This window comes from Mesocricetus auratus, unplaced genomic scaffold (assembly GCF_017639785.1).
Source record: "Mesocricetus auratus isolate SY011 unplaced genomic scaffold, BCM_Maur_2.0 Super-Scaffold_4256, whole genome shotgun sequence".
Lineage (NCBI taxonomy): Eukaryota > Metazoa > Chordata > Mammalia > Rodentia > Cricetidae > Mesocricetus > Mesocricetus auratus.
In genome coordinates this window covers 90,742,208-90,814,296 of record NW_024429182.1, presented here as the reverse complement: position 1 = coordinate 90,814,296, position 72,089 = coordinate 90,742,208, and the positions used below count along the sequence as shown (strand labels likewise).

The 72,089-nt window shown below is 38.4% G+C and overlaps 5 protein-coding genes across 5 annotated transcripts; 3 read left to right on the top strand and 2 right to left on the bottom strand.

The window, feature by feature from the left end:
- Window positions 1–1,739: 1,739 nt before the first annotated feature.
- On the top strand, window positions 1,740–2,672 carry LOC101827247 (olfactory receptor 477). The gene has a single exon (XM_005075716.1). It carries the CDS (start codon window positions 1,740–1,742, stop codon window positions 2,670–2,672), a length of 933 nt encoding a protein of 310 aa, XP_005075773.1.
- Window positions 2,673–18,209: 15,537 nt separating this feature from the next.
- On the bottom strand, window positions 18,210–19,155 carry LOC121134756 (olfactory receptor 478). The gene has a single exon (XM_040733332.1). The coding sequence runs from the start codon at window positions 19,152–19,154 to the stop codon at window positions 18,210–18,212; it is 945 nt and encodes a 314-aa protein (XP_040589266.1). The 5' UTR covers window position 19,155.
- A 17,045-nt stretch (window positions 19,156–36,200) lies between these two features.
- On the top strand, window positions 36,201–37,166 carry LOC101826974 (olfactory receptor 10T2-like). Its single transcript, XM_005075715.2, has one exon. The coding sequence runs from the start codon at window positions 36,201–36,203 to the stop codon at window positions 37,164–37,166; it is 966 nt and encodes a 321-aa protein (XP_005075772.1).
- A 12,741-nt stretch (window positions 37,167–49,907) lies between these two features.
- Window positions 49,908–51,853, bottom strand: LOC101823388 (olfactory receptor 10T2-like). The gene is made up of 2 exons (XM_013117497.2): window positions 51,839–51,853; window positions 49,908–50,873 (listed from the first exon to the last, which is right to left on the bottom strand). Exons 1-2 carry the CDS (start codon window positions 51,851–51,853, stop codon window positions 49,908–49,910), a joined length of 981 nt encoding a protein of 326 aa, XP_012972951.2.
- Window positions 51,854–70,464: 18,611 nt separating this feature from the next.
- Window positions 70,465–71,403, top strand: LOC101826719 (olfactory receptor 481). The gene has a single exon (XM_005075714.1). The coding sequence runs from the start codon at window positions 70,465–70,467 to the stop codon at window positions 71,401–71,403; it is 939 nt and encodes a 312-aa protein (XP_005075771.1).
- Window positions 71,404–72,089: the final 686 nt, after the last annotated feature.

Sequence of the window (72,089 nt, the reverse complement as noted above, 5' to 3'; positions counted from 1 at the left end):
GCCTTCAGAAAAAAACTAAGCAAGGATTATCTAAATATATCTAAACCAGACAGAGTGACACATGTCTGTAACCTCATATTGAAGCAGAATTATCGAAAGTTTGAGGGCTAGTCTAAACATAGCAAGACCTTGTCTGAAAAGGACCTCATTTTTGCTCTCTCTCCATATTATTTTCTTTAACATATTAAAAAGTACATACAAACACATGTAATAAATATCTATTAATTGAAATGTATGCTAAGAGCTACATTTCAAATGAGTTGCCAATTTTTTTCTATATCATTGCTAGGTAACTTTTATTTAAAATTAGGCAAATATGATATGATTTATATTGTTTTGTAACATATTCCATTCTCTTTGAAGACTGGTTTTCTGGGCAGGGAACATAAATTATATTCATATCTGATTTGCCAGAACCTAGTTACCATGTTAATTATGCATTCACTCACCCAAAAACTTTGGCACATTTTCTGCCCAAATATTGTGTATTTTTAAGACAAAGGTAAAATTTATTGAGGGCAACATATTTCAATTGAGGAGAATGAAAGGCAAGCAAGGCAGAAACCATGGCTCAGTGTACACAGTGGCACCATGGATATCTGTAGAAGCAGATATCTACAAAGAAAGTGAATTCAGTTCATCTTTATGAGTCAGAGAAAGTTTTGTAAAGGAAATAATCTTGAAAATTGAGGTTAAGCATTGATGGATTTCTGAGTTAGTGTGAGAACAGCATGGACAGATGCTGAGAAAGAGTTAAATTCAGGGAGAGGTCAGAAAGGATATCGAGTGTTGTGCCAATGAGGTTATAATTCATCACGAAGACCTGAAAATAAATCAGAAGAATTTGATTTTGGCATTATCTGCTTTTTATTAGTAAGAAGTCATTATTTCATATTATTATAAACTACAACAGTAAATTAATGTTTATGTAAATAAACAGAGGGAATACAGAATAAAAATTATCAGGAGCTTAAGCCAAGTATGTACAAAGAGAATGGATTAAGGAGATGAAAGGAAAACTAGAAATAAATTATGGACAAAGCAATGGGATTTTATTAGATGGAGCAAAATATGAGGAAGATGGGCAGAAATTCTGCCGAGGTCCAGACATGAGATTGTGGATGAATGAGCTGACTGGTGTGTGGGGGAGCTTGGAGAGATTGCTCAGAAGTTAAGAGCACTAGTTGCTCTTATAGTAGACCTGATTTCAATTCTCAGCACCTATATGGTAGCTTACAACTGTCCATAACTCTACTTCCAGGAAATCCAATGCGTCTTCTGGTGTCCGTGGGCATAGGCCATGCATCTATATACATAGCAACAAACACATAAAGTATTGGTGGAGGGGTTAAAGAAGAGTATGGGAATACAGAGTTTGAAGTGTTTATAGGATTTCTAATTTATTAGTTATTAAGGAGACTTTCAAGAGATCATTAAAATTATGGATCTCAACCTTGAGTGAAGGATCTTTGAAGACAAGGCTTGAGGAACTCTTGTATGAATATTACATAAAGAGAAGAAGGTAGATAAATTAGTAGGGTAAGACTTAACTATTCCTATTTTATACAGAGGAAGGAACAAAATCCCCAGTTCTTCAAACCACAGATATTTGTAATTTGGCCCAAGGAAGGGATTACTATTGGATCTATAAAATAATAAAAGAAAATTATAGGAAGTATATAAAAACTCTAAAGTAATGACTTTCTCATTTCCCTTAACAGAGATATTTCACACTTTAGATGGATGCTCCAAACCACACCACCATGACAGAATTCATTCTTTTGGGGTTAACAGAGAATTCCACACTGTGTGTCATCCTCTTTATGATATTTCTAGGAATATATGCTGTCACTTTAGTAGGCAATATCAGCATCATCACTTTAATAAGAATCTGTCCCCAGCTACGTACTCCCATGTATTTGTTCCTTAGCCATCTGGCTTTTGTGGACATTGGGTTTTCCACATCAATCACACCTATAATGCTTACAGGATTCCTTAGATATGGAATAGCGCTCTCTGTGGCTGCCTGTGAAACCCAATTCAGCATCGCAGTCACATTTGGGACAGTTGAGTGCTTCCTCCTGGCTACTATGGCCTATGACCGATATGTGGCCATTTGCTCACCCTTGCTCTACTCCACACATATGTCCCCCAAGATCTGCTTCCTCTTAGTTGGGGTTTCCTATGTAGGTGGCTGTGTGAATTCATGGATGTTTACTGGTTGTCTGTTGAGTTTGTCCTTCTGTGGACCAAATCAGATAGATCACTTCTTCTGTGACTTCCCCGCTGTGCTGAAACTTTCTTGCTCAGATGTTTCCATTATTGGAATTATTCCCTCTGTCTCTGCTGGATCTATCATTGTGATCACAGTGTTTGTCATAGCCATCTCCTACATCTACATTCTCATCACCATCCTAAATATGCGCTCCACTGAGGGTCGCCACAAGGCCTTCTCCACCTGCACCTCCCACCTCACTGCAGTCACTCTCTACTATGGGACCATTACATTCATTTATGTGATGCCCAAGTCCAGCTACTCTACTGAACAGAACAAGATAGTGTCTGTGTTCTATACAGTGGTGATCCCTATGCTTAACCCTCTCATTTACAGTTTGAGGAACAGAGATGTAAAGGAAGCCCTGAGAAAGGCCACCATCAGAATATATCCATAGACTGTAAGGGTTTTACTTGTGTATAGATTGTAAGGGTTTTACTTGTGTATACCTCTATTAGTACCTACACAGTCCACTCAACTGATTACATAAGTTAAAATACTATTACTTTGCATTAACTATTACATTTATAGACTTGTTTTTTTTCAATTTGATAGACACATCATGTTTATTTATTTGGCTATTTGAGCAATGGCTGGTGGGACAGAAAAGTCTGACTACAAATGGCAAACCCATTTCCACATAAAATCTGAGGAAGCTTTAAAAGGTTCCAAATACACAAAAACAGAGCCAAACATGGCTTCCTAGTCCTGTAGTCTCTTTTTTTATTGTATCATTTTTTAAAATTTTAAATAGCTTAGACTTGTATATAGCAAGAAGACACCTTGAAATCTGTCAAGTGATAATACAGCAATAATTATTACTATTTTGGAACTCTAGTGTATGTCAAGGTGTCTATTTAGTTTATGTTACAATTTATTCTTGATGTTTTAAGCATCTGTTATAACTAAATTATATATGAACCCACTTATTCTGACAGAAATCAAATAAAGTGGCACCGTTCTTTTTTAATTTGCAAAAGATTGCCTGGACATAGAAAAATAAATGTTGATCAACCATATAATCATGATGGAGTCGAGATTTGAGATTTGTAACAAAAATCCTGAGACTTAGTCACCAATAGTCTTTGATTTTATATTTAGTTTTTATAATAAACCTATTTGGTTGTCATTTTAAATTACACTCAAATTACACATGAGAAAAATCAAGCCTTGGAGAAATCAAGCAGTTTTCCCACAGAGGTGAAGAGCCATTCCTTTCAATTCTATGCTCCATACAACACAGGTGTTAATTCAATTCATCTAGTTACACACTTGACCCATATTACACCATGATAACTCTAATGTTGTGAGCACTGTTATGATACACAAGATTTGTCCTAGGTAATTAAGCCTCGGTTAGTACACCAATCTTTGGGGATATTGGCTTTGTAGACAAGGTCTAGTTTATTCACACCATAACCAGGTTAGGCCTGGGAAAACTGGTTTGATTTGCATTTGTGGGAAATAAAGTCTTGATAACATACTTGTACAAATAGCATTCTAACCATGTTTAACAACTTGTCAAAACCAGACTTCTGACATCATAGACTATGTAACAATTTAGATGACCATTTCATTCAAAGTATTTTGATTAATGCTTCAACAATAATCATGGTTCTGGGTCTATGAAGAAATTAGGATTTAAAAAAACATTGAACCCCCCAATAAACTGGAGAAGATGTTACAAGTTACATTTCACAATTTTCTTGCAGCAAGTATCTATTTTGACTGACACAATCACATTATCACAAGTACAGAAAAGTAAGGTGAAAATGGCTTTCACATGGAAACCCTAAAGAACAGACTCAGGTTACTGTTTATTACCTTTTAAGCAAAATTCATAACCCTATTCCTCAGTACAATAGGTCTGAAGGCATCTGGGTCTGGAGATAATACTTCAGAAGCTAAAAAAGGAAAATATTTATGGTTTACTAAGTGAAACTGTAGAGTGCAATATTTGTCAGAGGAGAATACAGAACAAATGAAAACTAACAGATTTAAGTGAAAAATTATAACATTATCCCAGTCTTTAAACTTCTCATATCTTAATAATTATTTAGTGTAAATTCACAATAAATATTAGACAACTAATTTATGGAAAGGACTTGTCACACAGGGGTATTAAAATCATGCAGCTGTCCTCTGAGCATTAAGAAGGCATTCTTTCTATTGTCCATGAGAGCAAAACTTCAGTCGCAAAGAAAATCTCTGTGAACAAGTCAAAATTCTTTCTCCTCCAGTTAAGTACCTTGCACAGATGAGGGATACAAACCTCTATGGGCTATTTTTGCCAGTGTTGTTGGAGACACAACTGTTTAACATGATCCCAGCATTTGTTAAATGCTAGGTTTCATGCTGATACAGAAACAATTAAGCCATTGTCTCACCTAAAATAATTAATATACTATATAGATGCCATGTGTTTCCAGAAGCACTTCTTCATTTACACATACAATGTGGATGAGAATGAAGAGACACTATAGACCATAAGTGGGGACAGTTTTTTTTCTTAATCAGGATTGTAGAATAGTGTTTTCTTTAAGAAACAGGACTCAAATTGCTCAGCAAATAAGGCCAAAGTCCCTATGGTCAAAATAGGTTTATCCCTCCATAGTGTTTTTGAATACAATTGAAGTAGAGTGGCTCTGATTTAAAGAGCCATATAAAGGCCAATTTCATTGAGTCAGCCTGTAAGTGAAGAAAAATATCCTGATATATTTAAGTTGAAGAACATTATTAAGCACATTCAGATTCTTGACCTCCTGGAACTATCCCAAAGAGATGAAGAAATGATGATTCAATGTGAGCCCTCAAGACAAGTAATGTAGGTGGCATCTAGGGCCAATGATTCAGACATTTTATGTACCTGGTTATCGCTTACTTTCTCAATGAAATGCTGGTGCTTAGATGACTTAGAATAGATTCATAAGTTGCTCTGCTATGAGGTGAGAAGAAAGATATCCAATACACTGAAAAAGGCTCAATTCCTCTCATTAATTTACTGAATTCTGGAATAATTTTAGTCCTCTTCAGTAAAATGAAGAACAAGTAAAAGTAATCATTTCATTACTTCCTGTTCTGTCTAGAAATCCAGTATCAATTTGAAATGGTATCAGGAAGTACATTCTAGTGTACTAACTCTCCTAAAGTATGTAAGATATTTGTTCTGTATATTGGATATAAAACTGGGAAACAAACATCTTCATTTTTAGTATAGAAGGGATGAGTGTTGGAAGTCACAACACAGTCTGTGTATGTCCCCAGGGGAGGCCAGTCAGACCTTAATGAGTCACGTGGTTCCATAAGACATTTCTGTACAACAAACAGAAGAAATTTTTCTCTCAAAGGAACCAACAGCACTGTCCCCCAAGACTTTGTCATGCTTGATGAGAGCCTCTTTTCTCTTATGATGCGCACAGGCACCTAAACTCACCCTTACTATATGTAGGGACATTCAATTATTCATTCCATAGAATACTCAGCCTCCACATATCTATAAAAACAAATAGAACACATCTACTTATAAAGTCCCATTATAATTCTATGTAAGCACTCTGCTCTTAAGTAGTAAGTAGAAGGACTTTGGGTTAGGATGATTTTCTTTTCATTTTTTCAAGAAGAAATAAATTTAAAAACTGATTTTGTTCATTTTAGCACTTACCCTGTAGAAAGCATGCCATCCACAGGAGAGGCACTGCAATGGCACCTGCCCACATAAGCCAGTCTGCCCAGGAAAACATAGGAGTGCAGGGATAGTTTGTGGCAGCCACAAGCATTGCTGAGTTTGAGAAGCTGAGAGTATAAAAAAGTCACCAGAATAAAAGGCAGATATTTGGTTGGGATAGGTTCACACTTCTATCCTTATCTGCATCATAGGTGAGCAATTCATTGAGAGAAAGTGCATTTGAGTGGTTGGAGTCTCTGATTCAAGCTCAGAAACCTGAAACTAGAAAAAAAATATCTGGACTTTATATATATCCAGTGGAGATAAAAGGAAAATTAAAAATAAATCAGTATATTACACATACTGATGGTTTGCTCAGATATTGAGAAAGTATCAGAGACTATACTTGCTTACTGTTGATTTGTGGAAGGTCTCTTGACACGTTGTAATATTATAATTCTTTTAAAATCAGGGAACTATTACTGGAAATCTACTAGTATTTAATTTTCATTTAATTAAAAATGTTTCCTAACCTTGATGCATGACCAAATACCTCTATCATTTACATATATAATCTTTATTAATCTCACAATGAATGTTCATTGTATATACAATCCCATTGTATAAATACAGAAACTGAGGTCCAAAAAGATTAGCTATCCTGTGTGAGTCAGCACAGCTGGAAAATGTGAAACAAAGCCTTAATTCTGTTCAGCTCAGTTCTGCAAACTCTACAGTCAGCACAGTCCAACTCTAAATGGCATCATAGTGAAAGTGGGGTTGTCCTCCTGAACTATGGTACAGACAAAAGACAAAGAGTGTAAGCAATACTCAACCCTTAGACTTGTTCTTCAGAGGACTATTTTCTGAGTCTCAGACAGGATTTCAATATGTCTAACTAGTTCATTACAGTGGAGTGAAGGAAGAATGGTGGATTCTGAATTTTAGAAAAAAGAAAGCATCAGAAGTGTGAAATCTCTGCTCATGTTTTCAATCAATTTATATATAATACAGATAGTTTGTACTAATAAACTCATTGTGAGAAATTACTAAGATTGCAAACAAACTCCTCTTTAAAACTATTTTATGTTTTTGGGAGTTTTTTTCGTTTTTGAGACATGGTTTCTTTTTGTAATAGTCTTGGATGTCCTGGAACTTGCTTTGTAGACCAGGCTGGCTTTCAATGCACTGAGATCTGCCTGCTTCTACCTCCCTATTGCTGGGACTGAAGGCATGTGCCACCACTCCCCAGCTCTTTCGGTGTTTTAACTGTGTGTATATCTGCACACCAGTTAAGCATAGTGCCAGCAGAGGCCAGAAGAGGACATCACATTTCCTGGGACTGGAGTTACAGACTGTTCTGACTCAGCATACAGGAGCTAGGGATTGAATCTGGGTACTGGAAGAATAGCTGGTGCTTTTAACTGCTGAGGCATCTCTTCCTCCAGTCCTGAAAACACAGTCTTAATCATAGAGCTAACATCAAAAACAGTGAGATACCTGTTACCATGGTAACATGTTCACTGGCGACATTCTTGACCAAGCTGCAAGTTTCCCACTATTGGTTTTCTGCACTTCAATCAGTCATAGAGATGAGTCCCACCACTGGAGAAACACAATGTTTATTCTAAAGAAAGAAATTAGAAAATATTTAAGAAGTTTGTTCACTGAAGAACATATAATACTAACATTACACTTTTAGTGAGTGTCTGAATCCTCAAGAAATTTCAATAATATTGTTAGCAGAAATTAGTATTTCTGTAAAATGTAAAGAAAGAAACTTTGTGAGTATCATGCTAAAGAGATTTGAAGTATTACATATTTTTCCTTGATGATTTCTCAGGGACATGGAAATAGCCTTCAATTAACAAGAGATGAGAATTCAAAAAAATCACTCAACAAATCTCCAAGCATTAGTAAATAATTTGGTTTATTTTTTCATAACTTTAAACCATGAACACAGAACATAATTCTTTCCATTTAAAACCTTAAGACAAATAGCAAGAATGAACAGTGACATTAGAGAATTAATAGCACAATTGAATGGTCTAGAACAAAAAGAAGCAAACTCACCCAAGAGGAGTAGACACCAGGAAATAATCAAATTGAGGACTGAAACCAATCAAGTAGAAACCAGGAAAACATTGCAAAGAATCAATGAAACAGACAGTTGGTTCTTTGAAAAAATCAACAAGATAGACAAACCTTTGTCCAAACTAACCAAAAAGCAGAGAAAGAGCACACTAATTAACAAAATCAGAAATAAAAAGGGGGACAGAACAACGGACACTGAGGAAAACCAGAGAATCATCAGGGCAAACTTTGAAAATCTGTACTCCACAAAATTTGAAAATTTAAAGGAAATAGACAATTGCCTGGATAGATATCACTTGCCAAAACTAAATCAAGAACAGATAAACCATCTAAACAGACCTATCACTCTTAATGAAATACAAGCAGTCATCAAACAAATAAAGCCCAGGCCCAGATGGCTTCAGTGCAGAATTCTACCAGAAATTCAAAGAAGAGCTAATTCCAATACTCCTCAAAGTATTCCACACAATAGAAGCAGGAGGCTCACTGCCAAACTCTTTTTACGAGGCTACAATTACTTTGGTACCCAAGTTACACAAAGACACAACTAAGAAAGAGAACTATAGACCAATTTCCCTCATGAACATCAATGCAAAAATACTCAATAAAATACTAGCGAATAGGATCCAAGAACGCATCAGAAAAATCATCCACCATGATCAAGTAGGCTTCATCCCAGGAATGAAAACCTATCAATGTAATCCACCATATAAATAAAATGCAAAGGAAAAACAACATGGCCATCTCACTAGATGCTGAAAAAGCCTTTGATAAGATCCAACACCCCTTCATGATAAAGGTCCTAGAGAGATCAGGGATAGCAGGAACATACCTGAACATAATAAAAGCAATATACAGTAAACCAACAGCTAAGATAAAACTAAATGGAGAGAAACTCAATGTAATTCCTCTAAAATCAGGAACAAGACGGGGCTGTCCTCTTTCTCCATATCGCTTCAATATTGTACTTGAAGTTCTAGCTAGATAATAAGACAACAAAAGGAGATCAAGGGGATACAAATAGGAAAAGAAGAAATCAAGCTTTCACTATTTGCAGATGATATTATAGTTTACATAAGTGGCCTGAAAAACGCTGCAAGGGAACTCCTAGAGCTGATAAACACTTTCAGCAAAGTGGCAGGATACAAGGTTAACTAAAAAAAATCAGTAGCCCTATTATATACAGATGATAAAGTGATTGAGAAAGAAATCAGAGAAAAATCACCTTTTACAATAGCCATTAACAGCATCAAATATCTGGGTATAACATTAACCAAGAAGTGAAAAACCTGTATATCAAGATCTTTGAGTCTTTAAAGAAAGAAATCAAAGAGGATACCAGAAAACTGAAAGATCTTCCATGCTCTTGGTTTGGTAGGAGCTACATAATGAAAATGGAATTTACTAAAAGCAATCTACAGATTCAATGCAATCCCTATCAAAATACCAGCCCAATTCTTCACAGACCTTGAAAGAACAATTATCAACTTTATATGGAAAAACAAAAGACCCAGGAGCCAAAACAACCCTATATAATAAAGGAACTTCAGGAGGCATTGCCATCCCTGACTTCAAGCACTACTACAGAGATATAGTCCTGAAAACAGCTTGGTATTGGCACAAAAATACAGTAGACCAATGGAATTGAATTGAAAACCCTGATTTTAACCCACATACATATGAACACTTGATTTTTGACAAAGAAGCTAAAATTATACAATGGATAAAACAAATGGTGCTGGCATAACTGGATATTGGCACACAGAAGACTGCAGATAGATCCATGTTTATCCCCTTAAGCAAAAGTTAAGTCCAAATGGATCAAAGACCTTAGCATAAATCTAGCCACACGGAACCTTTTAGAAGAGAAAGTGGGAGATACTCTTCAACGAATTGTTACAGGAGACCGCTTCCTGAACATAACACCAGTAGCACAGACACCGAAATCGACAATTAACAAATGGGACCTCCTGAAACTAAGAAGATTCTGTAAGGCAAAGGGCACAGTCAGCAAGACAAAAAGGCAGTCCACTGAATGGGAAAAGATTTTCACTAACCCCATATCTGACAGAGGGCTGATTTCCAAAATTTACAAAGAACTTAAGAAGCAAGTCTCCAAAACTTCAAAGGATGCAATTAAAAAGTGGGCTACAGAACTACATAGAGAATTCTCAATAGAGGAGTCTAAAATGGCTGAGAGACACTTTAGAAAGTGCTCAACATCCTTAGCCATCAGGGAAATGCAAATCAAAACAACTCTGAGATACCATGTTACTCCTGTCAGAATGGCTAAAATAAAAAACAACAATGACAATTTATGCTGGAGAGGACCTGGAGAGAGGGGAACACTCCTCCATTGCTGGTGGGAGTTCCAACTCATACAGCCACTTTGGAAATCAGTATGGAGATTCCTCAGGAAAATGGGAATCAATCTACCACAAGACCCAGCAACTCCACTCTTAGGCATATATCCAAAAATGCAAATTCATACAACAAGGACATCTGTTCCACTATGTTCATAGCAGCATTATTTGTAATAGCCAGAACCTGGAAGCAACCTAGATGCTCCTCAACTGAAGAGTGGATAGAGAAAATATGGTACATTTACACAATGGAGTACTATTCAACAGAAAAAACAATGGAATCCTGAAATTTGCAGGCAAATGGATAGCACTAGAAGAAACCATCCTAAGTGAAGTAACCCAGTCACAAAAAGACAAACATTGTATGTACCCACTCATATATGGATTTTAGACATGGATCAGGGGAAAGCCAGTCTGCAATTCCACTGACAGAGAATCTGGGAATCAGGAAAGAATCTAAGATACATATTCACGGTACCTCAGAGAAGAGGAATGAAGCAAGATCTCCTGAACATATTGGGAACATGGCGGGGGGGTAGTGGGAGTTGGGAAGAGAGGGGGAGAAGAGGAGGAGAGAGTAAGTCATGGGGAAGCAGGAAGGTTGAGTTGGGGTTAGAATAGGGGGAGAATAGGATGAGAAATACCATAATAGAGGGAGTCATAGGTTTGAAGAGACATCTGGCACCAGTGAGACCTCTAGCGATCTACAAGGATGACACCAACTGGCAAGCTAAGCAATAGTGGAGAGACCACCTTGAATGCCCATTCCTGATAATGAAGTTGACGTCTACCCTATATGCCATCCTAGAACCTTCATCTAGTGACTGATGGAAGCAGAGGCAAACACCCACAGTTAATCACTTAACTGATCCCATGGAACCCAGTGACAGAGAGAGAGGAATGATGAGCAAATTGGCAAAGAATGGCCTGGCAAAACCAGCAGAGATAGCTGATCTGAACAAGGGGGAGCTCTCGGACCCCAGACCGACATCTGGGAGGCCAGCATGGGACTGATCCACACCTCCTGAGTGTGAGAATCAGTGAGGATGCCTGGGCAACCTATGGAGCCCTGGGCAGTAGATCAGTATTTATCCCTGACATACAAATGGACTTCGTGTGTCCATAACACAAAGAGGGATGCTCTCTCAGCCTGGACTCTTGGGGGAGGGCCTGGACCCTGCCCTGAGCAAAATGACAGACTCTGAATATCCCCTATGTGGAAGGAAGTGGGGATAGGATGGGAGGCTGGCTGGGATGATTGGGGGGATGTTGGAGGAGGGGAGGAATTGGGAATTGGGATTGACATGTGAAACAAGCTCTTTTCTAAAAAAATGTAATAAAAAATAAAATAAAATAGCAAGAATGGATTTTCATTTATATTTACATTTATCATGTTTTGTGATACTATTTCCATGATGCTTGTTTCTAGTTCTGAGATTTCTGTTTCTGAATAGCTAAGAGTTGTGTAAGAGGAATGTACAAAAATAATTTTTATTAAATATTGCCTATACACTGTATTATTACACAGATCTCAAAATTATGTTTTCAGTTATAATGTAAACCAATTCTTAGCATTCAACTCAAACTAAAAAGCACTAGTTTTCCATTGTAATCGGTGTATTCATCATACATAGAGTTTGGCATTGTAAAGACTTAAAACACACCAGTCTCAAAGTGTATCTAAGTGAAGCACTGCGGCACATGCCTGTAATCTCACCACCTGGAAAGCTCAGGTAGGGACACCAGCAATTTTATGCCAACCTGGTATATCCAGTGTGATCTTGTTTCAAAAGGAACTGGTGTGTGTGTGTGTGTGTGTGTATCATATATTAAAAGGCATATTAAATGTAAGCAAAAATACTACAAAGTATAACACAATTCTAATGGTTGACACATGCTAAGAGGGCCACAAAGATTAACACAGACCCCAGCTGTGTTAACAGGATCCGAGACCCAGACATGGCCCTCTGCAGCAGCTCAGGCCTGGATGTCCCTGTAACAGGATTTCTATTGGATCACCAACCAGCCTCCAAATCATGACAGGAAGACTTAGTTATAAATGCCCAGCCTTATCTTATGCTTGACCACTAGCTCTTATAACTTAAATGAACTTATCTTACTTTATTGCTGTCTCCATGTCTGACTATCTGATGGCTGCCTGGCTGCTGGACCTGGACATCTTTCTATTTTTCTCCCTCATTCTCTTTTCTATCATTCTCACTTGAACCTGGATTTCTTCTCTTACTTTTTCTCTCTGCCTGCCAGCCCTACCTATTCCTCCAGGGCCTAGCTACTGGCTGTTAAGCTTTCTATTAGACCAGTCAGGTGCCTTAGGCAGGCAAGGTGAAACAAATGTAACACATCTTTGTACAATTAAACAAATGTAACTATGTAACATTTTTACATAGTTAACTATTGCATAATATGTCACTATAGCCCCATTGGCATTGCAGGGCACACAGATAATTATGGCCCTGGTGGCAGCATGGCCCTAGGACACCAACATGATCTAAGGTGGATGACCAGACCACAGTTAAACACATGGCCCATGATTGTAACAGGAGCCATGGGACATAATCTCAGACACTAGCTGCTGTAAGGCCACTCTATGGTAAAAGGGCAGCCAAAGAAACCCACCATAGTCCTGAAATCAGAGTTAGTGAAAGAAACCCACCATGGCTCTGAAACCTTAGCCAGTGAAAGAACTTTAGTTCTTAACAGAGAACCAAAGAAACACAACCTGACCATGAAACCAGAGCCTACAAAATACGCTTTGGCCCTAGAACCAAGGCCAGTGAAAGAAGTACACCCTGGCCCTGAAAATAGAGCCAAAATGTTAAAAAGGACCAATGAAAGAAACAGTTTGGCCCTGAAACCAGAGCCAACTCTGCACCTGACACACTGAACATAAAACCAACCAATCCCTGAGCAGGAAAACAAACCAGTCCCTGAGCAGGAAACTAACAAAAATACAGAGAAGGAAATCTAGTACCCTGACCCTGAACCCAGAGCCAGCGACAGAAACACTTTATCCCTGAACCCAGAGCCAGCGACAGAAACACTTTATCCCTGAACCCAGAACCTATGAAACACACCCTGACCCTAAAAACAAAGCCAAAGATACACACTTTGTTCCTAGAATCAGAGCCAGTGAAAGAAATATACCTGAACCCTGAAAATAGAGCCAAAGGGCTAAAAAGGGACAGCAAAAGAAACAGTTTGCCCCTGAAACTAGAGACAACTCTGCCCCTGACCAACTAGACCAACCAATCCCTGAGCAGGCAAACTAACTAATCCCTGAACAGAAACTCTTCTTCCTGGGAAAATTCCACCCCTAAGAAGCCCTATATAAGCCCCTCTGTCTGTTTAGTTGCTGGCTGTCCTTTTCCACCTTGTCAGAGACAGTCATTCTTCTGGACTCATTCTTCCCAAAAATCTTTTCCTTAAAAGAATTTTGGCTGGGTATCTCCTTTTGCCTGTGTGGAGCAGAAGAACCTTTGCTGAGGCTTTCCCTCAGTGGGGGCTAAGCATAGAAAAAGTAGTAACTTTTGCCAGAGCGGGAGGAGATTGCTATATTTCTACAAGGGTTTCTCTTTTAAAAAGTAACATCTTGTGCCAGAACAGAAGAAAAAAATGGATAGCTCTGCTAGGATGTTCCCTTTGGAGAACAGAGCAGAGCTCAACTGTAACAGCTCTGTCTAGGAGAGGAGCAGGATTGCTAAATCCTGTGGGGGACACTATCCCCACCACACCCCAACTTCAGGTATAGCCTGACTTCCTGACAAGTCAGGATGCCTTTTTCTCCAGAGTTGTCCTATTGCAGATCCAGCTTCCAGAGCTGTCCATTTGCAGCTCCAGGTACAGCCCGACTTCCCAATAAGTCAGAATACTTTCCCTCCAGAATCCCTCAGTCACGGATCCAGGCATTGCCCTTGGAAGCAGCTTTGGCCAGGATGACACCATTGACCTGGGTGGCAGTTTAGACCACTGAGATTAGCATGACCTGGGTGGCAGGCCTTTAGACACCATGGGTAGTGGCCCAGATCCAAACCCCAGGCATCCATATGACCTTTGTTGACAACATGGGCCATGGATGTCAACACAGACCCCAGCTGCAGTAGGACCACCTACTTAGACATGGTCCTCAGCAGCAGCCTACAACAATGTTATTGTTATTTATATGAATGTTTGTATGCCAATGTACGTGTCTGCTGGTATATACAGAGGCCCCATGGCAGATCTGGAGTTACAGGTAGTTGTGAACTGAACAATTCACAACTGTGGTGCTGGGAACAGAACTACACTCCTCTGTAAGAGTTGTAGGCAAGCTTAACTGCTGAAACATCTCTCTAGTCCCATTTTCACAATTTTGTATGTGATATCCTGTGATATAATAATGACATTGGAACCATGCTTTACAATATTACAGCTCCATTGTGACATCACAGTGATGCTCTGTGACTTTAAAATGTTCAGTTTTACATAACAATGATCAATAGTGGTATACTGTGGCCTCATAAGCTCATTGTGGAATGAAATGCTCCAGTCTTTTCCAATGTTCCATTGTGCCATTGCAATGCTCCATGAGACATAACAATCTTCTACAATACTGTGACAATGCTGTATTTTCATACCAAAGTCGTGCCCCCACAAGGATGCAGTGTGTCTTTGCCTCCCCACTGTTTCACTATAATGTTATACCATGTCATCGTAATGCTGTATGAGATAGTACAATTCTCAATGTGCTATGAAAATACTCTATTCTTATATAACAAATCTCAATTATGACATCTCTGTGGTGCACTATGGTATGTCAGGTATATTATGACATCTCCCTGTTCCATAAACGGCTAATACATATTTTAAAACAATTTGATATCATTAGCCTGGGAAATGCATATTAAATATACTTTGAAAGTCTATCTCATCCTATTCTACTAGGTTGCTATCTAGAAGAGAAATGAAAACAAATACTGACTAGAATATGGAGAAAGGGGAACTATTATTCACTGTGGGAGGGAAACTGGTGTGGCCATTACAAAAATCACCTTGGAGTTTTCTCAAAAAGCTAAAAGTAGAACTGCCATAACACTTAACTATACCAACTCCTAGCATATACCCCAAGGACTCTGTGTTCTATGACAGAGATGCATACATATCTGTGTTTATTGATATTTTATTGACTATATCTACTAAATAGGATAGGCCCAGATACCATCAACAGATAGGTTAAATGTGATCAAAATAGATTTGCATTAAAAAGATTCCAAGTCTGGCAATCCCTCGTGGAGGCCCTTGCCCTCCCTGGGGAGTGGAGGGGGGAAGGAGTGGGGGTGAGGGGTTGGGAGGATTGGGGGAGGAGGGGAGGGAGAGGGAACTGAAAGTGACATGTGGCCATGGGGGAACAGGAAGTTGAGGGGGTGGGGGTAGAATAGGGGGAAGAGGGAATCATAGGATCGAATACAGATCAGGCACCAGAGCGACCTCGAGTGATCTAAAGGGATAACACCAATTGGCAAACTAAGCAATAGTGGAGAGACCACCTCGAATGCCCATTCCTGATAATGAACTTGATGTCTATAACCATCCGGGAGCCTTTATCCTGTGACTGATGGAAGCAGAGGCAAACACACAATTAATCACTGAACTGAACCCAAGGAACCCAGTGACAGAGAGAGAGGAGTGATGAGCAAATTGGCAAAGAATGGGCTGGCAAAACCAGCAGAGACAGCTGATCTGAACAAGGGAGAGCTCTTGGACCCCAGACTGACAGTGGGGAGGCCAGCATGGGACTGATCTGGACCCCCCAAATGTGAGTGTCAGCGAGAAGGCCTGGGCAACCTATGGGGCCCTGAGCTGTGGATCAGTGTCTATCCCTGGTATACAAACAGTCTTCGTGTGCCTATAGCACAAAGAGGGATGCTCTCTCAGCCTGGACTCTTAGGGGAGTGCCTGGACCCTACCCAGAGTAAAATGACAGACTCTAGATATCCCCTATGTGGAAGGATTTGGCAATAGGGTGGGAGGGTGGGGGGGGGGGAAGGGGAGTGCTGGAGGAGGGGAGGGAGAGGGAACTGGGATTGACATGTAAAACAAGCTATTTAAAATTAAAATAAAAATGATAAAAAATAAAATAAAAAAATATGGAAAAATAAAAACAAACAAACAAAATAGTAAAAAGCTTGCAAGAACTTGCAAGGAAATAAAGAATTTGGAAAATACATAGAGTTAGCTAATCTAGAATAAAACATGAGGATAATGTTTTTGATATTGGCTCTGGGAATGATTTTTTTCTGTTTCGACACCATAACCTCAAAATAACAAAATAAAATAAAAACATTAAGCTAAAAATCTTTTACACATCAAAGAAAACATCACAGAAAAAGGAAAGGCAATTTACAGATTTGGAGAAAATATTTTGTAACTGATATATGATTACACTTAACATCTGAATAGGTAAGGAAATACCAGAATTCAGTAGCAAGAAATAATTTGATTTGAAATTTGCAGAGCAATGGATCTCTACAGAAGATATACACATGGTAATGAGAATTCAGAAATTGTTAATCAGTGTCCATTGTCTTCAGGAACAGTGGAGCCAATCAAAGGCTATTGTTAAGGTCTACAGTAAAATTCCTAAGGGTAAGGTGACTGGTGAAGACTCTGAGGCTCTCTGGGACTCATTATTATCTGCCACCCCTGTTCCACTGCCTGGAAACTCTTCCTCACTCTAAGGATCTACTTTAGACTTCAACACACAGTGGAAACAGTTCTTGTTGTTCACATTCTTATACTTCTTTCTCCTGTCCAAATATCTTGTGGAATAGAAGCTGGAATTTAATCAATGGTGCTATTATATAGTTCTTTTATAAGTGTAAAAGTGGAAATCAAGTTTGACACATCAAAGAAGAGACAAACAACAACAAGTTTTGATGAGAGTAGGTAGGGAAAACAAGGCACTTGTACACTGCTGCTATATACATAATTGCCACGGTCATTATGTGAACTGTATGGAAGTGTTGAACAAACAGAAGTAGAACCTTCATATGTCCTACAAATGTGGTGTAGCAATTCCTTTAATGAGTATACATCTAAATGAAATTAAGTCAGCGACTCATGAGGATGCATCATTTACCACACCAATTTCACTCAGGACAATCAAGATATAGAAGCAACTTAAGTGGCTGTCAGTGATAAATGTATAAAGAAATTAGAGCGTGCATGCACACACACACACACACACACACACACACAAACACACACACACACAAGCTTATACAGCCTCAAAAGAATTTCTTTTCACCTGCAGTAGTATGGATAGAATTTGAGATCTTTGTGCTATTGAAAACAATTTATATGCAGAAAGAAAAACATTTCAGAATCTCAACTACCTGTGAAATTTCTTTAAAGTTCAAACTCACAGAAAGATCACACCATTGGTTATCAGTCAAGAGATAAGGATAATGGTATACAAAGGTCAAATAGAACAAAGCTGCATATATAAAATGAATGTTTGGTGACCTACTGAACAGCAAGGGATACTTAATCATTTTTTATTGTATGTTATACATTTGTTTGAAGAGTAGGTTGCAAATATTTCTCACATAAAAAGAAGTGAGATAATAGATTGTTAATTTCTGTGATTTGATATTTTTTAGTTGAAGAGAAAACCACACACTAGGCAGAGTCAGTCTTGAGGCAGTGAAGAATGTTTAAGAATGTGAAGAATATATAAGGGTTCAAAAGAAAAAAGGTTTAATCACAGAGTTTGTGTGTATTATTATAATAACACATCCCACAGAATAACATGTCTTTAAGAAAATACTTTCCTGCCTAAATGTTTTTTCAGAGCACCCTTAATTTCATTATTCCTGAGGCTGTAGATGAGGGGGTTCAACATGGGAATCACCACCATGTAAAACACAGACACCACCTTGTTCTGGTCTGTAGAATAACTGGACTTGGGCATCACATAGATGAATGTGATGGTGCCAAAGAACAGAGTGACTGCAGTGAGGTGGGAGGTACAGGTGGAGAAAGCCTTGTGGCGGCCCTTGGTGGTGCGCATCTTCAGGATGGTTATGAGGATGTAGATGTAGGAGATGGCTATGACAAACACTGTCACCACAATGATGGAGCCAGCTGTGAATGAGGGAACAACTGCAGAGACGCTGACATCAGAACATGAGAGTTTTACTAATGGGGCAAAATCACAGAAAAAGTGATTGACTCTATTGGATCCACAGAAGACTAATGAATAAAAACATATAGTAAAAGACCAAGTGTTAAGAAAACCACCTATGTAAGCAACTAGGAGCAACTGGACACAGACTTGTGAGGACATTTTGGTTGAATACAGCAGTGGGTTGCAGATTGCCATGAAGCGATCATAAGCCATGGCAGCCAGAATGAAACACTCAGTTGATCCAAAGAAGACAACTGAACCAAGCTGGATGGCACAGCCAATGTAGGAGACTGTGTTTCTCTCCACCAGGAAGTTGACAAGCATATTGGGTGTGACAGAAGATGAGTAGCCTATGTCAGCAAAAGCCAAGTGACTGAGAAAAAAGTACATGGGATGATGGAGCTGAGAAGAGACTCTGATGAGAAGGATGGTGCTGAGGTTCCCAGACACAGTCACCAGGTAGATGCACAGGATAATAATGAAGAGGACCACCCTAAGGACTGGGTCATTTGTTAAGCCCAATAAAATGAACTCTGTCACAGTACTGTGGTTTCCATTCTTTAGGAAAGCCATGGGATAATGTAGCTGCTGCCAGAACAAGGCTGCGAAGGAGATATTACAGGAAGGGATTTATAAATATATCATTTTCATTAGTTCATGGAAGGTACTACAAACAGATTATTAAAATCAAACTTAGAGTTTTATTTTGTACTAACAATTGTATTCCAATGCTTATATGTTTGTGTGTAATGAACTCTATAGTTTAAAAATTATTTTTGCTGAAACAACAGGAATCATGCTTCAAACAATGTGTATTTTCAAAAATATGCTTTAGTTGCAAGGATTAAAACAATGAAACTTTTAAGAATATTTAAAATGTCTTGTTATAGCAAAGAAATAATGTGCATGTCTAGGATGGGGCACTGGAGTCTTTAGTAGTAGCTAACATTTATGCCATGCTTACTAGATGATGGGCACAGAATTACCATTGTATATCTAATTCTATTCAAATATCCATGAAATTATTTAAGTATTTTTATTATTCCAGACTTATTGATGAGGCAGCTAATTTGAAAAATGTCCAATAATTTACCCAAGATTGTTTACATAGTAATGAATGAGAATGTGAATCTCTAGGTTGAATTTGGTTTATTCATTTGCAACTATTCCTCAATTGAAATTAATTGGTAGTTATAATAGTGTTGGGTATATTGTAAATGGAAAGAAAATAGGTTAGATTTTCAGTTCTGATAGTCAATGCATAAAAGATCCTTAGTTATTTACATGGTTTACAATGTCTGTCCATTAAGCAAGACACAGTTTTGAAGAGTACATATACATTTTTTCAAACAGCAAAGGGAAATCAATAAACCAAACTCATTCACAAAAGCCTAAATCTCACCTCACAAAACTGAGAATCAATCCAGATTTCAGACAGAAACCTAAAGTTGTTATGATTATACAGCTCCAAACTGTCTTTTATTGTTTTCATTAGAGAATCTCTCTGTTAAGTCTAGAGAGTCACATGTGACTTGGAATACACCAGGGACCATTATTACATTCTCTAGTGGTTATTGAGCAATTTGTTTCACACAAATATAAATAATCTTCAAGTATCCAGTCAATTCTTATTCTTATTTTTGTTTAAATCAAGTGCACTTTCATTTGTTAATTGCAAGAAATATAAAAAATCATCTGACAGACTAACATTTTTGTGTATATATCAGTATTTCAGAATATTGAGTACTCAGATGCATATACAAAAGGATTATGTTGGTGTTCTTTCATTTGCTGTCTTTAACTTTTAAAAATAAGTACTCTTATTAATTCTTTGAGAATGTTTGTAATATACTTTAAATGTATTCATCCCAACTTCTTCCATATCAACACTACCCCTTCCTGTACACCCAACTTTGTGTTATTTTAAAAAAATCATTCAAGCCAATTTGTGTTTCCCATAAAATCATGCTTTTGTGTGTAGGCATGTATTGGTCTGCAGAATCACACCCTTAAAAGAAAATTGGCTCTTATTCTCTCAGAAGCTAACAATTTCCAATAGACTTTGGTGAGGGGTGGGAATTCACACATATCTCCCCTGTTCATGCTGGGATTTTGTCTGGCTTGAACTTGCACAGGTCTTGTACATGGTGTCTCAGTCACTGTGGGTTTGCAAGTAAAATACAGGATCTGAATTACTACTGTCACCAGGATTTAAATGCCTCATAGATGACTTGAATTTCCCACCTTACTTTTATCTTCCTCCTCCTGCTTTTAGGCCCAGATACTTAAATGGCATCTTAGAGCCAGTTTAGGATTCCAGTTCAGTTCAGTGTTTAGCTGTGGGTGTCTGCCTCTGCTTCCATCAGCCACAGAATGAAGGCTCTAGGATGCCATATAAGGTAGTGCCTATCATCACTGACCATTATTTATGAAGCTGACTGACTTCTCAATTACTTTCTAAGGACAAGCACTTTTGCTCTTTATCCCTAAGTTCCTGTAAACTGTATACACTTCACTCCATTACTCTATTGCAATAGCTGTCTTAATTGAATTTCTTGGGTTTGGGATGCTTTTTTACATGACAGACAGAGTTAGGTAATAAGGTGCTTTAAATTTACTCTTTTTACTTCCATTAACTAAATCCATGTAGTTGAATGTCTCATATAGGAAACACACAATGACCTAGCAACCTATCAACTACCAGTTTTGCTGCTCTTTACATAATTACTTATGCATCTTATTTTAAATTTGCTATCTCATAGTCACTTAGAAATTCATCCATTTCTTTTCAATTTTCCAGTAAAATGGAATGCAAGTATTTAAGGTTCTTCCTTCAATGTTCTGAATTAATTGCTATCCATTGTAATGTCTCACTTTTCATCTCTAATTTTATTAAGTCAGGTATTCTCAACCTATTTTGGATACTTTGGGTAGAATCTGTCTTGTTATCCTTTTGAAGAACCAATTCTTTGTTTCACTAGTTCTTTTTATTGCTTTTCAATTTTCATTTTATTAATTTCTTGTTTGATCTCAAATATCTTCAGTAGATTTTGGTTTGGCTTGTTCTTGTTTCACCAAGGCTTTAATATGCAACATCAAATTATTTATTTGAGACACCTATGTTATTTTATTTCTTACTCTGTAAAGTAGTAAATGAAGAAATATTCCTAAATTATTTTTTATTTATTTCTTTTTATTTAAATTAGAAACAAGTCTGCTTCATATGTCAATAGCAGCTCCCTCTCTCTCCCCTGGCCCCCCCCAACATGCCGCTCCCCAGGGAAGGAGAAGCCCTCCATGGAGGATCCCCAAACTCTGGCATATCATCGGAGGCAAGGCCTAGGCCCTTCCCCATGTGTCCAGGCTGAGAGAACATCCCTCCATGTGGAATGGGCTTCCAAAGTCCATTCGTACACCAGAGGTAAATAGTCATCTACTACCTGATATCCCATAGATTGCTGAGGCCTCCTCACTGACACCATGATCAGGGGGTCTGGGTCAGTCCCATGCTGGCCTATCAGCCATCAGACTGAGGTCCATGAGCTTCCCCTTGTTCAGGTCAGCTGTTTTTGTGGGTTTCACCAACCTGGTCTTCACCCCTTTGCTCATCACTCCTCCCTCTCTGCAACTGGCTTCGAGTTCAGTTCAGTGTTTAGCTGTGGGTGTCTGCCTCTGCTTCCATCAGACACTGAATGAAGGCTCTAGGATGCCATATAAGGTAGTTGCTAATCTCGTTATTGGGGAAGGACATCTAAGTTAGCCTCTCCACTATTGCTTAGATTGCCAGTTGGTATCATTATTGTATATACATGGAAATCTCACTAGTGACAGATCTCTCCTCAAACCTATAATGACGCCCTCTATTATGGTATCTCTCATCCTGTTCTGCTCTATTCTTCCCCTGACTCAACCTTCCTGCTCCCCCATGTCCTCCTCTCCCCTCCACTTCTCACCCTTTATTTCTCCCAGCTCCCTCTCACTTACCCCATGTTCAAAACCCACTTAGGAGATCTTGTCCCATTCCCCTTCTCCAGGGTACTATACATGTCTTTTTTAGGGTCCTTCCTGTTTCCCAGCCTCTCTGGTTGTGTGATTGTAGGATGAAAATCACTTGCTCCATGTCTAAAATCCATATGTGAGTGAGTACATACCATGTTTGTCTTTTTGTGACTGGGTTACCTCACTCAGAATGGTTTCTTCTAGTGCCACCCATTTGCCTGCGAATTTCAAGATTCCATTGTTTTTTTTTTTCCACTGAGTAGTACTCCATTGTGTAAATTACCACATTTTCTCTATACACTCTTCAGTTGAGGGGCATCTAGGTTGTTTCCAGGTTCTGGCTATTACAAATAATTCTGCTTTGAACATAGTTGAGCAGATGTCCTTGTATGAATGTGCATGTTTTGGGTATATGCTTAAGATTGAAACTGATGGATCTTGTAGACTGATTCCCATTTTCCTGAGGAATCTTCATACTGATTTCCAAAGTGGCTGTACGAGTTGGCACTCCCACCAGCGTGGAGGAGTGTTCTCCTTTCTCCACATCCTCTCCAGCATAAATTGTTTTTGGTGTTTTAGATTTTAGTCATTCTGACAGGAGTAAGATGGTATCTCAGAGTCTTTTTGATTTGCATTTCCCTGATGGCTAAGGATGTTGAGCACATTCTAAAGTGTCTATATATCAGCCATTTTAGACTCCTCTATTGAGAGTTCTCTACTTAGTTCTGTATCCCATTTTTTAATGGGATTGTTTGGTGTTTTTGAGACTAGCTTCTTGAGTTCTTTGTAAATATTGGAGATCAGCCTTCTGTCAGATGTGGGGTTGGCGAATATCTTTTAACATTCTGTGGGCTGACATTTTGTCTTGTTGACTGTGTCCTTTTTCTTACAGAAGATTCTCGGTATCAAGAGGTACCACTTATTAATTGTTGATCTCAGTGTCTGTGCTACTGATTTTATGTTCAGTAAGCAGTTTCCTGTACCAATTAGTTCAAGGATACTTCCTGCTTTCTCTTCTAAGAGGTTCAGTGTGGCTGGATTTGTGTTGAAGTCTTTGTTTCATTTGGACTTACGTTTTGTGCATGGTGATAGACATGGATCTCTCTGTAGTCTTCTACATGCCAGAATCCAGTTATTCCAGTGCCATTTGTTGAAGATGCTTTCTTTTTTGCATTTAGCTTCTCTGTCAAAATCGGGTGTTCATAGGTGTGTGGGTTAATATCAGGGTCTTCAATTAGATTCCATTGGTCGACCTATCTATTTTTGTGCTATGCAGGTCTTTAACTTGTTTGGTTAGCCTTACCCAAAGGTTTATGTTGTTTGCGGCAATTGTAAAGGGTAATGTTTCTCTGATTTCTTCCTCAGCCCATTTATTGTCTGTAAAGTAGGGCTACTGATTTTTTGAGTTAATTTTGTATCCTGCCACTTTGCTTTGTATCATCTGCAAATAGTGGGAGCTTGATTTCGTTCTTTCTAATTTGTATCCCTTGATCTCCTTTTGTTGTTTTATTGCTGTAGCTGAAACTTCAAGTACAACATTGAGGAGATATGGAGAGAGTGGGCAGCCTTGTCTTGTTCCTGATTTTAGAGGAATGGTGTTGAGTTTCTATCCATTTAGTTTGATGTTGACTGTTGGTTTGTTGTATATTGATTTTATTATATTTCTGCATGTTCCTGCTATTCCTGATCTCTCCAAGACCTTTATCATGAAGCGGTGTTTGGATTTTGTCAAAGGCTTTTTTAGTATCTAGTGAGATGATCATGTTGTTTTTCTTTTTCAGTTTGTTTTTATGGTGGAATACATTGATGGATTTTCATATGTTGAACCATCCCTGCATCCCTGCGATGAAGCCTACTTGATTATGGTGGGATGATTTTTCTGATGTGTTATTGGATTTGATTTTTCAGTATTTTGGTGAGTATTTTTGCATCAATGTTCATGAGGGATATTGATCTGTATTTCCCTTTCTTAGTTGTGTCTTTGTGTGGCTTGGGGACCAAGGCAATTGTAGCCTCATAAAAACAGTTTGGCAATGTCCCTTTTGCTTGTATTGTGTGGAACAATTTGAGAAGTAGTGGTATTAGCTCTTCTTTGAACTTCTGGTAGTATTCTGTACTGAAACATTCTGGTCCTGGGCATTTTCTTTTTTGGTTGGGAGACTTTTGATGACTGCTTCTATTTCATTATGGGCTATAGGTCTATTTAAATTGCTTATCTGTTCTTCATTTAATCTTGCTAAATGATATCTATCCAGAAAATTGTCAATTTCCTTTAGATTTTTGAATTTTGTGGTATACAGGTTTTCAAAGTATGACCTGGAGATTCTCTGGATTTCCTCAGTGTTTGTTGTTATGTCCCCATTTTCATTTATGATTTTGTTAATTAGCATGCTATCTGTCGGCCTTTTGGTTAGTTTGGATAAAGGTTTGTCTGTCTTGTTGATTTTCTCAAGGAACTAACTCTTTGTTTCATTGATTCTTTGTATTGTTTTCATAGTTTCTATCTTATTCATTTCAGTCCTCATTTTTATTATTTCCTGGTGTCTACTCCTCCAGGGTGAGTTGGCTTCATTTGTTCTAGAGCTTTCAGTTGTGCTGTTAATTCTCTAGTGTGACTATTCTCCAGTTTTTTCATGTGGGCACTTAGTGCTATGAACTTTCCTCTTAGCACTGTTTTCAAACTGTCCCATAATTTTGGGTATATTTTATCTACATTTTCTTTGAATTCTAGGATGTCTTTAATTTGTTTTTATTTCTTCCTTGACCCAGGAGTGGTACAATTGCACATTGTTCAATTTCCATGAGTTTTTATGGTTTGTGCAATGTGTGTTGTTGAATTTTAACTTGAAACCATGGTGATCCAATAGGATACAAGGGGGTCTTTGAATTGCTTTGTATATATTGAGGTTTGTCACTTTGCCTAGTATGTGATCGATTTTAGAAAAAGTTCCATGTGGTTCTAAGAAGAAGGTATATTCTTTTGTGTTTGGATGGAATATTCCCAAATTCTTTTTATGGAACCAATATTATCCTGATACCCAAATAAGATAAAGACCTAACAAAAAAGGTAATTATAGGCTGATATCTTTTATGAATTCAGACACAAAAATTCTCAAAATACAGCTTTCAAGTTAAACTGTAGAAAACACTAAAAAGATTATTCTCCTTGATCATGTTAGCTTCATTATTGAGATGTAGGGATGCTTCAACATATGTCAATCAATAATTATAGCCTTTCACATAAGTAAATGACACAAACCACACATTGCATTCAGAATAAGCCTTTGGTAAACTCCAACTTCCCTTCATGATAAATGTACCACGGAGTGTAAGGTTACTGGAAATACACTTCAACCTAATAAAGACAATGTACTTCAAGCCTATAAGCAGCATCATATTAAATGGAGAAAAACTCAAATCATTCACACTAAAACCAGGCACAAGACGAAAATGTCCATTTTCTTCTCTTCTGTTTAATGTAGTGTTTGACGTCTTATCTACAGCAATGAGATCATTGTAAAAGAAATAGGAGACACAAATAGGAAGGGAAAAAGTCAAACTCTTCCAAGTTTATGTGATTCTAACTATAAAAGACCCTAATGCCTCCACCAGTAAATTTCTATAACTGATAAAGACGTTTGGGAGTACAGCAGGGAACAAAATTAGCACTAGAACACAAAAATCAGTAGCCTTCTCTACACAAATGATAAATATATCTTTCTTTATACAAACGAACAGAGATAAGGGAAAAATTTCACCAGGGCCTCAAAATCCCTTGAATTAAATCTAAACAAAGGGATAAATCTAAGCAAAATGCTTACTCCATTTTATAAATGAACATCATGAAACTTTAAGAGATCAACTAAAATGTAAAATTTCATTTTTATTGCTGGATTTTAAATATAAGTGGTTATCAATTTGCTTCTTAGGACTCTTTTTATTTTGTCCCACAGATTTTGTTTTCATTTCAAGTCTAGAAAATTTTGAATTTCCTTCTTGAGTTCCTCAATCACATATTCATAATTCAAAAATATGTTGTTCAATCTCCCTGACTTAATGCATGTTCTGTGGTTGATTTCTAGCTTTAATCATTTGTGGTCAGACAGACTATAAGAAGTTATTTCAAATTCCTACATTTGTTATGAATTGGCTTGTGTCCCATTGATTTTATTATAGAGAAAACTCAATAGATTGCTGAGAAGAGTGCTCATTCTACAGTAGTTGGAGGGAAAGTTCTGTAGATATCTCTTAGATTCATTTCCTCTATGATAGCCTTTAAATCAAATGCTTTTTTACTTGCATTTTGTGAGGATGACCTATCTATTGGTAGAAATGGGATATTAAAGTGATTATTCTGTTAAAGTTAATATATATTCAAATATCCAGTACTGTTCCTTTTATGAAATGAGTGCATTGAGGTAAAATAGTGGTACTGTGTTCTGATGAATTCTTTACAGCTACAGACCTAATTTCTGTGAAGAAGCAGGCTACAGAAAGAAAAATCCTTTATCAGCTGTTCATTTGACAGAGGCTGAATAACTAGAATACACAAAGATCTCAGCATACAACATCAAGAATGTAGATAACACAATTGAAAAAATAGGGCGTAGAACTAAACAGAGAGTTCTCAAAAGATGAACTGCAAATGACCAAGAAATACTTTTAAAAGTATACAATATACTTAGCCATAAGTGAAACGAAAATCAAAACTACTTTGGGATTTCATCTTACCATAATCAGAATGGCAAAGATTTTAAAAAATGATAACAAATGCTGCCATCGATGTAGGGGAAGGGGAACACTTATTCATTGTGGGCAGGAATGCAAACTGGTTCAGCCACTATTGAAATCAGTGTGGATGTTCCTCACAAAGGTAGAAATAGATCTGCCACATGAACTGGTTATATCACTCAGGCATAGTCTCAAAAACTCTATATCCGATTCAAAAGATACTTTTCATCCACTTTTTGCTACTTTACTCACAATCTCTAGAAAATGAAAATAGCCTAGGTATCCATCAGATGATGAATGAATAATGAAAATGAGGCACATTTGCAAAATGAAATATTATTCACCCGTTTAAAGTGAAATTATTCACAATTAAATTAATATAACTGAAAATAATTATTCTGAGTGAGATAACCTAGACCTGGAAAGATAAATGTTCCATGTTTTCTCTCATATGTGGATGCTAGATTGTAATCTTTAAATGTGTATTTCAATTATAATATCTGATAAAGGCTAAGGTCAAGAAATTAGTGAAAGGGGATGGGGGCATTCAAGGGTGATATAAATACAGAGAAATCCAAACCAAAAATCAGTACACAGGAAGAAATAATAAAGATAAAGATTAATGAAATGGAAACTAAAACAATAAAAAGAATGGTTTAATAAAATGACTGATTCTTGAAAATGTAAAAACAAGACAAGTCCTTAGTCAAACTAACCAAAAGTAAAAATAAATTAAAGGTGTAAAGAGATACATAAGTGCAGACATGAAAGATATCCAGATAACAATTAGGGAATAATTTGAAAACTTAACATTATAATAGATTGAAAACTCTAGATGACACATTATTTACAAAAATTAAACCAAGAGGATATATTAATAGTTTGGAAATATATCTGTGAAGAATAATGAAACAACAGTAATAAAAAGATCTGAATATATGACTCAGACAGGGGGCACAGTTGTTCTGCAAACGTGAGTACCCTAGTTTGAATTTGTAACACCCACAGGAAATGTTAGGCAAGGCTGTACATGCCTGTTACCCCAACATTGGGGAATGTAGACAGACAAATTCTGAAATCTTGCTTGCCAGCCAGTATAGCTGAAATAGTGAGTTACAGTTCAGTGAGAGACTCTGCCTCAAATCAATCAACGTGGAGAGCAGTAGAGGAAAACATCCCATATTATGTTTAGTCCTCCATGTATGCACATGAGCATATGTACCTATATACTCACATGAATGTAACACAATAACACACATACATACACCACACACACACACACACACACACCACCACCCAACTGAAAAAACCATGGTCCATATTGATTCATATATGACTCTGATCAGATCTTTGAAAAAAAATAATCCTGACACCAGTACTCCTCAAACTTGGAAATGTCCTCTGCCAAATTCATTTTGAGAAGTCATTGTTACAGTCACAACAAAAATAGACAAATATACAAGCAGCAAGATGTGGCGATATCTTGCTTGTGCAAATAAAGCCTGTTTAAAAGTCAGAGAATGGAGCTTGCCACCAGCTAATCATATAGGTCTGGAGATCTGAACAGACAGACAGAAAGTGGCATAGTTGGGCAGAAACAAGATATAAGCAGGGAGAAACAGGAACTCACTCTCTTGTCTGCTGAGATGCTAAGGAGGTGAGGTGTGGCTGTGGCTTGCTTCTTCTCTCTGATCGCTCAGCTTTTTCTTCTATATCTGATTCTGGGATTTTATTACTTAGATCAATTAAGAACTCCATTTACATTTTGGCACCGAATGTGAAGCATGAACCCACGACTCTGAGATTAAGCATCTCATGCTCTATGGATTTAATCTAATGGACTGAAGGTGTGCATGGTGGGCTGCAGCTATGGGCCAGACTGGGTGTGTGGGCTCTGGGAAATTGTGAAGTCTGGGAATGTGTCACTTTAATCTAAATAAAAGCTTGGTCAAAGCACTGAATTCAAAGAAAAAGGGTTCTAGGGACAGTGTAAGCCGCTGGCACTGGGTGGAGGGGAGTAGCAGGAAGTCAAGCATGGCCCACTTGAATGAAGAAGCCCACTGCAGCTGGTGACATTCTCAGGGCTGGGCTGGGAGCCATGTGGGGCATTTGCCCCTGAAGTGCTTTTAATGTTTTGGCCACATGGTTGCCAAAATGCAAATGGAGTGCTTTATTAGTCTAAGTAATAAAAACCCGGAGTCAAATATAGAGGAAAAAGCTGAGGGATCAGAGAGAAGGAACAAGCCACAGCCACACCTTACCTCCTTAGCATCTTAGCAGACAACAGAGCAAGTTCTTCTTTTTTTATTACTTTAATTTTAAATAGCTTGCTTCACATATCAATCCCAGTTCCCTCTCTCTCCCCTCCTCCCGCACCCCCTCTGCTTCCATCAGTCACTGGATGAAGGTTCTAGGATGGCATACAAGGTAGACGTCAAGTTCATTTTCAGGAATGGGCATTTAAGGAGGTCTCTTCACTATTGCTTAGCTTGCTAGTTGGTGTCATCCTTTTAGATCACTAGAGGTCTCACTGGTGCCTGATCTTCTTTTCCTTGCTTATATACTGTTTCCACCCACCTATGTCCTGTCTGTCATACAGACCTCCAGACTTCTATGGTTAGCTAGTAGCAAGCTCCATTTTCTGACGTTCAGCCAGGCTCTATTTGTACAAGCAAGATATCACCACAGAAAGAAACCAATAGAAGAATCTCCCTGATGAACTCGGAAGCAAAATTTCTCAATAAAATACTTAAAAATCCAATTAAACTACATGTCTGAAAGGTCATTCACAATGACCCAGTGAACTAGTTTGAAGGCTACATGGATGGTTTGACATAGGCAAATTAACGAATAATATATCACATTAATGGTCTCATGGATAAAAGAAATAACATGATTTCATCAATAGCTGAAGAAAATGTCTATGACAAACTTCAATATTACTTCGTTATAAAAGCCCTAAAGCAACTAGGAACCAATGTAATAAAAGTTTCATAGGACAAAGCTATAGTCAACATTGTGTTAAGTGGTGTAATTAGAAGAGGTGTACTTTCTTCAGTCCTTGAAGTGCTAGCTTGTACAATTGCACAGGACAAAGAAATAGAATACAGATAGGAAGGAAGAAATAAAACTCTCATTATTTGTAGACAATGTGATCTGACTTGAGAGAAAAAACAGAAGCACAAAGCTTTTAGAATTTGTAAGTACCTTCATCCAAGATCAGGACGCAAAGTCAATATATAAAGATCAGTAGATTTTATTTTTTGCATGTATTAATATTTTAAACTATTATTGTGGCTCTCATAATTTCTTATAGAAGCATGATACGTGTGTATACAAGAGACTGGGAGAATGGAGAATAGAGAAGGGGAGAGACTAGCAGGAAGGAGAAACGGGGAAGGTGGAATAAAGAAAGGGAATAGGATGGGGTGAATCTGGCCAAAATGTATAAGCTTGAAAGAATATACTCCTCTGAAACCCATTGCTTTGTGTAATGAATGAACATACACCAATAAAAGGAAAATAATCTTGTAAGAGCCCCAAATCATTGTGTGTGCATCAGCCACTGTGTGTTAGCAGTGAGGTTTTGGTACTCAGTGGAGGCCACCCCAAGTGACAGACCCTGAAAATTTTCCTAATAAATTGTCTTATTTGCCTGTGGACTTCCTTCTGAAGTACTGTGAGTTCTGTCTCTGCTATTATAGGTCATGCAAAACTGGAGTTTCTTGGATGAAGTGTGATTTGTTTTGAATCATAAAAAGGATAATGAATTACCATTTGTAAGGGTTTATAGCCACTTAGCAAGTATCACAGAAATTGCCTAGATAGTAAAGGGGATTTTCAAAAAGAATAAAAACAGAGAAGAGCAAGGGAAATGGAGAATTTAAGACAGAACATCAATTGGCTCACCAATATTATTTATATTAGCAGCAAATAATGGGATAAGACTGGAAAGAAAATTGGGGATCACATAGGGAAGACATTGAAGATGCTGAGGGGACAGTAGACGAGACAGGTAAAGGGGAGATTTTCTGGGCACTAAGGACAGAGTGCCATCACTAGGGACTGCAGTAAGGGCGGGCTTCCTCTTCAGCAAAGTCGCTCCCGTGAGAAACAATCAGAGTGATCACACTGTATGATGTTTCTTTATGCATGCTCCCTTTGCTTCCCCCAGGCAATTGCTTCTCACAGTACCTCAGTCTAATGTCCTGTCAATAGGGAGGAAAAGACCTAAGAGATTTGGCAAGTTTTTAGGATTTTAAAATTAGAAAAATTGATATCATGTAAGAAGCAAACTATGCCTGTGGGAATCATATATATTCCAAGATACATTTTCATTAGTTTGAATTTAAATTACTTCTATTGTCATTCAGAAGAACCACAAGAAGTGTAAGTGAAAGCTCTCCATGGTGTTGAAGATGAAAAGCGATTTTTATAATGGGCATCATATCATATGATGCTGAGTAAAACTGTGCTTGCATCTAGAAGCAAGACTCTCAAGGTGGTGGTTCTCTGTGGCCTCGAGATTCTCATTAGAAAGTCCATTTTACTGAGCTCTATCGGCAATAAATGAACACAGAATTGCCCTTTGTGGAATCCAAATTCATAAGGGATTCATCACAAACTTCTAAAAGGGAAAGTTGTTAAAACTTGCCCCTGAATTAAGACATATAAGCCACAAAGGTCTGATAAAAGGCACACCTATGTTGTGAGACTAAATTCTTCCTGCAGCTTATTTACTTTGTCATTTTTAAAAACTAGATAGTAAGTCTTCTTTGTCACAAGTAGCAATTTCAGAGCAGTTTTGCGATTAAAGAATATCATTCTAATGATCAAGTACTTGTGATGGTTGACAGTTGCTAGAAGTACCAAAGAAATTATGTGCACAGACAAGCTTGAAGTTAACAATACTATTAGTTCTCTTTTTTCCTTTGGTAGAGCAGAAAAACATGTGTAGAGAGCTTTGATGATGTGTACATACAGAAGTATAAATCTCAAAGCAAAATAGAGATGTATATATAAAGAGGATTAGGTCTGGGTAAAACAAAGATGATAATAGATTCAGTGTTACAAGTACTTCAGTGGCTGTCAGGGTCACTGGTAAGAATGGAAATAATATCATATAGTTGTATCTCCAGTCAGCTACCCCTGTGTAATATGAGGACACCAGAACCTACCATCGACATATGCAAGAACCATTATAACCAGATCTATCGATTGAAACTATCAACTAAAGTCGCTGAGAAACATTGTCAAGCTACATCTAACCTGGTATGGAATAGAAAGCTTTGTAAAACTTGTGGTGTGGGATGAGTGAGAGGGCAGGGGGGTAGCACTTTGATAATCTCTTCTAACAATTCTAAAATGCCTGTAGGAAGATCATTTAGAGCTTGGGTAGGAGTTGGTACTGTAGAAATATAGAGATCTCTCAAATATGAAACGATGATAGCACCTTTCTCCTGGATGCCAAATTACACAGTTGGAATTTTAACAGGTATCTGATTGCTTTTATTGTCACACATTCATTAATTTAATTAAGCAAGCATTTATAAAGCACTGGTTCTCACGACTTCATCTTCAAGACATGATTTTTAAAATTCATTAAGAGAGCGCCAACTATTTCAGTGAACATTTTAATACGTGCAAATGGATTAAATAATGTGATCATGGAGGAATTAGTAAGCAAACTGATGTAGCACATGCGTAGGGCTTTCTTCAGGCTATGGTATGGGACTTCCATTTTTTTCACAGTGATTCAAAAAGCAGTACTAAAAAACCACATTCATTCAATTTAGGCTGAAAGTTGGGGCACATGAAAATTGACACAAGTCTCCACTTCAGAATCAATCTTGGGGAAAAGTTCTCATCACCATAAAAGTTATATTAATTCAGAGATGAGGGGAAAAGGCTAATAGATAAGATGACTTAGTAAGGCTCCTAAGACTAAATGGTATTCAAATATTGTCTTTTCAAGAAATGCGTGAAGTAGAAGAGTCAAGAAAGAATGTGTTGCATTTTAGGAATAGTGAATGTTAATCATATATAGTTGGCAAGAAATGGCAAGATGGATTGGGTGAGAACTCAAACTCATGCTAGAGAATATGTGTTTGGAGAGGAAGCTTTGTAGGCAGCAAGGCAAATATATTGTTCTCTGTCCTTTCAACACCTTTTTATAATGTGCCATCCAGATAGACATACCACATGCATCACTTTTGGCAAATCAAATACCTCTGTGACTGCAGTTTCCTCGCCATAAACAAGGTCATTTTAGAAGCTGTTTGTAGAGCAGCTTTGAGGACATATGAGCTGTTAACTGAAACACTAGGACTGGAAATTATTAGCACCATTTCCCTTGTATGTGACGGGGACCAAAAAAACAACTGTAATGAAGACACAACATGGATTCAGATACGACATTTAAAAAGCCAAAAGGAGTTAAGCCACAGAAATGGGAAGAAGAAGCCCCTGTAATCATTCTGTGTGAGAGATGAGGTGGAACAGCAGACCAGAAGGTTCCACATAGAGACCAAGGCCTCAGCAGAGCTCTGTAATTATCGATGGGACTTACCAAGATGAAAGATGTGAAAGAAAAAAATCTTTTATTCAATACTTGTAAGGATTGTGACCTAAAGTTGTACCAGAAAAGGTTACAGTATGTTTGTTTCTGCAACAGGATTTTGTTCAGTCCAGCCCAGCCTTGGACTTACTATGTGGCCAAGACTGCCCTTGAAGTTCTGATCCGATTGTCTCCTCCCAAGTGCCGGGATTATAGGCATGTGTCCCCAAAACACAGCTAAGAGCATTTATATAGGAGTTGCAACAGGGGATCATGCAGAGTAAACTGTAGCTCAATCAGTAAGAACAGAAAAAAAGGTTTTCTTTTAGAGGTAAATTGACCAGGAAACATTCAGAGAGAGAGTCTGTGTGGGATGAACTCATTGACAGACATTTCTAAGAATCCAGGTGAAGTTTGCATGAGAAGATCCGTTGCTCTGTGTATCGACTGTTGCCTATGCCACTGATACTCTCTTTGCCAATCCTCATATGTTCCATGCAGTTTGTTATTTTACTCTGCATCTTAGAATGTCACCTCCTCGGAGAGGTTTTCCCTGATTTAATAAATAGCCATGTGGTGCTATATCACAGACTCCACATTTTGTGTTTCTCATTTAATTTTAAGTGTCTGGAATAACAAAGGCATTTAGTTAATATATGTTGAATGAATTAATGACTTTTATAGATCACTAAACATTCTGCACCTAAATCTCCTCTTTGTAAATCTAAATGCCAACCCTACCACATGATTTGTGAGGATTCTGTGAGACAGCATTATCTCACCCCAATACATTAGTGAGATGTTGTTAGTATGAAATGTGCGCCCATTTCTGGCTTGGCTGCTATTATATTCTGTACCTAAATCCACAATGCAAATAGGAAACAACAACTCTTCAAATAAGAATATAATTCTGTCTTTCATCATTTTTATTTAATCTTTGTGAATCTTACTGGATATTATATAGCTAGCATCTATCTCTATTTATCTTCCATGCCTTCATTTTCTACCCAACTTTCTTATAGCTTTTCTCCTTCACCTTTAATAGTAGCTGAGGTTGAAAAGGAAACTGCATAGGGTCCTCTTGACAATTTTCTGTCCTGTTTTCTTCATATACTGCATGCCAAAGGAACAGACAAGATAAAAATATGACCATGGGAGACTGATCTGAGGAACTTCAGTTGCATCTTTCGATGCCTGCACTGCAAAGAGAAATGTTTCATTTCACCAGCCAGAAAAGGCACCTGGGGTTCTTCTAAAAATTCAAAAGTTCATGAGAACACCATGATAACAATTTGCAGTTCTGGAATGAGACTGTGTCTTTCAGATCATGCTAACTTCAAGTGAGTTCATTATATAATTTACACATTGGACAAGAGCTTCGATGAGACCTTAACTTCCTTAAGCACCTAAAAATTATGCTATGCTTACACTAATTTTATTATTTATGTGAATTTTGTTATTTCACTATCTTCAATTACTATACTAAGATAGGAACATAGAAGTTACACATACTGAGTTCATTTATTTATTTGACCTGATCATTGTTGCAAAGATCATTCCTGGAGTCACTGGTTGGTGGAGAACATAAATAGTAATAGGATCATACTGAAAAAAATGAAAGTTTCTTCGGAATTCTTCACTGATTTCTGCAGAATTAAAAAAAATCATTTCAATTTGAAATCAAGTTATTCACTTATTGTGTGCATCTCATTAATAGGTTAGTAAACAATGCTGAGGGCCGGGGCATCATCTGATGAGAAATGTGATTTGAAAGCCATAGTGTGTCAAAATCAAATGACTTAGACATTTATGTTTTTTGTTTTCTTTAGTGAAGATCCAGAATGGAGAAAAGAGTGTTAAGTAATGCTTTATGAGTAGAATTCAAGAACTTTGGAGACACTCATGTGAGATTCTGATACTAGAGTAATTTCCCTCAACTATTAGGCTACTGGTACATTTGTATATATGCCCATATATTCATTTACTTATTTGTGCATGTGCTTATATGTGGTGTGTGTGTGTGTGTGTGTGTGTGTGTGTGTGTGTATGTGTACACATGCCATGTTAATGTATGGGGGTCAGTTTTCTCCTTCCAACACATGGGTACTTGTGATTGAACTCATGTCATCAGACTTAGCTGCAAGCACCTTTATTTGCTGATTTATTTCACTGTCCTTACATCTCCTTTTATAGGTTTTTCCATTCGATTCCTTTATACTAACTTTGGTTGTTTAAGTGTTAGATGACATCAGTACAGAAGCTCCTCACAATCATCTGAGTCTTGTCTTCAAGCACATATTCAACTCTGAAGCAAAATCCCTGACACCTGAAGGATGGGCAATCACACTGCAGTGACTATGTTCCTTTTGTGGGGATTTTCCAGTTTCCCAGAACTGCAGCATCTACTCTTCATTGTGATTCTCTTCTCCCATGTTACCATTCTCCTAGCAAATGCATCTATCATGGTGGCCATCACGCTCAGTCACAACCTTCACACTCCCATGTACTTTCTTCTCTTTGCTCTGTCCTTTTCAGAAACATGCACCACTATGGTAATCCTTCCCCACATGTTAGTGGACTTACTATCAGAAAGCAAGGCCATTTCTCTCCCTGAGTGTGCCACACAGATGTTTTTCTTTTTTGGATTGGCTGCCAACAACTGTTTTATCATGGCTGCGATGTCCTATGACCGTTACACAGCCATCCACAGCCCACTGCATTATCATATCATTATGACCCAAAAGGTCTGCATTCAGCTTGTGATGGCTACCTGTGTGGTTGGGTTCCTCTGTTCTCTTGGAATCACCTTAACCATATTCAACTTGTCCTTCTGTGACTCCAACAATATCCAACACTTTTTCTGTGATATTTCTCCCTTGGTTCATCTTGCCTGTGATTACACTGTTCACCACGCAATGATTATTTTTATACTCTCTGCATTTGTGCTGGTGGGCAGCTTTGTTTTAATCATGATTTCTTATGTCTTCATAGTATCCCTAGTTGTAAAAATGCCTTCTGCGCAGGGGAGGTATAAGGCCTTCTCAACATGCTCCTCCCACCTCACAGTTGTGTCTATGCACTATGGATTTGCTTGCTTTGTCTATTTGATACCAAAGAACAGTGACTCCTTCCGTGAAGACATGTTGATGGCTGTCACATATACAGTACTGACACCTCTGCTCAACCCCATTGTTTATAGCCTAAGAAACAAAGAAATGCAGACAGCCCTGAGGAAGGTATTATATAGTGTCAACAAAATTTTGCCTTGTCTGGCAAGTAAAAAGGCCTTGGATATTTAAGAACTGCTATTGAACAATGACAGCGAAAGTGCTAAGCAGAACCACAAAAGGAGCCTGAAGATGCACAGAAGGGCAAAAGGAACACCTGATTTACAGGAAAAATTTTTCAAGCATTTCCTCATGTTTAGTCAAGATATTTTGTTGAATTTGAAATGTTTCTGTAAACATAAATATACATCTATAACCAGATCTGCACTGTGCAGTTTTTTTCTACTGTCTAAATCATATTTTGCTTTATAGGTAATTTCCCTTAAAATGCAGCCTTTTATTTTATTGAGGTTCCATTTTTATACTTTTTCCCCTTTGTAATGTTTGTTCATTAGTTGAATATTGTAATTAGGAAGCCACTGCTTAATCTGGCAATAGAGTAGAAATTAATATAATAACTTTATAGATTTAGGTATTACATCTACATTTGATATCCATTTGGGTTAATTTTTGCATATAATTAGGGGTAAGACACTAGCCTTAACATTTGCATGTGAATATTCAGTTAAGCCAGCAACATTAAAATGCAGCTTTCTCAGTATTAGAAGCAAAAGAAATGTCATTGCTTTTCTATTAATATATTTCTAAATTTTCCTATATGTTCCCGCTTGCCAATGGGTAAACTATGCCACATGCAAATGTAGATAACTTTAGTTTTTTCTTTCTTCACATACTAGATGCTGTTTATTTTGGGGTCTTGTTAATTTTCTTGAACCCTTTTGTTGCAGTGTTTAAAAGCAGTAGTAAAAGCAGGCATCCTTGAGTAGGTCATAGTGGCACACATGTTTAGTCCCAGCACTCAGGAGGCTGAAAAGCATAGGACTCTGTGAGTTTGGGTTCAGACTGGTCTTCACAATGAGTTCTAGGACAGCCAGAGATACACAGAAAGACCCTGTCTTGGAAAAAGGAAGAAAGAGGTAATGAAAAGAAAAAAAGATGGAAAGGAAGGAAGGAAGAAAGGGAAGGAAAGGAAAGGAAAGCATAGGAAAGGAAAGCAAAGGAAAGAGAAAGCAGGCATCATGTTTCTGACTGCATTTTCCTTAACTTTTCGAGGGTCTTTCCTGGGAATATTTTGTAATTCTGCCATGAGTGGCCATTACACCTTGTCAAATACCTTTTTTTATTGCCATAATCATGTGTTTTGTTATAGTGTACTATGCATTTTATGTAGTATATGTAGCATGTAACTAAGCAAACTGGTGTATAATGTTAATATGCTAAAGTAAAACCAATATTACTTTCGTGGGACAAGTAGCATTCAATCATATGAATATCTTTTTATATACTGCTGGATTAAATGGCTAGTGCTTTGTGAATTTCATATTTATTTTCATAAGTGATATCAGCCTATATTTTATTTTTCTTGTGATGCTCTTGTGTGGCTTTCAAAGGGGGGAATAATGGAATCATAAATTGGGAAATCTAATTTTCTCTTACTTTTTGATGGATTCTGATATAAAATTTGTTGAATCTTTTTTATTAATTTTTTTATTTTTAAGTTTAAATTTAGATTAGAAACATGGTTGGTTCACAAGTCAGTTCCAGGTCCCCCTCCCTTTCCCTCCCCTCCTTCCATGCCCTTTCCCCAACTCCCCCATTATCCCTTCATTTCCTCAGGGAGGGTGAGGCCCTCCATGGGGGTGTCCATAGTCTGTCATTTCATCCAGGGCAGGGCCTAGACCCTCCCCCAAGAGTCCAGGGTGAGAGTGCATCTCTCATTGTTGGATGGACACCCAAAGTCCATTTGTATACCCGGGATAAATACTGATCTACTACTCAAAGCCCAGTAGATTACCTAGGCCTCCTCACTGACACCCACATTCAGGGGGTCTTGATCAGTCCCATGTTAGAATCCCAGCCATCAGTCTGGGATTCAAGAGCTAACCCTTGTCAGGTCAGCTGTTTCTGGGGAGTAAACCAGCCCAGTCTTAATCCCTTTGCTCATCAGTCCTCCCTCTCTATCACTGGATTCCTTGAGTTCAGCTCAGTGTTTAGCTGTGGGAGACTGCCTCTGCTTCCATCAGCCACTGAAAGAAGGTTCTGTTTCTCAGATTCTCTGGTCATGGGATTGTAGGCTGGCACTCCCCAGATCTATGTCTAAAATCCATATATGAGAGAGTATATGCCATGTTTCTCTTTTTGTGACTGGGTTATGTCACTCAGGATGGTTTCTTCTAGTGCCATCCATTTGCCTAAAAATTTCAGGATTCCATTGCTTTTTTCTTCTGAATAGTACTCCATTGTGTAAATGTACCACATTTTCTCTATCCACTCTTCAGTTGAGGGGCATCTAGATTGCTTCCCAGTTCTGGCTATTACAAATAATGCTGCTAAGAACATAGTGGAACAGATGTACTTGTTCATTTTTTTAACCACTACATTTCTGTAGTGGTTGCACTGTTTCACACTCTTATTTAAATAACACAGAGGATGCTATACTTCAAATTAATGAAACAATACTTGCTCTCTTTTTACAATAACAATCCTGAGAACTATAGAAAATACATAATTGTGGTTTTTATGAACATTTCAGCTATGATTAGTGACACTAGGATGTGGTGATATGTTATTTGTGATTTAATAAAGCTTGCCTGTGGGTTCAGAATGCAAAGCCAGTCACAAGCCATAGATCCAGGCAGTGATGACACACACTTTTAATCCCAGCAGCCATACTTTCTAGCCATAGAGGCCAGGTGGTGGTGGTACACACCTTTAATTCTAGGAGACAGAGGCAGACAGATCTCTGTATGTTCAAGACCTCACTGAGCTACATGAAATTCATCCAAAAGACAAATATCTCACACAAATGTTATCTCAGCCCTTGGGATCACATGCCTTAAATCCCAGAACTAGAGAGGTATAAAAGAAAGAAGCAAAGGGTCTCATGCGAGAATTAGTCTTCAGTCACATTGAGAATAGCATCACAGTCTGGGATTGCAGTCTGAGACTTGGTGAAGAAGGATTGCAGTCTGAGGCTTGGTGGAGACAGAATTGCAGTATGAAATTCGGTGGAGAGATTTATTTAGTCTCCAGCCAAGTTGATAAAAGGCAGCGGTCTAGGATTGCAGTCTGGGGACTTGTGGAGCTAGCCAGATCACGTTTTTAGTCTGAGGTAGAGGTAAGAGCTAATGGTTGGCTGTGAACCCTAATATCTGTCTCTGGGTTTTTATTATTTCGTGTTACACCAAACATCTTTGAATAATATATCCACTGGGCATTTACATATTTGTTAAATTTCTTAGCCAGTATTATTGATTGATTGACTTTGGTTGCATATGGGTATTTTACCTGGGTGTCTATCTGGAGGCCAAATGAAGATGTCAGATCCCTGGAAGTGGAGTTAATTGGCATTTGTTAACTACCATGTCGATGCTCTTGAAACCATGGCTCTTAAGTGCTGACACATCTCTCCAGCCCCAATCCATTTTTAAAATGTGACTAAGTTCAAATAATTCTTTGCTTATTTTTGCAAAGTAACTCTTTTTCATGTATATGATATGCAAATATTTTCAAATTTCATAGGCTTCCTCTTCGGTCTGTTTTTTGGTTTTTTTGTTGTTATTGTTTTTGTTTTGTTGTGTTTTGTTTTTTTGCTCTGGAGAGGATTTTTGTTTTGGGGAAATTTATTTGTTTTTGTTACTTGCATGTTTAAGGTTCATATGTGAGAAATTACTGCCCATATAAATGCCATGAAGTGGTCTCACATGTATGATTCTAGGATACTTACAGTTTCAGGTCTGACATTAATCAATTTCAGTCAATTTTTATATGATGTAAGATTGAGATTGGATTTCATTCTTTTTTATTTACCTATTTAGTTTTCCCAATCATTTGTTAATGGGAATTCCATTATCTGTTGTGCAACAGTCTTCAAAGATCATTCAGAATATAGACAAAAGCTTCTACCTGAGACTCATAACTTTTTACTGGGTCTCTCTGTCTTTAATCCAGTAACATACTTTTTTAATTGATGTAGGTTTGAAATATACTTTGGAGAATTGGAGAGACAGCTCATCCATTAAAGACTAGGATCAAATGAAACATACTTTCGAAACAACACTTGTGATACTTCAGTTATGTTGTTTTACAACTTAAGTTTGGCTATTTCGAGTGTTCTGTGAATGACTATGAAGTTTTGAATTGCTATTTCTGTTTATATAGAGAGTGCGTTTACGATTTTGATACAGCTCAGGTGGCTCTATAATCACCCTGGATACTGTAGACATTTTAGCAATACTAAGTCTGGCAATGAATGAACTGAAGAGGTAACACCATTTATTTACATCTTTTGCAGTTTTACTATTCACCCCTTGAAGCTGTCAGTGCAACAACTTCCTATGTTGTTAATTTTTCCTGTGTGTTTCTTCTTTGTTTATGCTTTAAGAAATAGGCTTATGTCTTCATTGTCCCTGAACAGAAAAGCAGCCACCTTTGTTGGTTGGTTACATGGCATACATCTTTGATGATGTATTTTAGTTTTTTGGACAAATTTCTGTGGTTTTATCCAAAAAATATCATAGATAATCAAAGAAACTCCCCTTAGCTGTTTGTTGTCTTTTACTGTATTTTGTCTAATTACCCAAACTAGAACGTTCAGCACTACTCTGAATTAAAGTATCAAAAGTGGTCTCACTTTTGTTCCCTGATCTTGCAGAGTGGGGTCATCAGTTTTTCGCCACTGAATGTAATGTTCATTGTGAGGTAAAGATATGAAACTCTTACTCTAGTGAACTAATGTCTTTACAAACTTTATTGTTTGAAAAATTGAATTATAAAAAGTACACTGCATTGTATCAGAGACTTCTTGTGGGTCTATTGAAATACTTGAGTTATTTTATTTTTAATTATATATCACATTGATTTGCATTTGCTACAACAGGTGCTATTAATCTGAGTCATCTCTCCAACCACAATTTCCAACTATTTAAATCTAAAATTTTAATTTAAAAAAAGATGGTGACAACATGAGATGTATAAAAATCTTTTATTTACTCAAAGTTTTCAACTGAATCTTCATACTGTATCCCTTTTCATCCCTGATATTTCCAAGAGAGTTAGAATCAGTTTTTAGCAATCCATGAAAAGTTTTCATCAAAATAGTTAATGTGGGTCTGGAGAGATGGCCTAGAAGTTAAGAGCACTGGCTGCTCTTCCAGAAGTACTGAGTTCAGTTCCCAGTAACCACATGGTGGTTCACAACCATCTTATAGTGGGATCTGATGCCCTCTTCTGTCATACAGGAATACATGTAGATAGAACACTCATGTACATAAAATAAATACATAAATCTTTTTTAAAAGTTAATGTACACAAAAACAATTAATAAATGCTAGAAGATGACATATATTTATATATTTTAATTATTTTTTATTTAGGTTAGAAACAATCTTGTTTCACATGTCAATCCCTGCTCCCTCTCCCTCCTCTCCTCCTCTGCCCTCTCCACCATGTCCCCCAGTCCCCCACCCAATCGCCACTCTGATCCCCAACGAAGGTGAGGCACTCCATGGTGGATCTCCAGTCACTGTCATTTCATCCAGGGCAGGGCCTAGGCCCTCCCCCAAGAGTCCTGGCTGAGAGAGCCTCCCATATTGTGACATAGGCACTCAAAGTCTATTTGTATGCCAGGCATAAATACTTCCCAAGGCCCCATAGATTACCTAGGCCTCCTCACTGACACCCACATTCAGGGGGTCTGGGTCAGTCCCATGCTTTCCACACAGCCATCAATCTGGAGTCCAAGAGCTCCCCCTTGTTCAGGTCAACTGTTTCTGTGGGTTAAATCAGCCCACTCTTAACTCCTTTGCCCATCAGTTCTCTCTTTCTGACACTGGATTCCAGGAGTTCAGTTCAGTATTTGTCTGTGGGTATCTGCCTCTGTTTTCATCAGTCACTGGATGAAGGCTCTGTTTCCTAGACTTTCTGGCAGTGGGATTGTATGCTGGCACTCCCCTGATTCATGTCTAAAATCCATAAATGAATGAGTATATACCACGTTTGTCTTTTTGTGACTGGGTTACCTCACTCAGGATGGTTTCTTCTAGTGCCATCTATTTGCCTGCAAATTTCAAGATTCCATTCTTTTTTTTTCTTCTGAATAGTACTCCATTGTGTAAATGTACCACATTTTCTCTATCCACTCTTCAGTTGTGGGGCATCTAGTTTGCTTCCAGTTTCTGGCTATTACAAATAATGCTGCCATGAATGGACATATTTTGGGTTTATGCCTAAGAGTAAAATTGATGGGTCATGTGGTAGTGATTCCCCTTTTCCTGAGGAATCTCCATACTGATTTCCATAGTGGCCTGTAAGAGTTGGCACTCCCACCAGCAGTGGAGGAATGTTCTGCTTTCTCCACACCCTCTCCAGCATAAACTGTCCTTGGAGTTTTTGATTTTAACCATTCTGACAGGAGTGAGATGGTATCTCAGAGTTGTTTTGATTTGCATTTCCTGGATGGCTAGGGACTTGAGCACTTTCCCAAGTGTTTCTCAGCCATTTTAGTCTCCTCTATTGAGAATTCTCTATTTAGTTCTGTACCCGATTTTTTGATTGGATCCTTTAGTGGTTTGGAGACTTGCTTCTTGCGTTCTCTGTAAATTTTGGAGATCAGCCCTCTGTCAGATGTGGGGTTAGTGAATATCTTTTCCCAATCTGTGGGTTGCCTTTTTGTCTTGCTGACTGTATCTTTGCCTTACAGAAGCTTCTCAGTTTCAGGAGGTCCCATTTATTAATTGTCAATCTTAGTGTCTGTGCTACAGAGTTATGTTCAGGAAGTGGTCTCCTCTATCAATTTGTTCAAGGGTGCCTCCCCCTTTCTCTTCTAACAGCTTCAGTGTGGCTGTATTTATGTTGAGGTCTACAATGGAAAAAAGAAAGCATCTTCAACAAATGGTGCTGGCATAACTGGATGCTAGCATGAAGAAAAATGTGGATAGATCCATGTCTATCGTCATGCACAAAACTTAAGTCCAAATAGATGACATATTTATATTAACACAAATATCTGTAATTTTAATAGTCCTGATAGATTTCTCATGGAATTTTAACAAGAAATTCAGGTACTCAAGAGGTTGTGTCCCAAAAGGCACCACATTAAGTAATAAAAGATATTTGTTTTCAAGAAATTGTGACCATCAGAAACATTTTCTCTAACTGCTTTTTCAATTAACTGATTAACTAATACCTAAGATTCAACATTCATAATGTTTTATATAAAATTTACACAAAAATAGGTAAGCCTTAAGGGCACAAAAAAGATATTTTTTGGAGAGGTGTGCTAGAACATGCCTTTAATCCCAGCATTTGTGAGGCAGAGACAGATGGAACCCGGAGTTTGAGACCTTCCTGGTACACAAAGTAAGTTCCAGGACAAACAAAGAAGAAAGAATAAATGACTAAGACAATCTAAGATTTGAAGATTGAATTCTATAAAAATGTAGGAAGAGGAAAGAAAATTCAAAGTAAAATGGATTTGAAAACCCAATACAGAACTAGGAAATTCATGTGAAAACCCAATAAATAAGTGGGTCAAGAAAAAGATAGAATAACATGACTTGAAGATGGATTAGGTAAATTGGACCACTAAAGCAAAAGGTAAGAAGAAATGAAGCACACACAGAGAACATGCAGGAACTGTAAGATGCCATGAAAAGAATGAGTCTTCAAACTATATGCATAGATATAGAAGAAACCCAAGGCAATGGTATAGGAAATATCTTCAACAAAATCACAGAAGGAAACTTTCCCCAAAAAAGGAATGACATACCAATACAGAATTAAGAATCACACAGAAAACCAAATTAATAAGACCAGAAAGGAAACTTCCCACAGTATATAATAGTTTAAATAAGCAGAACAAAGAAAGGCTATTGGAATATGCAGGAGGAAAACCACAAGTAAATATAAGGAAAAACCCATTGGAGTAAAAACTGATTTCTCAATGGAAACTAAACTCCAGAACTTGATGCAATGAATTCAGTTCTAAAAGACCATAGTTGCCTGAAGAACAGTCACACTAGAGAATTAATAGCACAACTGAATGTTCTAGAAAAAAAAGAGGCAAACTCACCCAGGAGGAGCAGACACCAGGAAATAATCAAATTGAGGGCTGAAATCAATCAAGTAGAAACCAGGAAAACATTGAGAAGAATCACTGAAACAAAGAGTTGGTTCTTTGAGAAAATCAACAAAATAGACAAACCTCTGTTCAAACTAATCAAAAGACAGAGAGAGTGCATCCTAATTAACAAAATCAGAAATGAAAATGGGGGACATAACAATAGACACTGAGGAAATCCAGATAATCATCAGGGCATACTTTGAAAATCTGTACTCCACAAAATTCAAAAATTTAAAGGAAATGGACAATTTCATGGATAGATTTCACTTGCCAAAACTAAATCAAGAACAGATAAACAATCTAAACAGACCTATAACACTTAATAAAATGGAAGTAGTCATCAAAAATCTCCCAACCAAAAAATACCCAGGCCCAGATGGCTTCAGTGCAGAATTCTACCAGAAATTCAAAGAAGAGCTCATTCCAATACTCCTCAAAGTATTCCACACAATAGAAGCAGGCGGCTCACTGACAAACTCTTTTTTTATCATTTTTTATTTTAATTTTAAATAGCTTGTTTTACATGACAATCCCAGTTCCCTCTCCCTCCGACAAACTCTTTTTACCAGGCCACAATTACCTTGATACCCAAGCCACACAAAGACACAACTAAGCAAGAGAACTATAGACCAGTTTCCCTCTTGAACATCGATGCAAAAATACTCAATAAAATACTAGTAAACTGGATTCAAGAACACATCAGAAAAATCATCCACCATGATCAAGTAGGCTTTATCCCAGGAATGCAGGGATGGTTCAACATTAGAAAATCTATCAATGGAATCCACCATATTAACAAACTGCAGAAGAAAAACCACATGCTCATCTCACTAGATGCTGAAAAAGCCTTTGACAAAATCCAACACCCCTTCATGATAAAGGACCTAGAGAGATCAGGGATAACAGGATCATACCTGAAAATTATAAAAGCAATATACAGTAAACCAACAGTTAACATCAAACTAAATGGAGAGAAACTCAATGCAATTCCTCTAAAACCAGGAATAAAACAAGGCTGTCCACTCTCTCCATATCTCTTCAATATTGTACTTGACGTTCTAGCTACAGCAATAAGACAACAAAAGGAGATAAAGGGGATACATTTAGGAAAAGAAGAAATCAAACTTTCACTATTTGCAGATGATATGATAATTTACATAAGTGACCCGAAAAACTCCGCAAGGGAACTTCTAGAGCTGATAAACACCTTCAGCAACATGGCAGGACACAAGGTAAACTAAAAAAAAAAAATCAGTGGCCCTATTATATACAGATGATGAAGTGGCTGAGAAAGAAATCACAGAAACATCATCCTTTACAATAGCATAAACAGCATCAAATATCTGGGGATAATGTTAACCAAGGACGTGAAAAACCTGTATATCAAGAACTTTGAGTCTTTAAAGAAAGAAATCAAAGAGGATACCAGAAAATGGAAAGATCTCCCATGGTCTTGTATTGGTAGGATCAACATAATAAAAATGGCAATCTTGCCAAAAAGCAGTCTACAGATTCAATGCAATCCTTATCAAAATTCTGGCACAATTCTTCACAGACGTTGAAAGTACAATAATCAACTTTATATGAAAAACAAAAGGCCCAGGATAGCCTAAACAATCCTATACAATAAAGGAACTTCAGGAGGCATCACCATACCTGACTCTATTATAGAGCTATAGTCTTGAAAACAGCTTGGTATTGGCACAAAAATAGACAGGTAGACCAATGGAACTGAATTAAAAACCCTGATTTTAACCTACATACCTATGAACACTTGATTTTTGACAAAGAAGCTAAAACTATACAATGGAAAAAGAAAGAATCTTCAACAAATTGTGCTGGCATAACTGGGTATTGGTATGCAGAAGACTGCAGATAGATCCATGTTTATCCCCTTAAGCAAAACTTAAGTCCAAATGGATGAAAGATCTCAACATAAATCCAACCACACTGAAACTCTTAGAAGAGAAAGTGGAAGATACTCTTCAAGGAGTTGGTACAGGAGACCACTTCCTGAACATAACACCAGTGGCATAGATTCTGAGATCTACAATTAATAAATGGCACCTCCTGAAACTAAAAAGGTTCTGTAAGGCAAAGGACACAGCCAACAAGACAAAAAGGCAGTCCACAGAATGGGAAGATATTCACTAACCCCACATCTGACAGAGGACTTATCTCCAAAATTTACAAAGAACTCAAGAAGCAGGTCTCCAAAACACCAAAGGATCCAATTAAAAGATGTGGTACAGAACTAAATAGATAATTCTCAACAGAGGAGTCTAAAATGGCTGTGAGACACTTAAGAAAGTGCTCAACATCCTTAGCCATCAGGAAAATGCAAATCAAAACAACTTTGAGATACCATCTTACTCCTGTCAGAATGGCTAAAATCAAAAACACCAAAGACAATTTATGCTGGAGAGGATGTGGAGAGAGAGGAACATTCCTCCACTGCTGGTGGGAGTGCCAACTCGTACAGCCACTTTGGAAATCAGAATGGAGATTCCTCAGGAAAATGGGAATCAGTCTATCTCAAGACCCAGCAATTCCACTCTTAGGCATATATCCAAAAGAGGCAAATTCATACGACAAGGGCATCTGCTCCACTATATTCATAGCAGCATTATTTGTAATAGCCAGAACCTGGAAGCAACCTAGATGCCCCTCAACTGAAGAGTGGATAGAGAAAATGTGGTACATTTACACAATGGTGTATTACTCAGCAGAAAAAAAAAACAATGTTATCTTGAAATTTGCAGGTAAATGGATAGCACTAGAAGAAACCATCCTGAGTGAGGTAAGCCAGTCACAAAAAAACAAACATGGTATGTACTCACCACCATATATGGATTTTAGACATGTATCAGGATAATGCCAGTCTGCACTTCCACTCACAGAGAGTCTGGGAAACAGGAAAGAACCTAAGAGATATGCATGGTACCCCAGAGAACAGGAATGAGGCAAGATCTTCTGAACAGATGGGCAACACGGCAAGGGTTGGGGGGTAGTGGGAGCTGGGAAGAAGAGAGGTGGAGAAGAGGAAGAGAGATTAGGTCATGGGGGAACAGGAAGGTTGAGTGGGGCTTAGAATAGGGGGAAGAGGGAATCATAGGTTAGAAGAGAGATCTGGCACCAGTATGACTTCTAGTGATCTAAAGGGATGACACCAATTGGCAAGCTAAGCAATAGTGGAGAGCCCACCTCGAATGCCCATTCCTGATAATGAACTTGATGTCCATAACCATCCTGGGGCCTTCATCCAGTGACTGACTGATGGAAGCAGAGGAAAACACCCACAGTTAAACACTGAACTGAACCCATGGAACCCAGTGAGAGAAAGAGAGGACCAATGAGCATATTGGCAAAGAATGGGCTGGCAAAACCAGCAGAAACAGCTGGTCTGAACAGGGGGAGAGCTCTTGGACCCCAGACTGACAGCTGGGAGGCCAGCATGGGACTGATCCAGACTCCCTGAATGTGAGAATCAGTGAGGAGTCCTGGGCAACCTATGGGGCCCTGGGCAGTGGATCAGTGTTTATCCCTGGCATATAAACAGACATCGTGTGTCCATAATACAAAGAGGGTTGCTCTCTCGGCCTGGACTCTTAGGGGAGTGTCTGGACCCTGCCCTGAGTGAAATGACTAACTCTAGATATCCTGGATGTGGAAGGAAATGGCGATAGGGTGGGAGGCTGGGGGGGGGAGATGGTAGGGGTGTGTGGGAGGAGGGGAGGGAGAGGGAACTGGGATTGACATGTAAAACAAGCTATTTAAAATTAAAAGAAAGAAAAAGACCATAGTTGCCAACTAGAATACTGTAAACAGCCAAATTATCTGCCATAGTTGAAGGAGAAAGAAAAATGTTCTGTGATAGAAATAGGCTAAGAAGTGTTCCTTTCTACCAACCCAGCCCTCTGGACTGAAGAGAGGAAGCCAAGAAACTACATAAATGCAACAAATAAATCTATAATCACTGAAATACAAAGTATTGCTTAAAATATAAAGAGCAAAACCAAAAATGGTTGCAATCAAAACATGCTTTTAAACAATAACTTTATATATCAATGGTCTCAACTGTCTGATTAAAAGACACAATAGATCACGAGACAAAATCCATTGTTGCAAGAAGTTTGCACTGTAAAACTCTTGAGTCTGTGTTAAAATTAACCTTGGATCAGGGGGTGGCACCAGCAACTATTTGACAAAACTAGCCATAGAGAGTACAAAGGACATAGGGAGACAGATAAAGAGACACACAAACAAGGATTGGAAGAGACTTAGATATTTGGAGGGTTCTTTTTGGAGGGGTCTGGGAAGTCGGGAGATATATACTTGCTGGGACTCCAGTAAAAAGAGGAAGGTCTTCCTTGCTCTCTTTAATGTTCATAGTCTCTGTTTTTACTTAATTGTTGTTACACACATAAATATTCCTAAATACAAAAATACAATTTGCTCAGTCTGTGTAATGTTGTGTTTTTGTTTTCAGGGTTGATCACTGGTTTTGTAGTAAGAAAAATATGAAAATCAAACCCATTAGGACAACACTTCAATTGCTTTGTGTGGTATCGTGATTTTTATTTGAAGTGATCCTCATTTCCACATTTATTTAGCAAAATCAAATCAACTTTTCAAATGTTCTGAGCTCTTTTATTTACCATATTAGGGAAGCCCTTAATTCCGTGACCCAGTATTTCTCTCAGGGCTGTCTGCATGTCTTTGTTCCGTAGACTATAAATAATAGGGTTCAGCAGAGGTGTCAGAACCGTGTATGTCACTGCCATCAGTTTGTCATCTCTGAATGTGTTACCATTCTTAGGCCTCAGATAGACAAAGCAAGCAAACCCATAATGTATGAACACTAGAGTGAAGTTGGAGGAGCAAGTTGAAAATGTCTTATACCTTCCCTTTGCAGAGGGCACCTTCACAACTATGGACACAATGAAGACATAAGAAACCATGATCAAAATAAAGCTGCCCACCAACAAAAATATGGTGAACGTAAGGAGAATCAGCTTCTGAAGAAAAGTGCAGTTACAGGCAAGGGCAACCAGTGGTGCAATGTCACAAAAAAAGTGCTGAATGGTGTTGGAATTACAAAAAGATAAGTTGAATATTATGATTACAATACACAGAGAAACTGAGAAGCCAGTCACACCAGAGGTCATGATAAGCTGGAAGCATATTTTTCTAGTCATGAAAATGGGATAATGCAGGGGGTTGTGGATGGCAGTGTAATGGTCATAGGACATGGCAGACAAGATGAAACAGTTGTTGGCTGCCAATCCAAAGAAGAAAAACATCAGTGTGGCACACTTGGGGAGAGAAATGGTTTTGCTTTCTGATAGCAAGTCCACCATCAACTGGGGTAGAATCACCATAGTGGTGCATGTTTCTGAAAAGGACAGAGTGAAGAGGAAAAAATACATGGGGATATGAAGGTTGTGGTTGAGCTTGATGGCCACCATGATGGATGCATTTGCTAGGAGAATTGTCACATGAGAAAGGAGAATTACAACAAAGAGTAAATTTAGCAGTTCTGGGAAACTGGAAAATCCCCACAGAAGGAACATGGTCACTGTGGTGTGATTGCCCACCTGGTGCCAGTAGCAATTTTGCCCCAGAGGTTAATGTGTGCTGTAGGTCAAGACTGAGGTGAATGCCTAAGTGCTGATATCAGCTGGCCTTCAATCATGGGCTCCTGTTGCTTGGTCAAGGAAAAACTAATGAGAGAACTTGTAAAGGGTGAATTAAATACCTGTGGCTGTATTCAATGTCAGAAGCAAATATCACAAGAAGAGAGATTCTAAATGATAAATTTATATATTATGTGTAGCCTCACACATTTTATGACCGTCCCCTCTACTCTACCTCACCTTGCCTTTTTCTCCTTGTCAGTCAAAACAAGAGAAGACAGTATTTAAAGGGTGCTCATGTTTTCACCCACAGAATGCGAAAAAATAACAGCTGTAAAGTGTGTGTTACGCTCTACTCCAAACCTGGTCACACAGGGCTTTGCAGTATTGATTATACAATCAAATGAGGTATAGGAAAATTATCTGCAAATTTACAAACATTCTCTCAAAATCATCCTATATTCCCCATGCTGCCAGAACACAGTTGCTGTGTGGTTGAAGTTGTGCCAATGAGAAAATCTGATAAATAAATTTTCCACGTTGAAATATATATGATATTCTTCTCTATAGCAATAAAATAAGGCTGGGGGCTTTGGATAACTGTCTCTGAAACAGGTACATCATTGAGTTATAAAACGATTGCTTCTTTCTGGTGGCATATTTGTAATATGATCATGATGTCTTGGCCATTTTTGAGTTTTTAAGAAACCTTGAAAGATATTTTATGACTAATGTTCTTGTGAAGAAGGCTGCTTTAAAAATGTAGATGTGATGAGAATTAACTCATGTTCTTTGGGCCCTTTTCTCTGTGCCCATTAGTTCTTGAACACTATGTTAAGTGACTGCATAAATGTAATATTTTTAAGAAAACATGGGGTTTAATTACAGGAAATTTTTAGGGAAGAAAAGAAAGACAATGGGAATACATTGCTGTAGAACATGGGGTTAGGTAAAGAAAGGAGTTCACTGGGTGGTCTTCTGAAAGAATCCACAAAGCTTAAGGATCGCAAATGACAATATAACTTTAAGTGGAACATACTGATATGTAACTGTAATCCCAGTTACTCAGAAATCTGAGGCAGGGGGATTTCTTCAGTGTTCGAATTCATGATCAGCTTGAGCAACCTTATGAAAAGGAAAATGGAAAAGAAAGAATAGAAAAAGTAAATTACTTTTAAGTGAATAGTATCTTTGTTATATTCTTATTTTCCAGCAAAAACACAAATGTGGCACCTCAATAACTGGTATTTTCTTATTCCTATAAGTGACATAGTCAGACTGTATTCTATACATAATTTCCTCATTAAACTTCTTCCAACAATTATGTGTGGTTTTTTCAATCCTGGTACCACAAAAAATTGAAAGCAAGATATGGGTTGCATAGAAAATGACCAAATCTTGGTGCATTGATTCCACCAATAGTTGCATATCTATGAGTTGTCAGACCTGTGTTTGGTGAGAAAGATGCCATGGAGTGAGATTTAGATGAGTTACCTTGTCTATGATAAAGATATCACCAGATGAATAACATGAAGTGATAGAAGAATATACTACCTCCTACTGAGGAGTCAGAAATTCCCTTTGAATGGGATCAACATTCATGTTGTGATGGAATATGGTTAGCTGCTCACCATTTAAAGGTCTAGCAGAAAGCATGACAGACAGGAAAAAAACAGTAAAAGTCCTCATCGTGGGAAAGAACTTCTCATTTTCAAAGAATATCATCAACTTGTTTTAATTGGATTGTACCCTCTTGAATGGCACCTAAAAGTAATAGTATTGTGCCCACACTTGAGTAAGAGTGCAATAACTTAATTTGGGAAGGTGTATAGTTTGCGCATCTGGGGTGAAATAGTATCACTCCAGAGGGAATGGGCTCCTGAAGTCCATTTGTTCACTAGAGAAAAATACTGGTTCCACTGTTAGAGGTCCCATAGGAGACCAAGGCCTCCTAAGTGGCACACACATTCAAAGGGCTTGGTTCAGCCCAACGCTGCTTCCCCAGCTTTACAACTGGGGTCCATGTGCTCTAACTAGGTCAGGTAAGCTGGTTCTGGAGGTTTCTCCAGCATGCTCTTGACTCCTTTGTTTATCCCTCCTCCCTCTCTACAACTAGATTCCAGGAGTATGACTCGGTGCTTAGCTGTGGGTACCTGCTTCTGCTTCCATCACCTACTGTATGAAGGCTCTAGAATAGCAATTAAGGCAGTCATCAATCTCATTATAGGGGAAGGGCATCAAAGACAGCCTCTCCACTACTGCCTAGATTGTTAGTTGGGGGTCATCTTTGTAGATCTCTGAACATTTTACTTTATATTTCTCTTTAAACCTATATTGGCTCCCTCTATTAAAGCATCTCTTTTCTTGATCTCCTCTATTCCTTCCCTGACTCACTCTTCCTGATCCCTCATGTCCTCCTATCCCTCCTCTTCTCTCCTTCTCTTTTGCCTCCTTCCCTCTCCCACCAATTTGCTCAGCAATTCTTGTCCCTTTCCCTTTTTGGGGAGACCATGTAATTTTCTCTTAGGTTCCTCCTTGCTTCCTAGTCTCTCTGGTAATGTGAATTATAGGCTGGAAGTACTTTGTTCTATGTTTAATATCCATATATGAGTGAGTACATACCATGCTTATCTTTCTGTGATTGGGTTACCTCACTCAGGATGGGTTTTTTTCAGTTCCATCCATTTTTTCTGCAAATTTCAAGATTTCTTCCTTTTTGCTGAGATAATACACCATTGTGTAGATGTACAACATTTTCTCCATCCTTTCTTGAGTTGAGAGGCAACTAGGTTGCTTCCACATTCTGGCTATTACAAACAACGCTGCTATGAACATAGTTGAGCATATGTCCTTGTTGTATGAATGTGCATCCTTTGGGTGTATGCCCAAGAGTGGAATTGCTCGCTCTTGAGGTAGACTGATTCCCATTTTCCTGAGAAACTGACATACTGATTTCCAAAGTGGCTGCACAAGTTTGCACTCCCACCAGCAACAGAGGAGTGTTCCTCTTTCTCCACATCCTCTCCAGCACAGACTATTAGTGGTGTTTTTATTTTTAGCCATTCTGGCCCGTGTAAGATGGTATCTCAGAGTTGCTTTGATTTGCATTTCCCTGATGGCTAAGGATGTTGAACACTTTCTTAAGTGTCCTTAAGCTATTTTAGATCCCTCTATTGATAATTTTCTATTTAGTTCTGAACCCTACTTTTTAATAGAATTGTTTGGTGTTTTGGTGACTAGTTTCTTGAATTCTTTGTATATTTTGGAAATCAGCCTTGTCAGATGTAGGATTGGTGAAGATCTTTTCCCAGTCTGTGGGCTGCCATTTTGTCTTGCTGACTGTGTCCTTTGCCTTACAGAAGCTTCTCAGTTTCAGTTTCAGGAGGTCCCATTATTAATTGTCAATCTCAGTGTCTGTGCAACTGGTATTAGGTTCAGCAAATAGTCTCCTGTACCAGTTCCTTAATGGGTACCTCCTACTTTCTCTTCTAAGAAGTTACAATGTGGCTAGATTTATGGTGAGGTCTTTGATCCATTTGAACTTAAGTTTTGTGCATGATTATAGATAAGAATCTACCTGCAGTCTTCTACATGTCAGCATCCACTTATGCCAGCAGCATTTGTTGAAGATACTTTCTTTTTTCCATTGTATAATTTTAGCTTCTTTGTCAAAAATCAGGTGTTTATAGGTGTGTGGGTTAATATCTGGATCTTTAATTCAATTCCATTGATCTACCTTGTCTATTTTTGTGTTGATACCATGTTTTTTTCAGGACTATAGATCTATAATAGAGTTTAAAATTGGTAAATTTTATAGATCAGCCCTCTGTCAGATGTGGGATTAGTAGATATCTTTTCCCATTCTATGGGTTGCCTTTTTGTCTGGTTGACTGTGTCCTTTGCCTTTACAGAAGCTTCTCAGTTTCAGGAGGTCCCATGTATTAATTGTTGACCACAAGTAAGTCTTCAAAACACCAAAGGATTCAATTAAAAAGTGAGCTACAGAACTAAATAGAGAATTCTATTAAAAAGTGGGCTGCAGAACTAAATAGAGAGTTTTCAATAGAGGATTCTAAAAATGGCTGAGAGGCACTTGAGAAAGTGCTCAACATCCTTAGCCATCCGGGAAATGCAAATCAAAACAACTTTGAGATACCATCTCACTCCTGTCAGAATGGCTAAAATCAAAAACGCCAACGACAATTTATGCTGGAGAGGATGTGGTGAAAGGGGAACACTCCTCCATTGCTGGGAGTGCAAACTTGTTCAGCCACTTTGGAAATCAGTATGGAGATTCCTCAGAAAAATGGGAATAAACCTACCACAAGACCCAGCAACTCCACTCTTAGGCATATATCCATTTTTTTTTGTTTTTGTTTTTTTTTTGTCTTTTTTATCATTATTTATTTTAATTTTAAATAGCTTGTTTTACATGTCAATCCCAGTTCCCTCTCCCTCCCCTCCTCCCGCACTCCCCTTCCACCCTCCCTCCCACCCTATTGCCAAATCCTTCCACATAGGGGATATCTAGAGTCTATCATTTTACTCTTGGTAGGGTCAAGGCACTCCCCTAAGAGTCCAGGCTGAGAGAGCATCTCTCTTTGTGCTATAGGCACATGAAGACAGATTATATACCAGGGATAGACACTGATCCACAGCTCAGGGCCCCATAGGTTGCCCAGGCCTTCTCACTGACACTCACATTTGGGGGGTCCAGATCAGTCCCATTCTGGCCTCCCCACTGTCGGTCTGGGGTCCAAGAGCACTCCCCTGTTCAGATCAGCTGTCTCTGCTGGTTTTGCCAGCCCATTCTTTGCCAATTTGCTCATCACTCCTCTCTCTCTGTCACTGGGTTCCTTGGGTTCAGTTCAGTGCTTAGTTGTGTGTTTGCCTCTGCTTCCATCAGTCACAGGATGAAGGCTCCCGGATGGTTATAGACATCAAGTTCATTATCAGGAATGGGCATTCGAGGTGGTCCTTCCACTATTGCTTAGCTTGCCAATTGATGTTATACCTTTAGATCACTCGAGGTCATTCTGGTGCCTGATCTGTCTTCGATCCTATGATTCCCTCTTCCGCCTATTTTACCCCCACCCCCTCAACTTCCTGTTCCCCCATGACCAACTCCCTTCCTCTTTACCCCCTCTATTCTTCCCAGGTCCCACTCCCCCCCCCTCGCCGTGTTCCCCATCCATTCAGAGGATCTTGTCTCCATCCTCTTCTCTTGGGTACTATGCATATATGCATATCTTTTAGGTTCTTTCCTGTTTCCCAGACTCTCTATCTGTGGAAGTGCAGACTGGCACTATCCTGATCCATATTTAAAATCCATATATGAGTGAGTACATACCATGTTTGTCTTTTTGCGACTGGGTTACCTCACTCAGGATGGTACTTCCAGTGCTATCCATTTCCCTGCGAATTTCAAGATTCCATTGTTTTTTTCTGCTGAGCAATACTCCATTGTGTAAATGTACCACATTTTCTCTATCCACTCTTCAGTTGAGGGGCATCTAGGTTGCTTCCAGGTTCTGGCTATTACAAACAATGCTGCTATGAACATAGTGGAGCAGATGCCCTTGTTGTATGAACCTGCCTCATTTGGATAAATGCCTAAGAGTGGAATTGCTGGGTCTAGTGGTAGATTAATTCCCATTTTCCTGGGGAATCTCCATACTGATTTCCAAAGAGGCTGTATGAGTCGGCATTCCCACCAGCAGTGGAGGAGTGTTCCTCTCTCTCCACATCCTCTCCAGCATAAATTGTCTTCCGTGTTTTTGATTCTAGCCATTCTGACAGGAGTAAGATGGTATCTCAGAGTTGTTTTGATTTGCATTTCCCTGATGGCTAAGGATGTTGAGCACTTTCTTAAGTGTCTCTTGGCCATTTTAGCCTCCTCTACTGAGAATTCTCTATTTAGCTCTGTACCCCACCTTTCAAGTGGATCCTTTGGTGTTTTGGAGACTTGTTTCTTGAGTTCTTTGTAAATTTTGGAGATTAGCCCTCTGTCAGATGTAGGGTTAGTGAATATCTTTTCCCATTCTGTGGCCTGCCTTTTTGTGTTTTTGATTGTGTCCTTTGCCTTACAGAAGCTTTTTAGTTTCAGAAGGTCCCATTTGTTAATTGTTGATCTCAGTGCCTGTGCCACTGGTGTTATGTTTGGAAGTGGTCTCCTGTACCAACTCGTTGAAGAGTATCTCCCACTTTCTCTTCTAAAAGTTTCAGTGTGGCTGGATGTATGTTGAGATCTTTGATCCATTTGGACTTAAGTTTTGTACAAGGCGATAAACATGGATCTATCTGCAGTCTTCTGCATACCATTACCCAGTTATGCCAGCACCATTTGTTGAAGATGCTTTCTTTTTTCCACTGTACAATTTTAGCTTCTTTGTAAAAAATCAGGTGTTCATAGGTGTGTGGGTTAAAATTAGGGCTTTGATTCGGTTCCATTGATCTACCTGCCTATTTTTGTGCCAATACCAAGCTGTTTTCAGGACTATAGCTCTATAATAGAGCTTGAAGTCAGGTACGGTGATGCCTCCTGAAGTTCCTTTATTGTATAGGGATGTTTTGGCTATCCTGGGCCTTTTGTTTTTCCATATAAAGTTGATTAATGTTCTTTCCAGGTCCTTGAAGAATTGTGATGGAATTTTGATAGGGATTGCATTGAATCTATAGACTGCTTTTGGCAAGATTGCCATTTTTATTATGTTGATCCTACCAATCCAAGAGCATGGGAGATCTTTCCATTTTCTGGTATCTTCTTTGATTTCTTTCTTCAAAGACACAAAGTTCTTGATATACAGGTCATTCACTTCCTTGGTTAACATTATCCCCAGATATTTGATGCTGTTTTTGGCTATTGGAAAAGGTGATGTTTCTCTGATTTCTTTCTCAGTCACTTCATCATCTGTATATAATAGGGCCACTGATTTTTTTGAGTTTACCTTGTATCCTGCCACATTGCTGAAGGTGTTTATCAGCTCTAGGAGTAACCTTGCGGAGTTTTTTGGGTCACTTATGTAAACTATCATATCATCTGCAAATAATGAAAGTTTGACTTCTTCTTTTCCTATTTGTATCCCCTTTATCTCCTTTTGTTGTCTTATTGCTGTAGCTAGAACTTCAAGTACAATATTGAAGAGATATGGAGAGAGTGGACAGCCTTGTCTTGTTCCTGATTTTAGAGGAATTGCTTTGAGTTTCTCTCCATTTAGTTTGATGTTAGCTGTTGGTTTACTGTATATTGCTTTTATTACATTCAGGTACGTTCCTGTTATCCCTCATCTCTCTAGGACCTTTATCATGAAGGGGTGCTGGATTTTGTCAAAGGCTTTTTCAGCATCTAGTGAGATGATCATGTGGTTTTTCTTTCGCAGATTGTTAATATGGTGGATTACATTGATAGATTTTCTAATGTTGAACCATCCCTGCATTCCTGGAATGAAGCCTACTTGATCATGGTGGATGATTTTTCTGATGTGTTCTTGAATCCGGTTTGCAAGTATTTTACTGAGTATTTTTGCATCAATGTTCATGAGGGAAATTGGTCTATAGTTCTCTTTCTTAGTTGTGTCTTTGTGTGGCTTGGGTATCAAGGTAATTGTAGCCTCGTAGAAAGAGTTTGGCAGTGAGCCTCCTGCCTCTATTGTGTGGAATACTTTGACGAGTATTGGAATGAGCTCTTCTTTGAATTTCTGGTAGAATTCTGCACTGAAGCCATCTGGGCCTGGGCTTTTTTTGTTTGGGAGACTTTTGATGACTGCTTCTATTTCATTAGGGGTTATAGGTCTGTTTAGATTATTTATCTGTTCTTGATTTAGTTTTGGCAAGTGATATCTATCCAGGAAATTGTCCATTTCCTTTAAATTTTCAAATTTTGTGGAGTACAGATTTTCAAAGTATGCCCTGATGATTCTGTTGATTTCCTCAGAGTCCGTTATTATGTCCCCTTTCTCATCCCTGATTTTGTTAATTAGCATGTTCTCTCTCTGTCTTTTGGTTAGTTTGGACAGAGGTTTGTCTATTTTGTTGATTTTCTCAAAGAACCAACTCTTTGTTTCATTGATTCTTCTCAATGTTTTCCTGGTTTCTACTTGATTGGTTTCAGCCCTCAATTTGATTATTTCCTGGCGTCTGCTCCTCCTGGGGGAGTTTGCTTCTTTTTGTTCTAGAACATTCAGCTGTGCTATTAATTCTCTAGTATGATTGTTCTCTAGTTTTTTCATGTGGGCACTTAGTGCTATAAACTTTCCTCTCAGCACTGCTTTCAAAGTGTCCCATAAGTTTGTGTATGTTGTGTCTTCATTCTCATTGAAATCGAGGAAGTCTTTAATTTCTTTTTTTATTTCTTCCTTTACCCAGGGATGGTGCAATTGTGCATTGTTCAATCTCCATGAGTTTGTAGGGTTTCTGCGATTTGTGTTATTGTTGAATTCTAATGTTAATGCATGGTGGTCTGATAAGATGCAGGGGGTTATTCCAATTTTTTTTGTATCTGTGGAGATTTGCTATGTTTCCTATTATGTGGTCAATTTTAGAGAAGGTTCCATGTGGTGCCGAGAAGAAGGTATATCCCTTTGTATTTGGGTGGAATGTTCTATAGATGTCTGTTAAACCCAGTTGGGTCATAACTTCTATTAATTCTTTTGTTTCTTTGTTAAGTTTCTGTCTGGAGGTCCTATCTAGCGGTGAGAGCGGAGTGTTGAAGTCTCCTAGTATTAGTGTGTGAGATTTTATGTGCATTTTGAGCTTTAGTAATGTTTCTTTCACGAATGTAGGTGCCTTTCTATTTGGGGCGTAGATATTTAAAATCGAGACTTCGTCTTGATGTATTTTTCCTTTGATGAATATGAAGTGCCCTTCTTCATCATTTTTGATTGATTTTAATTTGAAGTCTAATTTGTTAGATATTAGGATTGCTACGCCCGCTTGTTTCTTGGGGCCGTTTGATTGGAAGATCTTTTCCCAGCCCTTTACTCTGAGATAACGTCTGTCTTTGGTGTTGAGATGAAAAGATGCCCATTCATACAACAAGGATGTCTGTTCCACTATGTTCATAGCAGCATTATTTGTAATAGCCAGAACTTGGAAGCAACCTAGATGCCCCTCCACCGAAGAATGGATAGAGAAAATGTGGTACATTTACACAATGGAGTACTATTCAGCAGTAAAAAACAATGGAATCCTGAGATTTGCAGGTAAATGGATGACACTAGAAGAAACCATCCTGAGTGAGGTAACGCAGTCACAAAAAGAGAAACATGGCATGTACTCTCTCATATATCGATTTTCGACATAGATCTGGGGGGTTCCAGCCTACAATCCCATGGCCAGAGTGTCTGGGAAACAGAAACTTCATTCAGTGGCCGATGGAAGAAGAGGCAGACTCCCATGGCTAAGTACTGAGCTGAAATCAAGAAAGCCAATAACAGAGAGGGAGGACTGATGACCAAAGGAGTTAAGACTGGGCTGGTTTAACCCCAGAAACAGCTGACCTGATAAGGGTTAACTCTTGAATCCCAGGCTGATGCCTGGGAATCCAACATGGGACTGATCAAGACCCCCTGAATGTGGGTGTCAGTGAGGAGGCCTAGGTAATCTATCGAGCCTTGGGCAGTAGATCAGTATTCATCCCGAGTATACACATGGTCCTATATCATCTGAGTGTGGGTTATCAAATTAGCATTTTACTAAAGAGGACATGGCAAATGGGTTCTTTAAAACCAAGATGAAAAGATCCTGACTTTAACCTAAGGCAAATGAAATTCCAATTTAAGATCATTGAAAGTGTCTGTCATAGACTTTAATGATGCTCCCTGGGAGGCCTAACCCATTCTGGGGAGTGAATGGGGGGTGGGTTAGGGGTTGGTGAGGGACATGGGACATGGGAGGACAGGAGAGAGAGGGAACTGTAATTGGTGTGTAAATTAAGATTGTTTTTAATTTAAATAAATATTTATTTAAAAAAAAGAAAGTGTCTGTCATTACTAGGAAAGTGACAGTCACTGTGACAGTGCATATGGCAGGGTCATTAAAATATTAGTATACATTGATTATTCTTTTTAAAATCATAAATGTCAATAGGCAATGGAGAAAAGGAGAGTGTCTGCCTACAGGTATAGTCCATATCTCAAATCTCTTATAACAAACTTACAATATGTGGGAAATGAACATGATTCATTATTGAAAATGATATTTCAGATCTGTTGCATGCATGGCTGTAAACTAAACTATTTTGGTGAATCCAACTCATCTCTGAATAGATAACATGAAATGTGGGTCACACTTCCATCCCAGCGGTAGTAGTCAACGCACCCCACCATCCTAGTCTCCCGTTCCACCAAAAGGACTAGGTAAACCGGGCCCATTCCCAGACTGCCTGTCTGTGCTTGGGGTCTGCCACTGTGGGCTTTCATCCCAGTGGAGGGAGCCAATGCACCCCACCTAGTCTCCTGCTTTGCCCATGAGACAAAATCAACCAGCGCCTGTATCCAGGTTTCCTTCCTTTGCCTGGGGTCTACCACTGGGGCTTCCCTCCATCCAGATGGGATACAAAGCACCCCAGCATCCTAGTCCGTTTCTCCAACCATGAGACCATGTGGAGAGCTACCAGAGCATTGAACTTTCCTAGACCCATCTGAAGGTAACTCTGGTCCTGTACTGACAAGGAGAGGAAGAGATTCCTTCTGCACCCACTGGAAGAAGGAATGGGAAGGAGACAATATAAAAACACACGCAGCAACAGAAAAAACAATATGACCCTGCCAGAATCTACAGACCCTATACCAACAAGACCTGAACAGCCCAATGCAAATGAAGCAGTAGAGAATGACACTAAATACAACTTCATGAAAATGACAGAGGCCCTCAAAGAGGATATGAGAAAATCCCTTAAAGAGATGGAAGAAAAAACAATCCAAAAATGTAAGAAATGGAGGAAAACACAAAGCAAAAATTTCAAGAAACAAGTGCAAGGGCCGAAATCTGAAATAGAAAAATAAAAAAATACAGTCTGAAGTAATACTGGAAATAGAAAAGCTGAGCAAACAGACAGGTACTACAGATGCAAGCATACCCAATATAATACAAGAAATGGAAGAGGGAATCTCAGGTGTTGAAAACACACTAGGAAAAATAGATTCATCGGTCAAAGAAAATCTTAAGTCCAACAAATCCCTAGCATGAAATAGCCAGGAAATATGGGAAACCATGAAAAGACCAAACCTAAAAATAATAGGTATAGAAGAAGGTGAAGAAAACCAACTCAAAGGGGCAGAAAAATATTCAACAAAATCATAGAAGAAAACTTTCCAAACCTAAACAAAAACATGCCAATGAAGGTGCAAGAAGCTTACAGAACACCAAATAGAGTAGACCACAAAAAAGTCCCCTTGACACATAATAATCAAGACCCTAACATACTGAATAAAGAAAGAATATTAGGAGCAGCTAAGGAAAAAGACCAAGTAACATGTAAAGGAAAACCTATCAGAATTACACTTGACTTTTACAGGGAAACTCTGAAAGCCAGAAGGTCCTAGATAGATATTCTACCAATACTAAGATACCATGGATGCCAGTCCAGACTACTATACCCAGTAAAGCTCTCAATCACTATAGATGGAGAAAACACAATATTTCATGACATAACCAGATTTAAACAATACACATCTACTAACCCAGCAGTACAGAAAATTCTTGAAGGAAAACTCCAACCCAAGGAAGTCAAATAACACAAGAAAAACATAGGCAATAGATAATCCCACTTTACCAACAGGCAAAAGAAAAAAGGGGTGGAAATACACATACAATTCCACTAACAACAACCATTTCAAAACAAACAAGAATGAGCAATCAATGGTCATTAATACCCATCAATATTAATGGTCTTAACTTGCCCATAAAAAACACAGGCTAACAGAATGGATTTGAAGACAGAATCCATCCTTCTCCTGCATACAAGAAACACACCTCAGCTTCAAAGAGAGACACCACTTCAAAGTTAATGATTGGGAAAAGATTTTCCAATCAAATGGACTCAAGAAACAAGCAGTGATAGTAATCCTAATACCTAACAAATTAGACTTTAAACTAAAATCAATAAAAGAGATGAAGGAGGTTATTTTATACTCATCACAGGAGAAAACACCAAGATGAAGTCTCAATTCTGAACATCTACATCCCAAATATGAAGGTATCCACGTTCATAAAAGAAACATATAGAACCTCAAAAACAGTGGGCGACTTCAACACCCCACTCACACCATTAAAAAGGACTACCAGACAGAAACTTAACAAGGAAACAAAGGAACTAATAGAAGTTATGACCCTATTGGGTCTAACAGACATCTATAGAACACTCCATCCAAACACAAAAGAATATACCATCTTCTCATCACTGTATGGAACTTTCTCAAAAATTGAATACATACTTGGCAACATAGCAAACCTCAAAAGGTACAAAAAATCGGAATAACTCCATGTATCTTATCAGACCACCATGCTCTAAAGTTAGAATTCAGCAACAACACAAACTGCAGAAAATCTGAAAAACCATGGAAATAGAATAATGCACAATTGCTATTCCTGGGTCAAAGAAGAAATAAAAGAGAAATTAAAATCTTCCTAGAATTCAATGAGAATTAAGATACAACATACCCAAACCTACGGGACACTTTGAAACCACGATCAAGTAGGCTCCATTCCAGGGATGTAGGGATGGTACAACATATGAAAATCTATCAATGTAATCCACCATATAAACAAGCAGAGAAACTAAAATCACATGATCATCTCACTAGATGCTGAAAAAGCATTTGACAAAATCCAACACTCCTTCATTGTGGCGCCAGCACCACAAACTAGGTCCGAGGTATCAGGAAAAGAGAGACAAGACGTCCATTTGTTTGTACTAATAGAATGTATGTGCTGCCTTTATTGCCAGGAGAGTGTGTGTGTGTGTGTGTCTGTCTTCATTGCAAGTGCTAAGAGGTCTCTCCCTTGTAGGAGGGAGGAGCTTTTTATACAAGTTTACAGCATAGTGGAAAAAACCCCAGGTAGAAGAGATTGTTGTTTTCCTCCTGCTAGATGTTGATGTCAGAGGGTCAAGGCCAGGGCAGTAAGCCAGGACTAGAAAACAGAAAGCACTTGGACTGGAAAACAAGTTGCACTTGTAGGCTGACCAGCAACTCACAGAGACCCCATGGGGCTGGGGCCCAACATCTCCCCCCTTCTTTATATATAAATTAGCACTTATCTCCGGTGACTAGGATGTTAATGTCAATCTTAATATACAAAAGCAAACATTTATAAACAATATTTGGGAATGTGGGCGTCGTTCTTTCCAAGCTACTTCCTGCTGTTAAGGGGTGCTGACATACCATGGGGATCATGACAAAAAAACAAAAACAAAAAAAACAAACCCAGAACCCTGTTGAAGTTCTTGTTTTTGTGGTCTGTAAGGCTGCATCATCTCAGCTGTTTTAGGTGTTGGATCACCTGGGCCACTGCTTCAGGTGGTCTTGTTTCATCAAACCATACTAGTCTGGAAGGAACCCACAGCCTTTTATGTCCTGTGGAAACAAAGGCAGAAATTCTTTTCCCAAGTAACCTGTCCTTATATTTAAATTTAGAAGTCAAAACATTTTCAAAACATGCAAGTTGGATTAATTTAGCAACATTAATAATCAATTGTCTTTTAGCAGTTTTTGTTCCTTTCTCAGCAATTAAACAATTTAAAGACACCACAACTGTACACAGTATCCAGACTCTCTGTATATTTTCCATTCTATATAATTTTATCTTTTCCTTTTCTTTTACTTAATACCAGTACCTCCTTTATTAACCGTTACCAATTTTCAATTCACCCACTTTTAATCCATCCTCCAACTGAGGGTGATCTCTCAGGTTCCCCTTTCTTTCCTGACCTTGGTGTCAGGAGAAGGCCTGGAGATTTAATCCAATCCACCCCCCAACTGAGGGCGATCTCTCAGGGTCCCCTTACTTTCCTGACCTTGGTGTCAGGCGAAGGCCTGGAGATTTAATCCAATCCACCCTCCAACCTAGGGTGATCTCTCAGGTCCCCTTACATTCCTGACCTTTGTCAGGCGAAGGCCTGGAGATTTAATCCAATCCACCCTCCAACCTAGGGTGATCTCTCAAGCAAAGCCTGGAGATTTGACCATTCAATTTTACTGTTAGAAGATGAGGTACCTGTTTAATTCTTTTCTTTTTCGAGTCTCTCCTTTTTGAGTCTTCTATCTGGCCAATTTTTCCCAGTCTTTCCAAGTTTCTCTGGATCTCGGTGGGACGTCCAATTGTGGCACCAGCGCCACAAGCAACTCCAAGGTATCAGGGAAAGAAAGACCAGACGTCCAGCTGTTTGTACTAAGAGAATGCCTGTGTTGCCTTTATTGCCAGGAGAGTGTGCATGTGTGTGTCTTCATTGTAAGTGCTAAGAGGTCTCTCCCTTGTAGGAGGGAGGAGTTTTTTATACAGCACAGTGGAAAAAAACCCAGGTAGGAGAGATTGTTGTTTTCCTCCTGCTAGATGTTGATGTCAGAGGGTCAAGGCCAGGGCAGTAAGCCAGGACTAGAAAACAGAAAGCACTTGGACTGGAAAACAAGTTGCACTTGTAGGCTGACCAGCAACTCACAGAGACCCCATGGGGCTGGGGCCCAACACTTCATGATAAAGGTCTTGCAGAGATCTGGGATAACAGGAACATAACTAAACATAATAAAAGCTATATACAGCAAACCAACAGCCAACATAAAACTAAATGGACAGAAACTCAAGGTGATTCTGCTAAAATCAGGAACAAGACAAGGCTGTCCCCTCTCCCCATACCTCTTCAATATTGTACTTGAAGTTCTAGCTAGAGCAATATGAGAACAAAAGGAGATCGAGGGGATACAAATTGGAAAAAAAGACATAAAACTTTCACTATTTGCAGATGATAAGATAGTTTACATAAGTAACCCAAAGAACTCTACCAGGGAACTATTACAGCTGATTAACACTTTTAGTAAATGGTAGGATACAAGATCAACTCAAGAAAATCAGTAGCCCTACTATATACAGACAATCAAAGGGCTGAGAAACAAATCAGAGAAACATCTCCCTTTACAATTGCCACAAACAAGATAAAATACCTTGGGGTAATGATAACCAAACAAGTGAAAGAACTATATCTCAAGAACTTTGAGTCATTAAAGAAAGAAATTAAAGAAGACACCAGAAAATGGAAAGATCTCCCGTAGTCTTGCATAGGTAGGATCAATGTAGTAAAAATGGCAATCCTGCCAAAAGAAATCTAGAGACTCGATGCATCCTCATCAAAATTCCAGCACAATTCTTCACAGATCTTGAAAGAACAATTCTCAACTTTATATGGGAAAACAAAAGGCCCAGTCAAAACAAACTTGTTCAACAAGGCAACACCCAGAGGCATCACCATCCATGACTTCCAGCTTTATTATAGAACTATAGTCCTGAAAACAGCTTGATACTGGCACAAAAATAGACAGGTAGATGAATGGAATCGAATGGAACACCCTGATATAAACCCACACACCTATGAACACCTGATATTAGACAAAGAAGCTAAAATTATATAATTAAAAAAAGATAGCATCTTCAACAAATGGTGCTGGCATGACTGGATATTGGCATGTAGAAGACTGCAGACAGATCCATGTCTATCACCATGCACAAAACTTAAGTCCAAATGGATCAAAACCTCAACATAAATCCAGCCACACTGAACCTGTTAGAAGAGAAAGTGGGAGGTACCTTTGAACTAATTGGTACAGGAGACCACCTCCTGAGCATAACACCAGTAGCACAGACACTGAGATCGACAATTAATAAATGGGTCCTCCTGAAACTGAGAAGCTTCTGTAAGTTAAAGGACATAATCAACAACACAAAAAGGCAGCGTACAGAATGGGAAAAGATATTCACTAACTCACATGTGACAAAGGGCTGATCTCCAAAATTTATAAAGAACTCAAGAAGCTAGTCTCCCAAACACCAAAGGATCCAATAAAAAAGTGGGCTACAGAACTAAATAGAGAATTCTAAAATGGCTGAAAGACACATAAGAAAGTGCTCAACATCCTTAGCCATTAGGGAAATGCAAATCAAAACAACCCTGAGATATCATCTTACTCCTGTCAGAATGTTGAAAATCATAAACAACAATGACAGCTTATGCTGGAGAGGATGTGGAGAAAAGGGAACACTCGTCCATTACTGGTGGGAGTGCAAACTTGTACAGCCACTTTGGAAATCAGTATGGAGATTCCTCAGGAAATTGGGACTCAGTCTACTACAAGACCCAGCAATTCCACTCTTAGGCATATACCCAAAATAAGCCCATTCATACAACAAGGATGTCTGTTCCGATATGTTCATAGCAGCGTTATATGTAATAGTTAGATCCTGGAAGCAACCTAGATGCCCCACAACTAAAGAGTGGATAGAGTAAATGTGGTACATTTACACAATGGAGTACTACTCAGGATAAAACAGTGGAATCTTGAAATTTGTTAAAAAATGGATGGCACTAGAAGAAACCATCTTGAGTGAGGTATCCCAGTCACAATAAGACAAGCATGCTATGTACTCGCTCATATATCGTTCCTAGACATGGATCAGGGGAGTGCCAGCCTACAATCCCATTGCCCATGAGTCTGGGAAACAGGAAGGTTCCCAAGAGAGATATGCAAGATACACAAGAGACGGGGAATGAAGCAATATCTCATGATCAGATTGGAAGCATGGGGGGAGGGGAGAGGTAACAGGGAAAAAGAGAGGGGGAGAAGAGGAGAGAAGAGGAAAATATGGGAGAGCAGTATGGTCAAGTCAGGGGAAGAATAGAGGAGACTAGGATGAGAGATACTATAATCAATGGAGTCATTATAGGTTTGAGGAGAGAGCTAACACTAGTGGGATTTCCAGAGACATACAAGGATGACACCAACTGGCAAAGTAAGCAATAGTGTAGACACTATGTTAATTGTCCCTCCCTGATAATGAGATTGATGACTACCTTATATAACATCCTAGAATCTTCATGCAGTGACTGATGGAAGCAGAGACAGACACCCACAGCTAAACAATGAACTGAACTCTTGAAACCCAGTGACAGAGAGGGAGCAGTGATGAGCCAAGGGGTCAAGACTGTGCTGATGAAACACACAGAAACAGCGCACCTGACAAGGGGGAGCTCTTGGGCCCTAGACTGATGGTTGAGAGGCTAGCATGGGACTCATCCAGACCCCTCCCCCTGAATGTGGTGTCAGTGAGGAGGCCTCTGCAATCTCTAGGTCCTTCGGTAGTAGATCAGTGTTTACCATGGCATACAAATGAACTTTGGGTTCCCATTCCATATGGAGGGAACTTCTCTCAGCCTGGACACATGGTGGTGGGTCTAGGCGCTGCCCCAAATGAAGTGACAAACTATGGAGATCCCCCATGTATGGCCTTACCCTCTCTGGGGAGTGGTGTGGGTATTGGGTGGGAGGTTGGAAGGGCTGTTATAGGGGCAAGGGAGGAGGGGTTGGAGAGGGAGCTGGGATCGACATGTAAAGTAAGCATGTTTCTAATTTAAATAAAAATATATTGAGAAATAAAATGTGTGCCACAGAATATAGCCGTATTTTGGAAGTACTACAATTAAAATATAGCCAAATGATGTCATTTCCTTTTGCAAATCATTAAATCTAAAACAAATTAAACCCATGGGTAATTAAAATAATTTCATCCTACACTTTTATATAATCATATGCACATTTTATTTTTCTGTCCCAGTAGGCAAGTATTTGTAAGTTCCCTGTCCCACTGGATTGTCAGTACAATTTTCCAAAAGAAATGAAGTAATTAACTGTAATTTTAAGGGAAGTAAGCTATTTGGGGCTCTATCCCAAATGATAAAAACTCACTTAAAAGTGGTTTTGCTGTGTAATAACAATTCCCCAGAGCCTCTTCAGGGTGCTGTAATAGATATGTCTCTGACTTGGACTTCTAGCTTTCAGGGATATAGGAATATTTGCATTTCCTAAGTGCCACAGAAGTAGCTATGTCTTAAGGAAAGTGTAAGAGATTGGGACATTTATTTCATTCTTTATTTTTTGAGCAGTGCTCAGTGTCTTTATTCATACTTTAAATAAACACAGGAATCAATGTGGTATGTATGTTCACCTTTGTACAAGTAGAAAACAGGAGGTTAAAATTTCTTGTCGTTTGCCTGTGTTTCAACGCATTAGAGGAGGTTCAAATTGGTCCTCAGTTTTGTGGCTTCTCACGCCTTTGTATTTCTGTACATTGTTTTGTGTTCTTGTAGGCAGTCATATCCAACCTTGAAAACATTTATATCTTTCATACATTTATTTTCTTTAATAAAGTTTGTCTCTGGTGTGGATCTATGTCTAGAAGCCATAATAACTGAGGAATTGTGACTCAAAGTACTAGAGAAAATTTGACCTAATACAACTTGATAAATTTGAATAAAAATTAGGTTTCTGGTAGTTATATATGTTTTGCAGATTAATATAAATATGCTGTTTTTTTAGACCTCAGGTAGAAGTTTTTTTAAGCAAATAATTCTGAGGACTCTGCTGTGGTTAGAGTTTTGAAAATGGGTGAATAGGACTAACATTTTCCCTGTCCTGGTTCATGCTCTGTAGCTTGAATAAAGTGCCCATTATTTTGACGTACAAAGCAGGCTTTCTTTCATTATAATTTGCTAGTTATTATAGCTTTCCATTTCCATCCTGACCACTCTCTCTTACACTATACCAAATGCATTCCCTTTTTCTTTCCTGACCACCACGTTTTAGAACTGGTGATGCAAAAACATATCTAATGCAAGCTTCCAAACACTCTGTTTATTTAATTGGTATTAATATGTAACAATATCTAGACTCGTATCACTTGTAAAGTCCCACAAAGGATATAGGAGGATCTTGAGACACTTTGCAAAATGTCTAGCATATTTATACCAGAGTGATAATAAGAATTGTGATGAGCCTTTCTATCTTGAACATAGGCAACATCCAGCTTATGGTACTGATTTTTTTAAACTAAGAATTTGGCTTATTTTATTCTAATAGGTCATAAAGATAAAAGATGTCCAAGTTAATGATATTGTTATTATACAGACAATAACACAACTGGAGACTAAATTTACTGGAGGAGAGAACATGTGGCAGAGGAATGTTTGCGATGGGGATGGGAAAACTAAGAGTCAACCCTGGCATGCATATTTAGGTTAGTCACAGTTTGTGCTATAAAAATAAATGTCACTATGGACCCCATGTATGTATTTCATGTATATACAGGGAATAAATGTGTTACAATTGAATTTCCTATTATAATATCATGGAGTTTGAAAAGAAAGTTTACAAAGCATTTTATGTCTTCCAAAACTGTCATTTTAAAATTTAATTATAAGATTGTGTTTAGGTATATATGTTAATTTCAGGATCACTTCAGCCAAATGACTCTCCTCTGGTTCTGGTTTCAGTAGCCACCATTGAGTGAATGAATGGAGACTGAAAATGACACCATGGTGACAGAATTCATTATTTTGGGCCTAACAGATAGTCCTACACTACGTGCCATCTTATTTGTGTTTTTTCTGCCAGTTTATATAGTGACTGTATTGGGAAATATCAGTATAATCCTCTTAATTCGAAGCAGCCCACAGCTTCACACCCCCATGTATCTATTCCTCAGCCATCTAGCCTTTGTGGACATTGGCTACTCCACATCAGTCACACCCATCATGCTCATCAGTTTCTTAAGGGATAAAACCACTATCCCTCTCTCTGGCTGTGCAGCGCAGCTTGGCTCTGATGTAGCTTTTGGAACTACAGAATGCTTCCTGCTTGCTACCATGGCTTATGACCGCTATGTGGCCATCTGCTCACCTCTGCTCTACTCCACTCAAATGTCCCCAGCTGTCTGCTTCTTCCTGCTTGGGGCATCCTACTTGGGTGGATGCATGAATGCCTCATCGTTCACAGGTTGTTTTGTGAACCTAAACTTCTGCGGCCCAAATAAAGTCAACCATTTTTTCTGTGACCTCTTCCCACTTGTAAAACTCTCTTGTGGCCATGCTTATATTGCTGAAATATCTCCGTCCATCTCTTCAGCATCTGTCCTTGTGAGTACACTATCTACCATCATTGTGTCCTACATCTACATCCTACTCTCAATCATAAGGATGCGCTCTACTGAGGGAAGGAACAAGGCTTTCTCCACCTGCACCTCCCACCTCACTGCAGTCACTTTGTTTTATGGGACAGTTTTATTTGTGTACGTGATGCCCAAGTCTAGTTATTCAGCTGATCAGGTCAAAGTGGCTTCTGTGATCTACACAGTGGTGATCCCCATGCTGAACCCTCTCATCTATAGTCTGAGGAACAAGGAGGTGAAAGAGGCTATGAAAAAATTAATGGCCAGAACACACTGGTTCCCTTGAAGTAAATCAGACAAAACGCCATAGCTAATAAAATCAGTGACATGAGGTACATTGGTGATTGATATTGCCATCTTATTTACCCATACCCTGAACACTTAAATAGCGAGAAGTACCTATATATACAGAAATTTGATGTTTATTTCCATTTATAACTTAAAAAGTATCATTTACATGGACACCTGCTACATCCAACTGAAATGTGGATTTTTTAAAGGTAAGACTACTTCATGGAATAGTTTATAACTTTAAATCTTCCTGATTTGCGAATTTTGTAATGTTATTTGGGTAGACAAATGTCTTTCAATCGCCTATTTAAAATAACACTTAGGAATGAAATTTCCAGGATATGTGTAACAAATGGTATGTCTGACAAATTTGGGATTCATGTACCCACCCCCTCCACCTAAGGGTATTGCCCTTACATAGTAAATGACTCTTAATTTCTGGAAACAGTGAGGATAGTGTCTCAGAAAAAAATATGCTTATTTTCTTTTAATTTGATCCATAATGAAAAAAATCATGATGTCTCTATTTTACCAATATAAGATATAAACCAGATAACAGAGGAAATTGAATTAATTGCAGGCCAGATCTGATGACTTAGGTCTACATAAATAGGCATTAGAGTAGTATTTAATGGCAAATATTGTTCTGGAAGATGGCAATAGGATGGTGAAACTGTATTT

Excerpts from the sequence above, each read along its gene's own strand:
- LOC121134756 (XM_040733332.1), bottom strand. The coding sequence starts at position 19,154 with ATGGCTTTCCTAAAGAATGGAAACCACAGTACTGTGACAGAGTTCATT.
- LOC101826719 (XM_005075714.1), top strand. The coding sequence starts at position 70,465 with ATGGAGACTGAAAATGACACCATGGTGACAGAATTCATTATTTTGGGC.
- LOC101826974 (XM_005075715.2), top strand. The coding sequence starts at position 36,201 with ATGGGCAATCACACTGCAGTGACTATGTTCCTTTTGTGGGGATTTTCC.
- LOC101827247 (XM_005075716.1), top strand. The coding sequence starts at position 1,740 with ATGGATGCTCCAAACCACACCACCATGACAGAATTCATTCTTTTGGGG.